At 39.3% G+C, this 72,089-nt stretch overlaps 2 protein-coding genes across 2 annotated transcripts; both read right to left on the bottom strand.

Moving 5' to 3' along the window:
* Window positions 1-21,613: 21,613 nt before the first annotated feature.
* LOC143594153 (FAM10 family protein At4g22670-like) lies at window positions 21,614-27,266 on the bottom strand. Its single transcript, XM_077073536.1, has 11 exons — window positions 27,133-27,266; window positions 27,000-27,042; window positions 24,858-24,992; window positions 24,689-24,776; window positions 24,503-24,583; window positions 24,333-24,397; window positions 23,511-23,651; window positions 22,690-22,806; window positions 22,314-22,595; window positions 21,994-22,051; window positions 21,614-21,894 (listed from the first exon to the last, which is right to left on the bottom strand). Exons 1-11 carry the CDS (start codon window positions 27,240-27,242, stop codon window positions 21,797-21,799), a joined length of 1,218 nt encoding a protein of 405 aa, XP_076929651.1. The 5' UTR covers window positions 27,243-27,266; the 3' UTR covers window positions 21,614-21,796.
* A 15,157-nt stretch (window positions 27,267-42,423) lies between these two features.
* LOC143594152 (non-specific lipid transfer protein GPI-anchored 7-like) lies at window positions 42,424-69,992 on the bottom strand. Its single transcript, XM_077073535.1, has 3 exons — window positions 69,630-69,992; window positions 68,546-68,578; window positions 42,424-42,628 (listed from the first exon to the last, which is right to left on the bottom strand). The coding sequence occupies exons 1-3, from the start codon at window positions 69,958-69,960 to the stop codon at window positions 42,537-42,539; spliced, it is 456 nt and encodes a 151-aa protein (XP_076929650.1). The 5' UTR covers window positions 69,961-69,992; the 3' UTR covers window positions 42,424-42,536.
* Window positions 69,993-72,089: the final 2,097 nt, after the last annotated feature.

Raw genomic sequence — 72,089 nt, 5'->3', positions numbered from 1 at the left:
GCGAAGTTAAACCTTAGGCGAACTTGGCCTCAGGAGAAGTTATCCTTAGGCGAACTTGGCTTCAGGCGAAGTTAAACCTTAGGCGAACTTGGCTTCAGGCGAAGTTATCCTTAGGCGAACTTGGCCGTAGGCGAAGTTATCCTTAGGCGAAGTTACGCTTGAAGGCGAAGTTACGCTTGAAGGCGAAGTTCATCAGGCGAACTTAATCTTGCAGGCGAAGTTGTCGCGCTGCAGATCTGTTTGCCCATAACTCCTTCGTTTCTTAGCCAAATAACTCGATTTTGGTACCCACGGAATCGTATGATCGGCGCCTACAAACCCTAACCATCAAATCGGCCTAAAATCGACGTTTTAGGGGTCCGATTTGGGCAGTTTGGGTTCGGGTCCGGTTAACCCATCCAATCCTAACCATTTTCAGTAATATTAGCTTTGTTGGATTTGTTCTTACCTTACCAACTCAGATCTATCACAAAATCTCGGGTCTCAGCTTCGAATCTTGATCGGTTAGAATGTGTGTGTTTTGAGGAGTGTGTGGAGTGTGTGTGGAGTTTGGTGAGAAAAATGAGATATTTTGGGATTTTGGGGGTATTTATATCCCTGAAATCCCATTCTCATTTAACCTATCACAATTAACCCAAGTCCACAACCCACATCCATTACCCAACACTAGCCCGACTCATACCAACTCCTATTCAGTTATTTATTTCCTGATAACCCGAGTAAACTTTCCATCTATTAATAAGTAATATAATTAATATTACCTTGGAAATTTCGGGATGTTACAGACTCCCATAGAAATGTTCCTCAAAAATGGTGAGTTACCTCTGGACCAGACGGAGGCTGAAAGGGTTCAAATCAAATCCAGACAGTATGTGTTGCAAGGAGAAACGCTTTATAAAAGAGCTTACCTTACACCACTACTAAGATGTGTGAGCCCTGAACAAAGTCAGTATCTGATCAAAAAGGTTCACGAGGGGATATGTGGAGCTCATTTCGGCAAAGAACGGTGGTCGCAAAATTGATGAACCTCAGATACTTCTGGCCCACGATGCACCGAGATGCAACAGAACAACTCAGAAAGTGTGAAGCTTGTCAAATTCATGCACCTGTCCCAAAAAACCCCAAGCACGATCTATTCCCCATCTCCTTGGCTTGGCCATTCCATAAGTGGGGAATGGATATCGTTGGTCCATTCCCACCAGCCAAGGGCAGGGTAAAATTTTTGCTAGTAGCCGTCGAGTACTTTACCAAGTGGCTTGAAGTCAAACCACTTGCAAAGATAACGTGCAAACAAGTCATCGACTTTGTGTGGGAAAGCATCATTTGTCGCTATGGGTTGCCAGGAGTGTTGGTCACGGATAGTGGGAAACAATTTTCTGAGAAGCCTTTTAGCACATGGTGCAAAGAATTCAGAATCACTCAAATGTTCAGCTCAGTTGCATACCCATAATCCAACGGTCAAGTTGAAAGAACAAACAGAACCATCGTGGAAGGAATCAAAACAAGGCTAGGAAGGCATAACAACAATTGGCTTGAAGAACTCCCAAATGTTCTATGGGCAATAAGAACAACCGAAAAGACAAGCCACAAACGAACGCCTTACAGCCTAGTGTTCGGATCGGAAGCCATAATCCCAGCAGAAGTCCGAGTTGTGACTCAAAGAACACTCAACATGGATCTCGAATCAAACAACAATGAGATCATGTTGAATTTGCAACTCCTTGAAGAAATTCGTGATCAAGCCGCAATACAAAAGGCTAAGTACAAGCAAAAAATGGAAGCTTATTACAATGCAAGAGTGAAACATGAACGTTTCAGGCCAAGAGATCTTATACTCCGTAACAATGAGGCCAACAAGAAAGAAAATCAAGGAAATCTCGGCCCAAAGTGGGAAGGACCATATACAATCCTTGAAGCTCACAAGGGTGGATCCTACAAGCTGGCCGACACAGAAGGCAAAAATCTTCCAAGGCACTGGAACGGCAAAACCCTTAAAAGGTTCTATGCCTAGTCAAAATCTTAAAATGTATTTCAAGAGACGTATAATTCTCCTTTTTGTGAACAACAACCTCTTGAATGAATGACAAAGTTTTTGTCATAACTTGTCTTTACTATACTATAACCAGTTTGAGAACCTAGCAAGAAACTCCATGGCAAGGGCCATGTAAGGGGATGAGCTACCAGGCCACATCACTCAATAGGTTCAAGGGTTAAATGAACCTATATAAGGGGTGAGTTCCTATATCAGTCCAACTCCATGAGACTTAGAAAATTTTTTCAACCAAAACTTGTCTCATAGACGGGTCTGAACAGCCTACATCAATTCGTTCCTTAAGCTTTGAAAAAGTTTACGAAACAAAAATACATTAAGTAATGATACAAAGGATAACCAACATGTGCTTTTTACCTAATGAAGCCTAAGCTAAAGTGACTACAACACTAAAACTTCTTAAGAAAAGTTAGCTAAAAACACATCAAACTAACAAGACAAGCAACCAAAACACAATACATAGAACATTACGATTCACAAACAAGGCCTTCTAAGGCCATAACTAGCATCATACACGATAATAAGCCATTCAGGCTAAACAACGGAAATCACAAAGATTCCCATGAAAATGTTCAAACAGCCAAAAAGGCCAATCACAACCATAAAGCAGAAACCTTAAGGGTTTCATGCTGAACCTAAATTGTTTAAGATTACATAACATTGTTCAAGAGCGCTAAGAAAGCTACGAATAAATTGTTTAAACACCAGCAGCAGGCTTTGAAGTACTAGCCTCAACACCCTTACCTTTCTTCAACTTCTTCACTTTCGGGCGACCACAAGCAATGGCCGAACCTTCGAGGCTTGCCACATGAGACCCGTCGCTACCTCTAGATAAAGTTTCTTCGCTATCACCGAAACGTGAGCGCTTCTTAGACAAGGACTCAAGCACCTCTTTGGAAATTTTCTCATCAAGGACGGCTGGTTTCAAGCCCTGCAAAACGGAAAGAGGCTTACCAAAGCATGAAGAAACTTCACCCACATAAGGGTAAGTAAGCCTTTCCATTGCACGGACTGAGTCTGAGAAGAGCTTGGAAGCTTCACGGTTGAACATGGGCGATTGCTCCATAGGTTGACCAGCTTCGTGATGTTTGAAGCCAGCAACAAAGCCAAAATGCTTCCCATAGCCCAGCAGCTTCGTGTAAACATCGCCCAACACTGAGTTAAATTCAGTGGAATGAAGCAGGTAAGTCACAACCTGATGAAACTCATGCTCAATTAGCCACCAGTTGTCGTTAGTAGTCTGCGTAACTGAAGCCTTCAAGCCTTATTTCTCCATATCAAAGGCTTTCCTCTGCACCTCAAAGGCTTCCCTGTCAGCATCCAACTTAGCTCTGTCAGCTTCCATTGCTTTCTTCAATCCTGCTATCTCAACCTCGTGGCCACGGGACAACTCGTCAATCTTCTTCACATAACCTTCTTCCTTCTCTGAAAAATCGCCAACCTCTTTCTTCATGGCTGACATAAAGGCCTTCCTCTTTTTCTTCTTCTTCAAAAACTCCTCATACTTCTGCATCCCCTTTCGAAAACGAGTGACACCCTCTGCCAAAATGGCAGAGGGTTGCAAGAACTCAGGATTAACCTCGACAACATGGAATCACCTTCCATCTCAGAAATAGTGTTAAGAATCCCCGGAGGAGAAAAGTTAGCCAACACATCAGCATAAACTTCCGGGTCTTTGAAGCTATCTCCAACCTTAACATTCCACTCTGGCACATAAACTTCATTCCCATCCAACCCTTGAACTGTCGCCATCGCAATCTTCTTACCAGTTGATTTCTTCTTCTTGGAAACAACCAAACCCTGCTCCTTTTCTCCTTCCACACTTGGACCTTGATCTTCGGCAACTTGAACATCATCACTAACTTCAACCGGTTCGTGAGAAGATGATGGGCCAGAAGACTTCAACAAACGCCGTGTGGAACGACGAGTAGAGGCCTTAGGAGCAGCAGTCTTGGTAAACCCTTTAACGTTTAGAACCCCCCACATACCCAGAATCTTCAAACCTACCCTCTTTCCCTCGAACCACAGCATCCTCCCCAGCAACAGCCACAACATCCGTAACCCAACATCTGTGGTATCATCACTTTTCAAGAAATCCAAAGCCGACATTACTACAAACACAAAGGAAATCTATCAACAGGCATATCAGCAAAATAAAACAAATACGAGATAAACAAACGCACACCCTTATCATCCCTCATAAGCACGGGATCGCGATTAGGCTTATACCATAATTTGCTAATTCCTAATAACACAAGAAGATGTTCGGGAAGAGGACGAAGACGCGATGGACACTTCCTAATTGACTTCAAAAACGCTTCATTCAATATCGATTCAGCCGGCTCCGGTTCGTTTAAAACAGCCTCGGGTTGTCTCCAAACGGATTTAAAAGGAAGGATGGAGTCGGAAACAAAGAAAAAACGGTCCTTCCAAGAACCAAGGGTCGTAACCGCCGAGGAAATTAAACATGTATCAACCTGAGTATGTTCAAAAGTATACCAATCACCATTCTTCACCAAACGAAAGAAACAGCGAAAACCGAAGAGCGACGGATCATATCTTAAGGCTCTACATAATACCTCAAAGTGTAAAACCCTAGCAAGCCCTAAGGGGTTAATCTGACCAAATGACACACGGTAATACTCCAATACATTCAAAACAAAAATCGAAAACGGATGCCGGAGGTTCGAGAATTCAAAATGTCGACAATAAAGGGCAACGAAACCCGCCGGACAATGATCGATTGACGCGTCGGCCGGCGGAGCAATCGGTTTAAACTTTAAAAATATACCCCATTCAAGACAGAAGGATTCGACTTCTTCTTGGGTTAATCGGGAAAAACTAACCGACAGATACTTACGAGCACCCATAAAATCAAAAGAAAAGGGAAAGATTTTAACTAACCTAATGAAGGAATGAAAGAAACTTGATGAATGTTTGAGAGAATATTGTGGAACTTTAAAGAGAATATGAAGAAAGTGAACAGTTATAACCACTATTAAGAGCAGTTATTGGGAACCGCAACATGCAGTAACCATCAAATCAATTGTCTTGTCAGAAAGTCAAAAAATAACCAAAAACGTTCAAAGCCTCGAAGCCGTTAAGCAATAACAAAATGTGTGCAAAAGTCAGATACCCTTGAGCCTACTTCTCAAACACCTCTGACTTGGGGGGCTGATGACGGGGGTAGATCAAGGAGTTAATAAAATGGTTTTCACACATTAACGCTAAAAAGGTTAGAAGGTTAAAAGCTTCGTTTCCCGCCCAATTTATGTAAACAAGTACGTGAACAGTAAGCACGTGCAACAGTACAACGTCAAATCGCTATTCACATCACTGTTCCCTCTGAACAAGGGACATGCTCAGAAAAAGTAATATTATTATAATCATGGACCAACGGTCAAATGCTTCCCGCCCATAAAAGGTCAACTCTCTAGCAAACTGGAGGTTAACTAGTTTACCCACTAGACAAAAGGCTTGCGTCACTCTCTCTATAAAAGGAGAATCCAATCATAAACAAAGGGACATCAGATCTGGAGAGTTAACACATACTCCCTGATCTTCTCCTCTTCCTTGAGAAATATGCACTTTGCTTATTTCTTTCTTACTTCACAAACATCATAGCTTTACCAAGAACTTCATCCAAAAACCGGTCTCAAACACCTCGGTCTTGGATCTTCGGTGAACTATAACTAACAATAAACTAGTGAACCTCTCTATGCGTTTTGCAAACGTAGAGGGACACCACGACCTGCGTTAGGTTAACCGGAACCCTTAAAGCCTGTTAGCATAACCAGTCCATTCACTATGATTGGTCTTGTAATTGTTGTAGCAACACATACTATGTTGCCACGATTGAAAATTTTATAATATGCTAGATTGAAAACTAAGTCATGATTAAATGTAGAAATGATTAGATTATTTAACTACTAAGAGTTCTACTATTAGAGTGTGGCTCGATGAGGCTAGTTAAAAATCAGAAAACTAGAGTTTAAGCTTGACTTGTTTAACTACTAAAGGTCAAGTTTGGTTTGCTTAAATCTTAACATTTAAGGTTTGAATTCGACTAGCGAATAGTTTTACATGTTTAGTTCGGATTCAGCTCGTATATTATTATTATTTTATTATTATTATTATTATTAAAAGGACAACTTATGTTTACGTGACCAAATATTAATTACACATAGTTTTAGTGTGTGTGTATACTCAAACATGGATCCAAATTACAACAAAGTTTTTTCACAATTTTGCGTATTTGACAACTTTAGTCACTTAGATTTAACAGTTTTGTTAAATCATTCACAAACTCTAATTAAGTATTTAATAGGATTAATTAGTTAACTTGATTTTTATTTAGATTAATACCATAACAAACTGAGCCAATAACATAGCAGAATCCCACCATGTATCCGCCGCAACACATGGGGTTTAAATGATATCGACCGAGTTCCCGTCATGTTCGCACCATAACGCTCGGGTTGAAAGCAACTAATTATTAATTAATTGTTTTAGAAGTTTAGTTATATATAAATATAGATAACGTTATCCCTATATAATTATATATATTAAGGGGTGGGTTCACGTACAATAATTGATTAACATACATTACGTACGCGAAATACGTTCATGGTTAAAAACACTAAAACATTCAATTCAAATTCCCAACCCTAAAACGTTCAAGGTTAAACATTTAAATGTTCGGGCAAAAAACTTAAACGTTCAGGCTTATATCATAATATATTCAAGGTTAAAGCTCATCACTCAAAACTAAAAATTGATCGATTAAAGCTTCAAATTGATGATTAATTGTATCTTGGCTTCAATTTCAATTCTTATCAAAAGCTAAACAAAAACATGTGAAACAAGAGGAGCGGCATTCGTGTTTTTCCGGCGAGTTGCGGGACCCTCGTTAGCGACTCCGATGATGGTGAAGGAGGTGTGTTGATGCCGAGAGTGGTGAATCGGTGGTGGTGGAGATGGATTGTTGGAGAGCGACGGGGGCAAATGAGTGTATTGTTTGATTTAGGGTTTCTGAAATCGATGTTCTATGTGCTCACGTACGTAATGTACGAAATGTACGATAAGGAATTAATGTATCGAATCTTTTATCTATATATATTAATATATACTATGTAAATATATATCAAATTATACTAAATGTAATTTTATAAATTATACAAATATAATGATGGTTTTTTCTTGAGTGCTTGATCAAACTCGGTACAAAAAGTTAGGCCTTGTTAGTTTGTTAATGGAGCTCCAATTTTAAGTTAAGGCTAGTTAATTTAAGTTTAATTCAGTCAGTCGCTTCATCAAACTCGGTATAGTGCCATAATATGCAAATTTATGTAACACGTATTAATGTTGCATAGTTATTTATATATGTTATGTAATTAGTTATATATAATGTGTAACTAGTGCATAATTTTGACGCAGTCGCGTAAACACGCAAGCCACGTGTCACATCCTACTAGCTTCGTATCTTAACATGCTCAATTGATTTGTTCAAATTCCTATCCATCCACACACACACTAGAGGATACGTAATCATGCGATGCAGCAAAGGACACTACATTTAGATTGATGATATATTATACTGTATTTTGAAGGGAAAAGAAAATCATTAGCTAATTAACTAAAAACCCAGTTAAAACGTAATTAATTTTTAATTATTATATTAGCAAGACTATACTCATATTGAATATTTAAATAAACGTTTTTATTTTTTGAACGGTCAACGAATTCTCTAAATTAGCTATTGGCTAAATTCATCGCATTGGGATTCCAATCCGGGGAAAACCCTCGCATAAGACTAACGCCCGTGAACACTCAGCCGAAGACACGAAAATGCATTGAGATAAAACTCGTTCAGTTTAAGGATACAACTAGTGAACGTCATCTACTCGTGTAGTCTCCCATCATCAACTGATGTCGCCAAAAGAAAATGTTGGGATAAGAATCAAACCTGAGTCACATGGACCACCAAATATTTTTCTTACCACTCCACCAACTCATTGGTTGGTGGGTTACATGTAATTTTTATTGATTTATTTTTTTTTTTTACGAAAAAAACATGATGTCTTACAAATATGAGGAACTTCTATGTGCTAGCAATATTTAGCTTTGAAAGACTGTAACAACGTTTAAAAGTAATAATTAAATGAACTCTTAAAAGTATGTAAACTTACAATTTTATCCTCCTAATATGTATTATGATATAGTATAAATGTTGTGTAAATATGTGTACACGAGTCACGACCCATGTCTTATACATGTATGTGTACTCATGTTAATTAGATCATTTTTCTACATGTGATATGTTAGAGCATTCTCAGTAGCTTCTTTATTTCAATTAAATAAATATTATATATTCTCTCTTAATTTCAATTAAATAATAATTTTATACTTTTATTATTACATTTTTTCTATCCATCACTCACAACACCTTTAAAAAAAACAAAAAAAGTTATAGATAGTGAAGAGTGTTTATTCCAATTTACTCACGAACTATAACTTTTTATCTCTTCTTCACTTACAGCCACTTAGAGCATCTCCAACCATATGTTTAGTTTGTTATTCAGTCTATGTGGCAAATGAGTTGGATGAGAGAGGAGAGAGAAATAGATGATAGAGAGTGTATGATGTTTAAAAAAGTGGATGAGTTTGGATAAGTTTGTGAGTGTGAAGTTGATAAAAAGGTAGAGAGAGGAAAGTGAAAAGTAGAGAGAGAAGAGATAAATGATGTTTAGAAAAATGGATGAGTTTAGCATTGTGGATGCTCTTACAATTACTATCTACAGTATAGAAAATCCACTCATATAATTATAGAGGACCTATTGTGAATTTTATATTAGTTATTAGAACTTTAATAAATGTTTTCATCGACCATAGCGGTCCTTCATAAGTTCAATGCATAGATAAAGTTGATTTCTGACTCAAAAAACAAAATAACATCATCTCTTTCTCACTTTGTGGTACAATGATGATATGTGGTCATAAATATGAAGGAACTTTTTCTTTGAAGTTTATATAAATGTTCTCTCTCACTCTAGGGTTTTCGGTAGGAATAAAATTTCTAACACAAGACAGACATGACAAGAAATTTAACTGGTTTTGAGTTATCTGATATAAATATAATACGTTTATTTCTATCAATTTTATTCATTTCTTCCTACTGTCATTCTCACTTAAATTCAAACTAAATAGATATCAAGTTTGTTTGTTGATATGAGAAACAAAAAAAAGTAAAAACAATTAAAAGACACCAGCTAAATGATTTGCTTGAGCTAAGCCCTAGTAATTTAAATATTAACTAATTCATCAAGTATTACTCATATTTGCAAATGGACATCAAAAAGTAGATCCAAAATGTTATACGGTTTTAAGTTTGTACGTGTTATGACTGATGTTTTTCAAATGAATGCATATTCAACCCATCAACTCGAAATCCTTTGACATGCTAATCTACCAACTCGACATGAATGGCATCCCTGTTTATTAGACATAAAACAACGAGATACGCCCCTTTTGTTTATAGCCAGGATATTCCTTCTAGAAGGAACAACGATTGTAGTGGTGATATCTGAATACCTAACGATGATAACGTAGAAAATAAGAGTGTTATAGTATAGTCTTTTAATTTTAACCAACAATGTGATTGTAGCTGTGTCGTGGTGGAGAAAGCAAAGGGGGTACATTATTACAATCGTGATATGTCAACCACTAACTTGGTTGCAGGCGTTAACTCAACATTGGTTGTTTAAAAAATTAACTAAGTTATTACGTATTACTCATATTTGCAAATGGATATAAAAAAGGTAATCCAAAATGCGATATGGTTTTAATTATGTTCGGATTATGGTTGATTTTTTCAAATGAATGCATACGCAGCCCATCAACTTGAAATCCTTGCCAACTCAAAATGAATAACATCCCTTGTTATTGGACATGGCAAAATGAGATACGCCCCTTTTGTTTATAACCAGTATATTCCTTCTAGAAGGAATGATGATTTTAGTAGTGTATGTATCATATGGCCTGATGATGGTAATGTAGGAAATAGGAGTGTTGGTCGTTTTATGTCAACCAACAACACGGTTGTATATGTGTCTTGATGGAGAAAGCAAAGGGGATACACTATTACAATCATGATATATTAACCACTAACTTGGTTGCAAACGTAAATTCGACAACCATATCTGCCAAATTAATGCACCTTTAGTACATGTTATCTCTTATATTCGGGTTCCGGTTGAGAAAATTCTAGGGGTTAAAACATGATCTACAACATTGGTGTTAAATGTTTTTACGAATAACTTAAAGGGATCGCAGACATTTCTGGAACACCTCTAACAGAGGGACAAATAGTCAATTTTGAAAGAACTTATTGTCAACCTCTTTCAGATATGAATCTATCTGATTCAGAAGGGAAGAACTTGTATCAGTGTCACTATATTCATAAATATAATAAGATTCAAGATAAATATCAACATCAAACAAACTAATAAGATAAGAACTATCGACTACAATTAGTCTTTCATGTTGATCAGTTCTTCATGTAAGCAATATAAAATATGAATAATAATAAACCTATGAACCTGTTACAGCATGGGGAGTAGTAATCACAGCTGAGTATGATGTAGTCGACATGTTTGTCATTTTGATCGAGTTTCCCTTTAGGATGTATAGTTAAGGATGGTGTTAGGGTTCTTGAGAGGAACCCGGTTTAGGAGAGAGGAGGCACACAAAATTCTTATGTGTGTTAGGTTATGATGTTAATTTATTCTCTCTATATATACACCCAAGGGGAAACCCTTATTAGTTAGTAAGGGCAATATGACTCATCAACAATTACCAAACTAATATATAATAAGGTATAATTAATATTTTGATCTATTATAATATAAATGATTATAATGACCATATATAAATATACATAATTATATATTTAAACTTACATTCTCCCACTTGGCCGAATAATCATTTATTATGAGTATTAGATAAGTTTGATCAGGATTTAACACTCATTTTAGCTTTAAACTTAAACTGGAGCAAAGAAATGCAGCCATTGAATTGAACATCAGCTCAAGACCCCCATTAATCATACTGCAGTCTTTATTTAAAACCTAAGTAGTTATGATCAAAATTTTCAAGTAAGCCCTTCAGAACGTTTGATTTTTATATTAGTTTGTCTATATGTCATTATGCATGCAAAACATATTAAGAGACGTACAAAATCAAACTGAAAAAAAATTAATAATTAGTCATTTATAGTATGATATGCAATTATACATGGTCATTAGTATTCCTGTCTTAATTATTAAGCGCTTAAATTAAAATTATTGGTGATAGACGTTTAGTTATTGTATCCTTAAGCATATCATGAATGTATTCGATACAAAAATTTAGATTCCTCAATTTGTTTATAAACGAATAATTAGTTTTATATCGAAATTCTAATGCAACACTTCTCAAACTGTTACTGTTTGAGAAAACATGGTAGCTGACATTATCACAGTTAGTCTTCAATATATAATTTATATGGAGTTAACATACTTATGAGTCCACTGATAAATTTTAAACTACACTTATTTACTATTGTGTTGTGATTAATCAACATGTTATGTCATCATGACTTAGGTTATTGTTATCAGCTTATTATGACTACGACTGACATTAGAATATATCCCGAAAAATTACATTATGTTATCTTTGAATACAATAAAGTTTAGAGTAATCAACCGATTTAAATTCTCACTTCTTCTTTTTTAAATTATAGTCTTTCATTTCTTCTAAAGATATTTTAATACTCTTTTAGATGCTTCACATTAATCTAGACATATCTAGTGTGTTGCCATTTGAGTAATATCTAAACGAGTATATACTTGAACTTATATAAGGTTTCTACTTAATGAAGCATAAGGAAAATCTGTGTTCCTATTATCCTCTAAAGTAGAGCAATATTGTTTGTTACATGTGTAAGGAATATCTCTAAGATCTGTAATATCAAAGTATGTGTGAACAATGTTTTGACTTATATATGGACAAGCTTGTTTTTAGTTGCTCCCACTTATCTTGAGGTAGGTACATCAATCCACTTAGTTTTTGATGAAAATAATTGTATAAATATTTCATCACATTTTGATGTTTGCATTAACACATATATGGATTTTATTGACTTATAGACTAAATGTTCTTTGAACTTCAGTTTATAACTTTTAGGTTGTTTTATGAACATATAAATATGTAAGTCGATTGTTAGGGAACGTTATTTTAATGTTCATCTAATGTAGCTCTTAACTATTATAAGCTACTAGAACAATAATGATACTTAAAGAAATCTTTTGTAATATAGGTAAGAAGATTATTTGATAATTGGTTTCTCCTTGAATATAACCTTTAACAATCAATCGTGCTTCTTAATGTCTTAACTTTTTTTATTGGGATTTAGTTTAGTTATGAACACTCTTAGGTGATTCAACCAAATATCAAATGTTATTCTGACTTATGGAGTCAAGTTTTCTAATAATAGTTGTATTCCATTCAGAAGATTGATTGATTTAATGGTTTAATTAGAAGGGGTAGGATCATTGAACTTTCCAACATCTATTTCAACTTTAGTTAGGGAGGTTACATAATCAACCATGTCAGTAGGTTTTAAAACCTAGATGGCGTCCTAAGTTGATTATTGGGTAATTTTAAAAGTCTCAGTTTTATGGATTAGCTCTTAGATAGGTTGCTATCATTTTCAGGATTCAAAGTGTGTAAGAGTTGGTGCAGTATGGTGTACAAGAGGTGTAACTGGAGTTAAATTTGGAGTAAAATTTAATGACTCCCCCCCCCCCCGTCTCTTGTACTTTTAACAAGTCATTATAAGGACTTGTACTACTCCCACTGACCTTAGAAACCTTTAGAAAAATTTGCATGCTTAGGGTCAATATTTAAGACCAATAGTTTCTAATAGAGAAACAAGTTAATGATGTAAGTCGTAGTAGTTTCTCTTGTGAGGATTACTTTAGTAAGAAATTGGAGTATACCCACATTTAAGAAACAATAAAACTTTTGTAAGTGTGGTAGTAAATTCTAAAGAGATAAGTTTTGATGGAATAGTGTTGTGATGAAGCAGTATCTTGTACAAGATGTGTAATTAAGACAATATCAAGTTTTCACTCCCCCCACCTCTTGCAAATCTTGTAAGTTGTGATTGAGACACTTAAGGCTCCCACTGATTTTTAATATCTCTAGGAAAACTACAAAAGAAGTTTCAATGATGTACGTGATGTGGGAATCTATCATATATATGTTAGACTTGATTTGATTTCATTAACGTCCAGATGTCATAATAAACTTAGGAACACATTTAGAAGAAATCATATTAAGTGTATATGGATGGACCTCTTTAAGACCGTGGAACATAGAGGACATATTAGATACAAGTAAATAACCTTTTAAATGATAAAAGAATTATGTCTGAATATTCGTTTGAATAAGTTTCACGAATTTAAGTGAAATATAACTTCGGGTGGACCCATACGTATTCCTTAAGCCAAGTAATGTTTATGGAATTTAACACATTATTAAAATCACTAACAATGTGATTAGAAGAAAAAATCACCCTCATCAACCATGTCATGATTTCTCATGAAATTTGGTTTTAGTGGATGAATTATATAGGTCTCATTTGTCTTTTGTTAGATTTTTATTTGCATGATAACAGAAGTTGTGAAAGTATATAGTATCATCTAGTTTTATTTAATAAATGTTTCAATCCAAATATTGATAACAAATAATATGAGAGTTTAATGTAAGAGTGACTTTCTGTTGGCTATGCAAACCTCATAACTGTCATAATGTAGCTTAAGTATTGATACTAAATTCTGATTAATCTCCAGAATATTTAAAGTATCATAAAGCGTAATTAAAAGACAGTTAATCATGGTTCTAATAACTTTAACATGTAATTTTGTCACTGACACTCGCGTTAGTTATTTGTTGATTTCAGGTAAACATATAGAACTAGACTCAACCAATCATGTGTTGATTAGAATAATAGGATTAGCAGACTTAAATATCATTTATACAACTATCAGTTTTAGCCAGTTGTTCTTTTGAATTATGGATAGTCTTGTAATGCTTATGCCTAATCTAATGACATATATTTGCAATAGACTTCTCCTTAAAGAACTTAAAGCTGGAAGTAATACTTGTATTTTTTCTATGAACCTTAGAAATATCCTCGTTAAGGTTTTAGTGGTAGTGAGCAGAATATCATCTAATGTTCCACTGCCGGATTCTTTTCTTTTACATGTGTTGCGAATTAACACGCTCATTTTCCTTTGGTACTTTAGAGTATCATAATTGATTTTTAAGGCAACAAATTGTACTAGTAGAAAACTTTTGAGTGTCATAATCTACCCGTCACAAACCCTAACAAAAGATAAGGTTTGATTGTGGTTCTTTTTTTGATTTTGTTAATTACCTAAGTTGTAATTATGACCACCGTCTTTCTTACTCATGTAACATCCCGAAATTTCCAAGAATAATGTTTAATGTATTACTCGTTAATGATGGAAAAGTTTACTAGAATTAGTAGAGAATTAATAAAATAATAAAGATGAGTTAAGTAGGCTAATTAAATGGAAATAAATATGGACCAAAAAGGAAAATATGGGCCTTGGGTCCATGGGCTTAATGGAGTATAAATACCCCTTAAACCCTAATCCTTTCCATTTTTATCCGTCTCTACACCATAGCCTACACCATCAAAAACACACACAAACACATTCCTACATCCCGAACCAAGATCCGAAGGTGGAAACCCGAACCCGTTGGTGCTAGAACGTTGTGACGAACCAAACCAACATCAATACTAGATCGCGTTCGTAGATCGACTCGTTTAAGGTACGTTTATAACGAGATATTGTTTAATTAAGCTCGGATTCGTTTAGTAATCATTAGATCTGCTTGAGTATGGTAAAAACGAATCAAACGTGATGATTCCTGTTAAAATCCGTTAACATATGATAGGGCAATTGATAAAATGATGAACCGTATATAAGTATCTATAAATCGCACCATTTAAAACGAGATGTTTAAGTATTTAGACAGTTGGGGTTTGTAGGCGCTGGTTAGACGAATCCAATGATACCAAAATCATGTTGTTTCATTAATAATCAAAGGTTTATTGTAGATCTGAAATATGTTGACCAGTTCGTGTTCTTGACGATTTTGACTTTGACCCAGAGTCAAAGTCTGGATAAGAACAGACGCTAATTCGTTATGATAAACGAATCATGTCATTCGTTATGTGCCAAATTCGTTAAGATAACAAAACAAGTGATTCGCTACTCGCAAGTTCGTTATGCTAAGATAATGAATTAGATGATTCCTTACTCACCAATTCATTATGTTAAGATAACGAACCAGGTGATTCGTTAATCACCAATTCGCTATGTTCAGATAACGAATCAGGCCCTGTTCTGATAACGAATTAGGCCACAAATCAGGCTATGTTCAGATAACGAATTAGGCTTAATTTGTTATAGCGAATGAGTGGGCGAAGTAGATAATAATTTAAAAATCCTAATGGAAAATGTGTTAAGACAGTTAATGAATCAGCCAGGGGCTCTGCCCCTTGGACCCCGCTAGGGGCTGCCGCCCCTAGAACCCGCTTCCATGGGCGTTTCCCTCGGACCCCCGTTCGTTAAGGGTTATAATTAAATTTGAGTTACGATATGGATAGTGATAGTAATTAATACGCGTAATTGTTATACAGTTAGCCGTACACAACTAAAGAAAGGGATAACCATTAACGGTGAACGTAACCGAGCTCAGGTGAGTTTCTAGCGCCATTTCCTTGTCATGTTTTCGGGGTTTCTTGCATACTCAATGGGAACGTTAATACACTTACCGTAAATTGTAAGTGTATGCTATGATGAATAATGTAATAGTATGTATGAATGCTATAAATGAATTAATGTCGGTGCGTGAACGATCTTCGGATATTGCACGTATCATCAGGGAGTATGGTTGTTAGATGAATGATGTGAAGAACGCCTAGAGTGTTCACATACTACGATGTAATTATCGTATATGTGAGGTATGTGTAAGCAGGTACATGAATGGTATTTGAGATCTACGTCCGACATAGTAAGTTAGGATGGCAAATCCCTCTAAACTACTATGGGACCTAGACTCGATATGTGATAGTGTAAATAAGGATTGTGAAACTTATTAGCGTTCCTTATACGGATATTATATAATTGATCATGCGTTCCTTCTATGGAGTACCTTCTATGGAGAATGTATATGGTTCCTTCTATGGATCAGGTATAGAATTTCTTCTATGGATAAAGTATAGTGGTCCTTTTATGGAACGTATATAGGGTCCCTTCTATAGGTAACATTAAGGATCCTTCTATGGATAATATCTAGGGATCATTTTATGGATAGTTTATATAGACCCTTCTATGGGTGATTCAAGTTGTTACTTCTATGAATGATAGTAATTGTTCTTATAATAGATATTATGCAATGGTCCTCTCACGGATAATTATAAAGTGTCAGGAATGAAGTTCGGTTAAGTAGGGATATGTATCTTCGGATACGTATACGTGAATGTATGAGAATGTATTGTATGTTGCCTGGTTAACTAGAACTCACTCAACGTAGCTGCATTTTAGTATGCACACAGGTAATTATGTTTAACAAGCTGGCCTGAGGATGACACATGGCATGGATTGAATGTCTGGCATCTGAAGATGGAAGAAATGATGTTTTAAATATGATGTTGTATATTATGTTTTAAATAAAATATCAAATGTTTTATATCGAATGATTTCAATATTTAAGGTGAAACAAATAGCGAATACAAAAAGACGTTAAGATTTGCATTAATTTTTGTCCTTATACTTGCAAGTTCTTCTGTCCTTCCTTTGATCTTTTTTTCTTCATCTTTGTCACAGTCCTTACTACACTATTAAATTTCAGGGCTACTTTGCAAGAAAAAAAGAACATTAAAAATGAAAAATAATTTAGTCTTCAGGATCACTGGATGTTCTAATATCATGAAAGAATTTAAGGAGAAAACAATATAAAACATTGGTGTTAAATATTTTTATGTATTTAATTAATTAATGGATCTCTTTATATATATATAAACAGAATACAATTTAAAGGTGCTTTCTCATCTAATTCATAATTTTTAAATTCAAAATTACATTAAAAATCACTATATTTTTTTATTTTTATTTTTAATTAAATAATATTTTTTTATACATTTATCATTACTTTTTTTCTCTCTATCTCTTTCACTCACAACCACTTTCAACAAATATTTAAAAATTATAGAGGGGTGAACAGTAGCTTTTCAAATATAAAGATAAATCACTGTATTTTTCTCTCATCTACTCACAACACCCTAGACCACTCCATAAATTATAAATATCTCACTCACCAAATTTGATGGTTTGAATGTGAATGCTCTTATGTCAATACAAAGTAAAAAAAAATAATTAATTTCATATATACTCTTACAAACATTATAAAATATCATACGTACCCAAGCAAATTTTGAAATATCATATATGCCCTTATAAAGTAACCAAAATATCATATATGCCCTTATAAAACAGTTAAAGTATCATATATATCCTTATTCATTAACAATAATTTAATAAATAACCACTCTATTATTTTTCAAAAAATTTAACTTTCACATATGCTCATTTTTAACGAATAAATCATTTCATCTCTTCCCATTACATAATGTGTTCATACCATATGTTATTATTTTAACTTTAATCGACTTTTCTCACTTTTAACAACAACCAAATCATATATCGCCACTTCTTCAAAATTGCAAACAATTCGAAGATTTATCGCATGGTATACATTATAAATCTTTTATCGCATTTAATCAAACTAGAGTAATATGGTCATTTTTTAAATTTTTTTAATGAATTGGGTATATATGATATATTAATAATTTTGCAATGACATATATGATATTTTTAGTTTTGCATGGGTACATATGATATTTTAAATATTTGTAAGGGTATATATGAAATTCCCTAAAAAAATGAAAAGTGTGAGAAGTAATATAAGTTCATTGATCTTTAATTTGAATGGTTGTGTTTAATTTGAGAATAAAAAAATGATTGAAAGAGCATATATGGAATAGTCCATATTTGTTGATTTGCTCTCTCCACATGCAATACGCATATTAATTTCCTCTTCATTTTAAAACGTTATAACTTTTTCATACGACAGTTTTTTTTAAAAACAATTTCAAATAATAACAAACGTTTTTTATCTTTAATATAAGTGCCATATTGTTGTAAAAATTTTTAAAAAATAGTGGGTTTTTATACATTGTGTTATTGGTTTGTCATTGTGTTTTTTTAATTGAGTTTTCTACATTGTGTTATAGGTTATGATCATTGTGTTTACAATCGTTACAGATATTTAAGATTAAATTGAAAATAAAAAGTACGCCATTGTGCCTTTTGCTCGTTAGCGTGTCTTTATGCTCATCATTTTATCTATTGTTCGTTATTGTGTATTCATGCTCATCATTGTGTTTTAATCATTACGTATTATAAGGTCATTGTGTATTATGTATTTATCATTTTGTTTTACGTTTCACATCATTGTGTAAATGTATTCACCTGTGTGTTTTACTTTTTATATTATTATGTAATATGCATTCATCATTGTGTTTTATGTATTGGATACAGTTGTTATTTTATAATTATATTTACATATTAAAATTTCACAACGGAGTTATTTTACTATTACAATTTTCAGATTTATCACTTTTGAAAAAAAAACACAATAATAAGCATAAAGACGCAATGATAAATAGAGAGGCACAAAGATGAACATAAGACACAATGATGAACAGAAAGACACAATGAAGTAATTTTTTTTTATTTTATAGAACAAACTCATACTCATATTAAAAATAAAAAAACATTTGTTATTATAGTGAAATTTTAAAAAAAATTGTCGTACGAAAAAGTTATAGACGTTTCAAAATGATGGGTAATTAACATGTACTTAGCATGTGACTAGAGAAAATATGTGTTTTTCCTTTACGCCCTTACTCTTTTGATCTACACTTGACACATGACAATCAACTTTGGATTCTCATACTTCTTATTTTTATTACCTTTTGCAAATAACTAAACCCTACAATTCAAATGCTAGATAACTATCAAAATCTTACAAATTAATAAGATATAACAAGTTTAAATTATATACACGAAGACTTTATAACTTATCTCTAAACTATGATAAAAAAAACAACACAAAAAAACAAAAACAAAAACAAAACATAAATAAACATACAATTGAGTTAAACAGGTCGACATGCTATGTTAAACAGATTGGCAGATCGACATGTTGAATTAAACAGGTTAGTAGGTCATCATGTTTAACTAAACAAGTTATCGAGTAAACCTATTTAAATAAATCGGCTAAAAATGTCAACCTTAGTATTCCAAGCCTTAATCATCACCCCAAGACATACTTTTAATGCGTAGTTTGAATGAAAGCCTTCTAGTCTCCAATGCTTACGTGTTGACATTAATTTGCCTTTTTAGATTACTCTTTCCACCCTCTATTATAATACACAGCCTTAGAATACCCACAGTTTTTTTTTCTAGGAGAGGGGGGGAGCTGTTTGCATGATGTGGATTTGGGCGGGCAATACATGCTCGTGTGGCCTAATGTTGGGCACAAGTCCTGGAAGATTGTTCGGAGACTCAAATGATGCAGCAGACGAGGTGGTGGGTCCCACGCTTAACGTATATGGCGTGCAATGTGTTTTTGCGCCATAATTAAGCATGAAGTAAATAATTAAGCTTAAAGTTAACTAATAACCCATGAAGTAAATAAATTATGTACATAATTACGCAACCGATATTTAAAACTCTTTACGATTTGTACATTAAGCGTTCTTTGTACAATAACTTTCCCGCATGTGCGTATAATACTTTAATAATTAAAGTTCAAATCTAAACATGTGAAAAATTAACAAGTCAGTTACAAAACTAACACTAGGATTAAGCTTTGTCCAAATAAAACATGTCTTCCAAATAGAAGTTGGAAGTTTTACGTTGTACTGACTGGTGGTTGTTGAATGTTGACCCATCCAGTCAAATATAAAGTTCCACTTTCTTTCATTTCGGTCATCTAAAAGGATTGTTCAAACGGGTGCTGACTATCTTGATCAATCTAATTAGGACACCGCTCAATCATTTGAAATCTGTCTATAAATGAGTCTATAAGTGAGCTAAGATACGCCACTTATTTGGCTTCTTTAAACTACAATACCTTTAATTTTCAATTATACTAAATAAAATTATCATGATGTCAAAGCCGATAACTAGTTTAGAAACATAGACATTAGGCTCTTAATATAGAGTTAATGGTCATTTTCGTCCCTGTGGTTTGCTACTTTCGTCAATTCAGTCCAATATTTGTAATTTTGTCAATTTAGTCCTCATAGTTTTAAATATTAGCCAATTACGTCTCATCCGTCTAACAGCATCCAGCTATGCCGTTAGTTTAAGGGTATTTTTGTCTTTCTCTTTTTAATTTTGAGTTAATGGTCATCTTAGTCCCTGTGGTTTGATATTTTTGCCAATTCAGTCCAAAGTTTGAAAATTTGTCCATTTAATGTTCAGTTTAATTCAGTTTTTTTATTTTTTTGTTTATAACCCTGAAGAGCATAATTCAAGCCCAAAACCATTGAGCAACCTCAAATACTGGTATGCATTTACTCTGTTGACAACAGTAATCATACCCTCCCCCCCCCCCCCCTTATATTTAGTTTCTAGACATTTCCTAAAATTTTCTTCATGGTGGAATTCAATGGTAAAGTGGTCAAGGTAATTCTCTGAAACCGAATTGTACAGAAAAAACTAAAAATCGTTTCGTTGGTTAATGTATAATAGTTTATTACGACCCAGATTTTCGTTATGATATGTTAATCTCTAAACCCCAACTATTATGCATTCATCAAAGAAACGATTTTTAGTTTTTTTCGTACAATTCGGTTTCACGAAATTGTTTTGACCACTTTACCATTGAATTCCACCATGGAAGAGAGTTTAGGAACCGTCTAGAAACTAAATACGAGCGGAGGGGGTATGATTACTGTTGTCAACAGAGTAACTTGTTTTGGGCTTGGATAATGCTCTCTAGGGTTATAGAAAAAAAAACTTTAAATTGACAAAATTACAAACTTTGGACTAAAGTGGCAAAAATATCAAATCACAGAGACGAAAATGACCATTAACTCAAAATAAAAAAGAGAAAGACAAAAATACCCTTACTAACGGCATAACTGGATGCCGTTAGTCGAATGGGACATAATTGGCTAATATTTAAAACTACGATGACTAAATTGACAAAATTACAAATTTTGAACTGAAGTGGCAAAAGTAACAAACCACATGAACGAAAATGGCCATTAACTTCTTAATATATTTTGTTAGCATTTTCACCTGTCATTTTATGTTTAGATATGGAACCCAACATTAGGGAAAACACAATAAAAAACCTGAAAAAAGTTACTATTTTGTTTGTGATTCAATTCTGAAAGAAAAGATAAAGATGTCGAAAACCTTAAATATACCAAATACACCGACGCAACAGTATTCACTCTTCCGTTCCAAAACACAAAACCAACAAAAACATTTGACTCACAAATCAACACTAGATTTCCACAGCATATGTTCTTCACTTGGGCCCACCAAATTTGCTCATCATTTTTGCAATGAGTGGAGCAACCTTCGGGTTCGCTTGGTGTTTCGCCAGATTCGCAGGGTTCTTCATAACTGAAAAAAAGAACAAAAAACAAATCATTTTCCCACCAATCAGAACTACACACAAGCTCAATTAATATCACATGGAGTTAGAATAAAATATGAACATACCATCTTGCAGTGCAGCCATTACTTCAGGATCTTTAAATGCTGCCATTAATTCAGGATCCTGTTGAAGAGAAAAAAAACATCAAAATGAATGACTTGAGAATAACCCCATGAATAAATAGAAGGAAACAAATACGCACACGCACAGTTATATGTATGTATGCATCTACGTATTTATGTCTATGCGTCTGTGTGTATGTAGGTATCTACTTATGTATATACATGTATGATACATATGTGTATGTACGTATCTACTTATGTATATACATGTATGATAGATATGTACGGTCACAGACACATCCATATATACAAGCCATACTCACATTTAAGATTTTGCTGTAGTCAATGCCACCTGGCATACCCCCTCCAGCACCAGCACCAGGGAATCCACCAGGCATACCACCTGCACCCGCACCAGGGAACCCGCCAGGCATACCACCTCCAGCACCAGCACCAGGGAACCCGCCAGGCATGCCACCTGGGAACCCACCAGGGAACCCACCTGGGAAACCGCCAGGCATTCCACCAGGGAAGCCACCTGGCATACCTCCAGATCTTTCACTTGAAGATGCTTTTTCTTCCTTTTTAGCCTTCTCATATGCAGCCTACATGCATAACATCACAATTTATTAGATTCTATAATTGAACAGGTAACGAAAACAAAATAAAGTTTTAAATGAATAAACAAATAAAACTTGCCTTCGCTTCAGCTTTGCGACGTTGCCTATCGCGTTCTGCTTTCCTGTCCTCTCGCTCTTTCCTCAGCTTATCATACTTCCTACGATGCTCGACAATTTTGTGTGCATTTGGTTCAACCTATGCGAGTATGCGACATAAATCAGTTAAGATAATTGAACAAAAAATTTGTATCAAAAATTTGTAGATTAAGACCGACTTCAATGTTTTGTAAAACATCATTTCAATATACAAGTACAAGAGAAAAAGAAAAAAGAAGCGGGCATTATCATGTTGTATAATCCAGTATTTGATAACATCAAGATCCTTTGCAGCTAGTATTAGACAGAATGTAAAAAAAACCTTCCAAATGCATCTTTATTTTACTTTGATTTTGTAAACAGTGTTTGATTAGTTGATTGAATGAAAAATCTTACAGGTCAAGAATGGTTTGCATTAGGTATGAAGGTTATTAACAAATGACAATTAATTTATCTTTTAAAAATAGATTATCAAAAGCGCGCACTCATACACATATTTTTTATGTGTGTACGCATATTGCCAATCTATTTTTGGTGATGTAAAAGATCAACTTATTGCCTGTTTATTCATAGCCTATATACGGAACGCAAAACAGTCTTAGCTAGTAAGTAGTAACCTATCTTATTCAATCAAGACTAACCTACAAAATAAAAGAATATTAAAGATGCATTGTGATAATTTTTTTACCTTTTTACTATATTTGTGTGTGCTATAGATAATCTTAAGTATTAAACAAAATCAAAAGTTGCTACTATGTATCCAAATAAAAACAGCTAGTATTGGACAAATGTGCATCTACATACCTTCTTAAGGATGGAACTTATTTCTTCATCAAAATCAATATTTGATGCTATATGAAGATCCTTTGCAGCCTCTTCCCATTGACCAAGCATTGATCGTGCAATTCCACGTGATTTATAGCCTTTAGCAGAATCTGGATTTATCTGGAAATATTTGTTGGAAATGAGGTCGGTTAGTTAATAGTTACCAAAATAATTGATAAACCAACAAAGCACATAAACTATACACAGATCACTCATTACACAAGTTCATCTCATTTGCATGTGATGCATAATTTCATCAGCATGGATGTTAATCACACCATTTACAAATATATTAAATTTATCAGCATGCTCGTAACTCGTAAGCTACCCAATTTCGAGTCAAGCCAAGCTTAAACGAGATTGAGCTAAATAGCTATGTTTAATGAACGATCCCAAGCTTCACTCATCACGCTTGAGCTGGCTTCAAGCCTAAACAAGCCTATTATTTTATAAAACCTTTATGCAATATATTAGAGATATAAATTTACAAGAACTATTGTCATGTATATAATTATGATAAAAACTAACTGAATAATATATATTTTAGTTATCAAAACTGTTATGAAAAAATATTTAAAAAAATAATTATAAACTAAATATAAATAAAGCTGAGCTTGAGCTTTAGAGAGATAGCTCAAAACGATCCAAGCTCGGGCTCAAGCTCTCTTAAACAAACTGAGCTTGAGCCTAGACGACCCCAGGATCCGCTTGGCTCGTTTACACCCCAAATAAAAACAATGATGGTCAAAATGTAAAAAGGATCATGTTTGACTTGTGAGTATTTATAAAAATGGATATAACCTTCAGAGCAGCATCAGCATCCCGAATGGCAGCATTTGGTTTCTTCATTTTGATATATACAGAAGCTATATAGTAATCAAATAAATCAAACAAAAGAACAAATTGAGATTTCATGTCTTGATATCACAATAAAAATGTAACCTTTTGTCAAAAAATTTATTCGTGCTTACCTCTGGTTGCATACATTATAGCAGAAGTCGGGTTGAGCAATATCGCCTCGGTGAGATGCTCAATTGCTTCCTCTAGTTTACCTGTTCACCACAGCAAGTGAGTTGCTCATTAGTATAAAAAAATGATAAATTTCCAATCAAAATTATAACTAACTGACAAAATAATAAACAAAAAAGGAAAATTACCATCAGAAATTGCTTCCATGGCTTTTGCTTTTGCCTCTTGAGAAGCATCACGGTTTTCTTCAGAGACTTCCACTGAAGAATCTCCCATCTACAATATAAACAACAATTAAATAACAAATAAAAGACGATGCAATCAGAACAAATAAAACCATTATGAAAAAAGACCAACCTTTTGTGGAGGATCATTATCAGGTTCAACAGTTTCACCTTCAAATTCAATGTCAGATTCTACTATCTCATCCTCTTCTTCTTCTTCTTGAGGATGTTCAGTTTCTTCATCACTCTCTTCAACAACGTATGGCTTCTGCAAGGTCAAATTAGTCATTTATTCAAAGATGATATTAAGAACTGAAAATTTGGAATTTGAATGGAATCCTTTAAAAACTAAAGGTGGTTGACAGGTAAATTTTTTTAATGGAACTGAAATGTATAGACCATAATGACAAAAAATACCCCTTCAACTGAAACACCCCCATAAAAATCTGCAATTAACGTCAAAACCGTAACATCGTTCTTCTTTATCCCTAACTTCTTCTATGTCCGTACTTTATTTGGATACCATTCTCTGAGATGAAATTTATAGAACAAAATACGAAACCTAATCACACTTCCGATTTCCTTTTCTTGAAATTTCATTTCAAATTCTACAATTCATCAATTAATGTTGTTTTTTGTTTAGATAAAAAGAAATCACTCGTCTTTTAGTCTTCCATTTCAATGTCTGGAACCAATATGATTAAATAGAACAAAAAAACTGAAATTGATAAAAAAAATTCATAAAACAAAATATAATCACCAAAGAATTCATTTGATTAAAAAATTCATTCTAACTGTGATAGGAAACGATTAGACATGATCATGAATAATGAATTTATAGAAATCGGGTAAAGTAGTATATGGAAAAAAATATGAACAAATCTAGAAATAGGAATCGTGACTTAATTGAAATAAGAACGAAGTTTGGAATAGCCGACAGAAATGGCAAGAATTTTGAGTTTCTAGTATTTTACAAACATTCCAATGTTAAGAATTCCATCCCTTACGTGAAGGATTCTTGAAGTCCAATGAATAAGAGAATTAAATCCAAATGAAATTCAACCCATGCAAACCAAACACTTTTTCATGAAAATTAGTTCCAACTCCTATCAATCCCGCGAAAAAAACACACCCTTAAAAAGATAATAACTAGTTTTGAATTTAGGTTTGTCATCTTGAATTTAGTTCCTCTTCTTTCGATTCATTGTATCCATAATAAAAAAGACTCGCATTATCCCGTGCAAAATTTTACGTTACAACCGTGCTTCCTCAACCAAAAACCACTTAAAAGCTTATCATATTACTCAACCCATATATATATATATATATATAGGATCAGGATCATAAGAGAACCTTTTTAAAATTGAGAACTATGAGAACCATTTTGGACCACAAAAAACCCAAAAATAAAAAAAATCATAAAATAATATAAAACACAAAAATCAAAAAAGTAAAAAAACCAAAATTCTTATTTTATCATCCCGGTTTCATTAAAAAAAATAAAAAATAAAAAAACAACTCGGTTTAGCTAAATTATATACACATATGTATACTATATACATATATGTACATTTACATTTTTTTTTGTACACGTGTATAATTTAAGATAAATGATGATGTACATATGTGTATATTACGTAACTAGATATTAAATAAAATTATACATATGTGTATAATACAACGGTTTTTTTTTATTTTTTTCTATTTTTTTCTATTTTTTTTAATGAAACCGGAATGAAATATAAGAATTTTGGTTGTTTTACTTTTTTAAAATTTTTATTATTTTTTGTTTTATGATTTTTTTAAATATTTTTTTAAAGGTGTTTTTAGTGGTCCAAAATGGTTCTCAAAGTTCTCAATTTGCAAAGGGTTCTCTTAGGATCCTTACCCTATATATATATATATATATATAATTATATATATATATGTATATATATATATATTCATTAGTCCCTTACTCTTGCCCTTATCAACAATCATAGTTGTTAATCGCAAAGATTGTGCCCGCTATACCGTACAATACAACACTTAAGAGTGTTTTTTAGAAAAATATCAAAAAGTGATTTTTTAGGCATTTTTATCACCATTGCACACTAGAAACAATTCCACCTTACAAACTTGATTTCATGAATAAAAACCCTAATTATTTTAATAAATCCTTAGATTATCTTGATATACAAACACATTCAACATAACTTAACCACAAGTACAACAAACTGATACTAATTTCATCAAATAATCAATCAATAAAATATCAAATAATCAATCAACTTACGGATTCAGTCTTGTAAGCAGACGCCGGGAGCTTAGCGCCGAGGCTGAAACCAAAATCAAAACATATAAGCAAGCAATTAAATTAGAATAAGAAACCCTAATTAGTGTAAACATAATAATTAAAATAAATTAACCTTTCGAGATAATCGCGGAAGAAGGAGAGTGAAGGATCAGAGAGGATTGAAGGATCGGACTCGATACGACTGATGAAGACCTTTAATTGCTCTAGTTTAGCCGCGTCCATTGATTCAACGGTGGTGATAGAGTTTTAGGGTTTAACAGTGTGCGGTGAAGTGAGGTTATTGTTTTTATTATTATTATTATTATTATTATTATTATTAGGCTTAGTGTTGTGGGCGGGAATGAGGGGCGAAAAGGGGCGATTTTTTAGTTGAACACCGCCTCCCTGGGCTACAAAAGGGCGAAATGTGAAGGGGCGATAAATATTTGTTGTTGCTTTCTTGTTTCCTTTATTATTATATATTGTATGTGTGTGATAGATATATATATATGTATATGTATATATTATTATATTATATTGTGGGTTCATTTTGTAGCCCCTTCACCATTACTCCCTAAAAACAAATTCTTACCCATTGCTGACTAGACGCCACACGACGTAAAACACCCTAATTTGTAGCCCCTCCACTACACATAGCCTTATGGAGAATATTCGAGATCGGAAAGAAAGATGATGATATGTAGAGTAGCAGTCTAGTAGCTTCTGATTGATATATGTGTTGTTGCATAAAATGTCCCTTGACTATGTAACAATTTTTATTATTGTCGCCTATATTAATGGTATGGATATGGATCAAGAATGTTCTTTTGAAGTTTTTTCTCTTTAAATCATCATTTCATTTTTGTTTTTGTTTCTTGTTTTGATGGTGTGTGGAGGTATCCAAACAACAAAAATAGAGACATACATGACCTACAAAAAGGAATAAGGTTTGGATGGTTGAATACGTGAACTGGAAGGACTGTTTTTGAGTTACTATAGGAGTTGGGGAGACCTTTCGATTGAAATGAAGGTGCGTTACCAACAGGCCGGAGGGACTCGTGTTTGGCAGACAAGCGGATAGTAAAGATAACCTAATGCCCGAAACTATGAGTAGCTCATCTTAAGAAGGAAAGGTTCATGTGAAACAAGGTGTACGGAATATTGCAATATGAAATAAAGATTTGCTGGGGTGCCACCTAACAACCTAAAGACCCGATAGTCCGTCGAATAATAAGTTTATATGCTGGAAACTGGGGGTGTAGTTCCGACATCATCATGTAGTCATTTAATGCTCACTTTTTGTATTTGCATACAAGAGAAATTATCTCGCACCTAGAGAGGATGATTTAATGAGATATAGCTATCACACCCTTTTCACAATTATTATATGTTTTGGTCAAAAATCACCTAAGCAATTTAATGGTCAATCTTTGTAAGTGAGGTAGTGTGTTCTACACAATATTGCAAGTGCAGCGATGTAGCGAGGAAAAACCCTTGATCCTTAGTAGGATCTCCGACAAAAAACCTCGGGATGGGAAAGCTATATGCCTGCCTTAGATTCATTACTAAGTAAAATGTATTATAAGTCGAGAACTTTTGATGAACAAGAATAGAGTACATAAAAGTGTTGGTGTAGTGTGAGTTGTTATAAGTGTCCTATGTTGTTCATCATCGCCCCATTATATAGTGAAATAATTATCGTAGCAATGAAAGCTATTAATTATGTCTTGAAGAGTGTCGTAGGACTAAGTCAGCTTTGTTTCCACGCACTTGTTGATCAAGTAATGAATTACTAACCGTTGGGAGTCGTTTATGAGTGGTTTCAGCTGAGATATTTTTCTCAATCGTAACCGACCGCGAGGATCCCGAACATTTAATATGTCTTCAATTCAATCATTACTCTCAGCGGTTACAATACTTGTTCCAGATGTTTGACCAAGCATTTAATGAGCTTTTAATGAAAATAAAGTCATCAATGACTACCTGCAAAATATAGTCGTTAGTGAACAATATAATAGGTTCAAGTTACCAAACGTGTTTGGGATCCCTGCTAGCAAGATACTAAGACTCGGGATCCTTAAACGAGATTTTGACCCACAACACTATCAATCATTGTATCTCTACATACACTCATGTCACCAGATAATTCAATATCGTATTAGTGATACAAATATGGAGCAAAATGTATCTTCAAGATGAAGTCAGCATAGGCAACACAATACATACATTTATAACACAAATAGAGTGAGATCTTCGTTTTTAACTCGTGATGTAAACAATGAAGAAGCCCTATGATTTATAGACTATAGTCATGTTTAAATTTATTTAAATACATTTTTGTCTTATTCAAGTGTTGATAATGTTATATATGACAAATCGATAAGAAATTACCATTCCTAAAGGATACCTTAGTGAGGATAGTTATAATGTGCGCCCAACAAAATTTTCACATATATTGTATGTAGCAAAATACGCACTATCCTTCCATACATATTTGGATTAAAACAAAGATCTCATAGTAGCATCTAGTTTCTATAAGTGATGAAAAAGTTTAGAGATCATAAAAATCATAGATGTGGCGTTATGTAATGACCCGGAGTTTTTATAATAATCGAGTTTGACGAGTACGAATGAATATTTTGTGGTTTTAAAGCTTGGTGTGTAAGTATGAAAATAAAAGGGGGTCCTTGTGTCAATTAACCAAAGTAGCCAACTATTTAAACAACATTGGGAAGGAACCAAGTAACCAATCATTTCCACCATCTCTGAAGAAACACTAATCGACCCCGGGCAGATTACGGGTAACCTGGGGGTTAAATAGATGTTTCCCACGAGGGGTTAGGTCCGGCAAAGATGGTTCTTCTGATAACCTGCAAAACAGACACCGTGAGCTCGTCACTGAGAAGGGGGGGGGGGGTTCCTCCTTGTGACCACCCTCCGGCGTGAGAATCAGACTAGATTGCTCTTGAATATAAGTGTATATTAAGAGATTGCTAGAGTAGATATCAGGTATATGATATAAGATACAAGATGATATTAGACGATCATACCATTTGGGGTATTTATAGCCGAAGGTAGGTTTCCAAGAAGGTATAGCCGGCTAAATAGTATTCCTGTTCTACCAACTGTGGCCTACGCACGTGCCATGCTGGTAGTTGGTGGGTAGGCAGCGGCTGACAGTGACCAGGCCTGCTGTGTACTGTTCCTTTTCCACCAACTGCCGGCTATGCACGTGGTATGACCGGAGTTGGTGAGTAGGCAGCGGCTAATAGTGACACAGTACAAGAGCATGCTGCTCGCCATACTGTTATCAATGAGCTGTCGTATCTCTGGTCAGATCTTTTGCCCATACCTCGTCAGGTACAGTACAAAAGATCCTCCAGTATCGTACGGACTGGCTTATTTGGGCGGGAGTATTCCCCCTCCCGCCTTTGTGCGGGATTGTTCTCGGCTTTGCTCGTTCCTTCAGGTGACTACTGAATTATTGAGAGCTAAGTGCCTTGTGCGTGTAGCCTTGCTGCGCGGGTGGCCTTCCCTGATGGCTTGTATCCGCAGCTGCGGGAACAGGCGGAGTACATTGGGAGGCATTTCCTGCGGGAACAGCTTGCGTACTGCGCGTAAGGACGTCACGTCTCTGAGCATGGTGGGTCCTGCGGATCCAGTTGGTCTCTGCGCAGACGTCCCTTAAGTCTTGCGGGTTCAACCGCGTAGACGTCCGTTGAGGAGTCTTGCGGGTTCAACTGCGCAGACGTCCCTTTTCAAGGTGAGTCTTGCGGGTCCAACTGGGCTCTGCTGGGACCTACCTCTTCAAGTCCCCCCCAGTCCAATGTTCTCATGAATGTTTAATAAAGTGAGGTGAACTTTTGGACTTAAGCAAAGGGTTTTGAAAAGGGTTTAGTTTTTAAGGTTTTCCATGGGGATTCTTCCCACGGAAGTCCTAATGTCACTTGCAGAAATTCCCGACTTTCCTGCTTGATCTTTGGGTATGATGCGGGTAGGTCTGTAACCTCCTCGCAAGTCAGGAGCGTTGAGTCCCACTTGTGTAGATTCTCCATGAGGTTTTGGTAGTTTTGAACATAGTGATCAATTATGTTGTAACCACCAATTCCATCTTGGAGCTTCAATGTAGTTCTCGACGGTCCCGCTATGCGGGGATGTTATTTCCGTTTCCGCAAGCATTGCCCAGAAGATCCTTCTTGGTTTCAATTCCCTGCGGAGCGCTAGCTATGTGAAGGGTTTTGCCTTGACACTGTACCCGCACTCGTCTTACGGTTACTTCCAAGGTATTCCTGGCGTCAATTCCCTGCGGGTACTAAGTATGTGAAGGGTTTTGCCTTGACACTGTACCCACACTCGTCTTATGGTTACTTGGTTGCCGAGGTAAGGGGTATATTCCCGCTTTTGAATCTTTTTGAAATTTTGAAATTCGAAGAGTTGGTGACAGGATAAGAAACAGTCCAAACTGTTGAAACGTCGAGCGACGGTTTCTTCTGACTGTGTCAGGACGTGCAGGAAGTTATGGTGACGTGACAGTACATGGTCATTCCAGACGCTTTTTCAGGCGCGTGGGCGCGATTTTTCGGGCGCGTGGCCGCGAAATTAATGGCACGCGTCCTTTCAACAGATGTTGCCAGCTTGCTCATTGCCACGTGTCATAGTTTCATTGCACCTTCGATTTCTCTCTCTTCCGCATTAAATTCATCGCATTAATTGCGATGAATATATAAAGGGGGGGGAGGATCCTTTGTAATCCACACTCACTTTTCATCTTCTAAACGATTTCCGGCGAATACTCACCTTTTCAGTCGAGCATTCTCTTGAAATCGTTCTCTTTTCATATCTGCAAGATGTCTTCTGCTCACGATCTTGAGGCTACAGCCGAGGAGGCTGGGGTGTATGCCGAGAACCCGTCATCCACGTCCGACAAGGATGACAAGAGTACTGCTGGCGAGTGCCAGTGTGCTCTGCTTGTCGATCTATATCAGTACATCGTCAGGAAGTTCATGCTCGAGTCTTTCGAGCCTGAGTTTCCTGAACCTCACCAGACGGTGTATGATGCCCCCAGAGGCAAGATCGGGGTATATGCCGCATTCTTTATCTATGGGAATCTTAGGTTCTCCTTGACGAAGTTTGTGTACCGTGTTCTGGAGAGGCACGGTGTACACTTGACCGAGGTACATCCGATGGCGATCGCGAAGATTCGCCACTTCGAGTGGGTGTGCCGGATTCTGGGCGTTGAGCCCTTCGTCGACCGCCTGATGACCTTCTATTCTTGGAGGTGCATCCAGGGGTGGTACACCTTGGTCAACCGGAACAAGGGGCTGAAGATCTGCGCAACCGAGCGCAGTCTTCGGTCGTGGAAGAGGGAGTTTTTTTATATCTCCGCTCGCGTCATCCCGATAGCGATGACGTTTAAGAATGGGATAGCGCTCCCCGCCCTTCACGCCCCCAACTACCAGGAGGCGGAATGGTTCGCCAAGATCTCCCGGATCCAGACTCGGGTGTACCGCTTTGCGGAGTCTGGGATGGTGATGCTTGGTATGAGTCGGGTGTGGAAGGAGGCTTCACAGGTTCCCATCCTCCTTGAATACGGTTTGAACTGTCCCTTACGGTATGCTCAGTCTTCTTTGTTTATATAGGTTTGTCTTCTAACTGTTTTTCTTTTATTTCAGAGGGGAACGACTTGCAGTCTCTCCTGCAGCCGCGGGAGAGTGATGGTCCCGCTCGGATGGGTACTCGTGCTCTCGATGAGAACGAGTTGCCCATCTTGGAGCAAACGCGGGATCGGTTTGTGGAGGCCTACCCGCCGGGCCACCCTATTCTGAGCGCCACGCGGCCAGGTAAGGCGTTGTTCAACCCTCGACCCTTAAATGCTGAAACCTCTGCTGGAATTCCTATAATCTTGTGTTCTGATGAGGAATCCACAGATGGTCCTCCGCTGGTGCGGAAGAAGAAGGCTGCCGGCGGGAAGGGGAAGGCGAAGGTTGCCTCCACTGCCGATCCGGTGTCTTTGTCTGAATCAGAGACCGAAAGCGAGGAGGTGGCGGGGAACCCTGGTGGTGCTAAGACCACTGCTCCGGAGGCTGAGACGACCGTCACCTCCGAGCAGCCAAGGACGACGGTGAGCGGCGTGAAGAGGCCGGCTCCATCGGGTTCGTCCCCGCCTGTTCGCACTTTTAGGCTCAAGAAAACCCGTGAGTACAAACTTTTACTTTTTTTTTCATATCTTTCCGCCATTATACTTATATCTTCTTTGTGCAGGCGTGGATGCTAACGCATTCCAGGGTGGAGCGGGGAGGAGCACCTCCGAACCCATGACGGTAGGCTTGGTCAGCCTACCTGAGGCGATGACCCAGGCGGCTGCGCCTGCTTCAGTTGGTTCAGTTGCTCACCCAGTTGAGCCAAATGTTCAAACTGTGATGACATCTCCGCCGGCTGTCAGTGCCATATTTACTGAATCTTTCACTGAGCCGGCGGTGACTATTTCTGGGGATACATCCGCAGCGGCGACCACGGTTGTGAGTTCACCTCCGGTGAGTTCACCTCCGTTGGTTTCTACCGCGGCGGCCTCTATGCCTCCGACGTCGGCAGCTACGGCCGATCCTTCAGGTATGTTTGGGGCTTCTCGCCAACCTCTGCCTCCTTCCCATCTGCCTGACCTCTTGGATGGATTTCCCTTGGGTTCAGGTGATGGGTTTGGCGACTATCGGCCTGTTGTCGACCCTACAGGTGCGTAGGGTTCTTTTGGCCCCTTTATTTTTTTCTTATATATATCATCTTTTCCTAACTGTTTTTTTTTTTTTGCAGTGTCGGATTCCAATGAAGTGTATGTTCCACGATGGAACATCCGCCGAGGAACAACCCTTCGCACGCCTGTGGAGTGCGTGCAGTGGGCTCGTCACGCAGCTCCCAGCGGTGCGTTGGGGGAAGCCATGGCTAGCTACCAAGAGGGTAGGCTAACCAATGAGCTTCGGATTCTCCTGGCCCGGATGCAGCCGCGCGTCGAGCTGCTTTGTCGTGAAAACGACAAGTTAAAAGTAGCTCGTATTCAAGAAGTAGCTCAGGCGCGGGCTGTCCGGGCGGAGAACGTAAGGCTTTCCGCAGAGGCTGCGGAAAAGGAGAAGGCCTTCAAGGCCCTCGAGGTTGAAGTTCAGGCCCGGCTCGAGGCCCGTTCCAAGGCTGCCCAAGCTGTTAACGAACAGCTTCGGCTGGCTAAGGAAACTGCACGGAACGCAACCGAGAGGGCCACCAAGGCTGAAGCTGTTGCTGAGCCTCTACGCGTGGAGAATGAGGAGCTTAAAGCCAAATTAGAGGCTCTCCAGCAGGCTCATGATGCGTTGGCGATGGAAGACGCCAAAAAGCTCCAAGAGATCTTGGACCATAGGGGGGTGCATGACCACACTGAGCGGAAGCTAAAGGGCGTCGAAGAGGCTGCGGCTAAAGAAGTGTTGCTTGCCAACCTCAACAAAAGTGAAGCCGAACGCGCCCGTTACGAAGCTCAAGCTGCCCTCCAGGAGGCTCTGGTTGCCAAGGAATGGCTTCTTCGAGAAGCGTTGTCTCAGGTATGTTTAATTTCATTGTCTTTACGCTTTTCTTTGTAAATAGAAAAGGTTTTGATACTTGTAATATTTCTTGTAGGTTGTGCATCGGGTCTTCGCGGATACGTCTTATGACGATGCTATGAGCGCAGCCGTCAACGCTTCTCACGAGGATGGGGAAAAGGCCGGCTTCCTGCTTGGTCTAGGGTTCGTTGAGAAAGGCATCCCGCCTTCCAACTTCCCTTTGTATGACGTTGATACTGAAGCTGTATACGACCAAGCAGTGAATCAGTATGCCGCCTTCCCGCATCCGGTGGTGGAGAAGGTGAACGAAGTTGCTGTTGCTGATGATGGGCTAGCTATCCTTAAAGCTTTCCTTGAACCGTCACGTTCTACTGATGGTGCGGGTCCAAGTGGAAGTGGCCCTGAAGCCTGATCCTGAAGATCCCTTCTCACTGTTAGGATAGGTTTAGCTTGTATAGATTTATTTTCTTGTAGGCGGGTAGTTACCCGGCCATTCTTGTAATGAATCATGAAATATAAATCTTTGTGCGGGTACGACCGCTACTTTTACTGGATGACTTGCTTTATAAACGTTATATGACTTGGTCATGCATACTTTAGTTTAAATTAGCAATTTTCCAAGTGTTTAGAATAAGTTAACCTTTGAACGTGGTTGATAATAGGTTGAAGTTTTGCTTCCTCCTTCGTGATTGTGCGGGTAGGACCGTCACTTGCACTTGGTAGGATGGCTAAACTTTTACCTATATCTGACCTGCGTGGAGGTTTTCCTCATCCTTCTGTTAGAAATTTTCAAAGTTTTTTGAAAAGTTAACCGTTCGACGCGCGGTTGTCAATAGGTTCGGTTTCCTCTCATGATTTGTGCGGTTAGGACCGGCACTTCCATTTAGTGGGATGACCAACGTTTACCTATGACTGACCTGCGTGAAGGTTTGCTATTTTTTGGGTTTATGCGGGTTTTGCCGCCTTCCCCACGCAACGACTTTTCACGTAATGCGGTGAATACCGGCATCAGTGTTGAATAAACCGTTCGACGCGCGGTTGTTAATAGGTTAGTGTTCAGTTTCCTCTATCATGATTCGTGCGGATAGACCGGCACTTTCATTTAGTAGGATGACTGAACTTTCATTTAAAGGTAAAGTTCACCTGAATCCTCACCCGGTAGATATTGGTTGGTCTGTTGGAGTGGTTTCGGGTGAGGGTTCAGTCATCCTACTAAATGAAAGTGCTGGTCTATCTGCACGAATCGTGATAGAGGAAACTGAACACTAACCTATTAACAACCGCGCATCGAACGGTTTATTCAACACTGATGCCGGTATTCACCGCATTACGTGAAAAGTCGTTGCGTGGGGAAGGCGGCAAAACCCGCATAAACCCAAAAAATGGCAAACCTTCACGCAGGTCAGTCATAGGTAAACGTTGGTCATCCCACTAAATGGAAGTGCCGGTCCTAACCGCACAAATCATGAGAGGAAACCAAACCTATTGACAACCGCGCGTCGAACGGTTAACTTATTCAAAAAATTTAGAAAATTTCTAACAGAAGGATGAGGAAAACCTCCACGCAGGTCAGATATAGGTAAAGTTTAGCCATCCTACCAAGTGCAAGTGACGGCCCTACCCGCACAATCACGAAGGAGGAAGCAAAACTTCAACCTATTATCAACCACGTTCAAAGGTTAACTTATTCTAAACACTTGGAAAATTGCTAATTTAAACTAAAGTATGCATGAGCAAGTCATATAAAGTTTATAAAGCAAGTCATCCAGTGAAAGTAGCGGTCGTACCCGCACAAAGATTTATATTTCATGATTCATTACAAGAATGGCCGGGTAGCTACCCGCCTACAAGAAAATAAATCTATACAAGCTAAACCTATCCTAACAGTGGGAAGGGATCTTCAGGATCAGGCTTCAGGGCCACTTCCACTTGGACCCGCACCATCAGTAGAACGTGACGGTTCAAGGAAAGCTTTAAGGATAGCTAGCCCATCATCAGCAACAGCAACTTCGTTCACCTTCTCCACCACTGGATGCGGGAAGGCGGCATACTGATTCACTGCTTGGTCGTATACAGCTTCAGTATCAACATCATACAAAGGGAAGTTGGAAGGCGGGATGCCTTTCTCAACGAACCCTAGACCAAGCAGGAAGCCGGCCTTTTCCCCATCCTCGTGAGAAGCGTTGAGGGCTGCGCTCATAGCATCGTCATAAGACGTATCCGCGAAGACCCGATGCACAACCTACAAGAAAAATTACAAGTATCAAAACCTTTTCTATTTACAAAGAAAAGCGTAAAGATAATGAAATTAAACATACCTGAGACAACGCTTCTCGAAGAAGCCATTCCTTGGCAACCAGAGCCTCCTGGAGGGCAGCTTGAGCTTCGTTACGGGCGCGTTCAGCTTCACTTTTGTTGAGGTTGGCAAGCAACACTTCTTTAGCCGCAGCCTCTTCGACGCCCTTTAGCTTCCGCTCAGTGTGGTCAAGCACCCCCCTCTGGTCCAAGATCTCTTGGAGCTTTTTGGCGTCTTCCATCGCCAAGGCATCATGAGCCTGCTGGAGAGCCTCTAATTTGGCTTTAAGCTCCTCATTCTCCACGCGTAGAGGCTCAGCAACAGCTTCAGCCTTGGTGGCCCTCTCGGTTGCGTTCCGTGCAGTTTCCTTAGCCAGCCGAAGCTGTTCGTTAACAGCTTGGGCAGCCTTGGAATGGGCCTCGAGCCGGGCCTGAACTTCAACTTCGAGGGCCTTGAAGGCCTTCTCCTTTTCCGCAGCCACTGCGGTAAGCCACTTGTTCTCCTCCCGGACAGCCCGCGCCTGAGCTACTTCTTGAATACGAGCTGCTTTTAACTTGTCGTTTTCACGACAAAGCAGCTCGACGCGCGGCTGCATCCGGGCCAGGAGAATCCGAAGCTCATTGGTTAGCCTACTCTCTTGGTAGCTAGCCATGGCTTCCCCCAACGCACCGCTGGGAGCTGCGTGACGAGCCCACTCCACGCACTCCACAGGCGTGCGAAGGGTTGTTCCTCGGCGGATGTTCCATCGTGGAACATACACTTCATTGGAATCCGACACTACAAAAAAAAAAACAGTTAGGAAAAGATGATATATATAAGAAAAAAAAGGGGCCAAAAGAACCCTACGCACCTGTAGGGTCGATAACAGGCCGATAGCCGCCAAACCCATCACCTGAACCCAAGGGAAATCCATCCAAGAGGTCAGGCAGATGGGAAGAAGGCAGAGGTTGGCGAGAAGCCCCAAACATACCTGAAGGATCGGCCGTAGCTGCCGACGTCGGAGGCATGGAGGCCGCCGCGGTAGAAACCAGCGGAGGTGAACTCACCGGAGGTGAACTCACAACCGTGGTCGCCGCTGCGGTAATACCCGCAGAAATAGTCACCGCCGGCTCAGTGAAAGATTCAGTAAAAATGGCACTGACAGCCGGCGGAGATGTCATCGCAGTTGGAACAGTTGGCTCAGCTGAGTGAGCAACTGAAGCAGGCGCAGCCGCCTGGGTCATCGCCTCAGGTAGGCTGACCAAGCCTACCGTCATGGGTCCGGAGGTGCTCCTCCCCGCTCCACCCTGGAATGCGTTAGCATCCACGCCTGCACAAAGAAGATATAAGTATAATGGCGGAAAGATATGAAAAAAAAGTAAAGTTTGTACTTACGGGTTTTCTTGAGCCTAAAAGTGCGAACAGGCGGGGACGAACCCGATGGAGCCGGCCTCTTCACGCCGCTCACTGTCGTCCTTGGCTGCTCGGAGGTGACGGTCGTCTCAGCCTCCGGAGCAGTGGTCTTAGAACCACCAGGGTTCCCCGCCACCTCCTCGCTTTCGGTCTCTGATTCAGACCAAGGCACCGGATCGGCAGTGGAGGCAACCTTCGCCTTCCCCTTCCCGCCGGCAGCCTTCTTCTTCCGCACCAGCGGAGGACCATCTGCGGATTCCTCATCAGAACACAAGATTATAGGAATTCCAGCAGAGGTTTCAGCATTTAAGGGTCGAGGGTTGAACAACGCGTTACCTGGCCGCGTGGCGCTCAGAATAGGGTGGCCCGGCGGGTAGGCCTCCACAAACCGATTCCGCGTTTGCTCCACGATGGGCAACTCGTTCTCATCGAGAGCACGAGTACCCATCCGAGCGGGACCATCACTCTCCCGCGGCTGCAGAAGAGACTGCAAGTCGTTCCCCTCTGAAATATAAGAAAAACAGTTAGAAGACAAACCTATATAAGCAAAGAAGACAAAGCATACCGTAAGGGACAGAGTTCAAACCGTATTCAAGGAGGATGGGAACCTGTGAAGCCTCCTTCCACACCCGGCTCATACCAAGCATCACCATCCCAGACTCCGCAAAGCGGTACACCGGAGTCTGGATCCGAGAGATCTTGGAGAACCATTCCGCCTCCTGGTAGTTAGGGGCGTGAAGGGCGGGGAGCGCTATCCCATTCTTAAACGTCATCGCTATCGGGATGACGCGAGCGGAGATATAAAAAAACTCCCTCTTCCACGACCGAAGACTGCGCTCGGTTGCGCAGATCTTCAGCCCCTTGATCCGGTTGACCAAGGTGTACCACCCCTGGATGCACCTCCAAGAATAGAAGGTCATCAACCGATCAACGTGGGGCTCCTCACCATGAATGAGGCACACCCACTCGAAGTGGCGAATCTTCGCGATCGCCATCGGATGTACCTCCGTCAGGTGCACACCGTGCCTCTCCAAGACACGGTATACAAACTTCGTCAATGGGAACCTGAGATTCCCATAGACAAAGAATGCAGCGTACACCCCTATCTTGCCCCTCGGGGCATCATACACCGTCTGGTGTGGCTCCGGAAACTCAGGCTCGAACGGCTCGAGCATGAACTTCCGGACCACGTACCGGTAAAGCTCGGCAGGAAGAGCGCACTGGCACTCGCCAGCAGTGCTCTTGTCGTTCTTATCAGAAGTGGACGACAGGTTCTCGGCGTACACCACAGCCTCCTCGGCTGTAGCCTCAAGATCGTGAGCAGAAGACATCTTGCAGGAAGGAAAGAAGAGAACGATTTCAAGAGAATGCTCGACTGAAAAGGTGAGTATTCGCCGGAAATCGTCTTAAAGATGAAGAGAAAAGTGAAGGTGTGAATTACAAAGGACCCTCTCCCTCTTTATATACTCATCGCAATTAATGCGATGAATTTAATGCGGAAGAGAGAGAAATCGAAGGTGCAATGAAACTATGACAGGTGGCAATGAGCAAGCTGACAACAGCTGTTGAAAGGACGCGTGCCATTAATTTCGCGGCCACGCGCCCGAAAAATCGCGCCCACGCGCCTAAAAAAGCGTCTGGAATGACCATGTACTGTCACGTCACCATAACTTCCTGCACGTCCTGACACAGTTAGAAGAAACCGTCGCACGACGTTTCAGCAGTTTGGACTGTTCTTATCCTTTCACCAACTATTCGAATTTCAAAGATTCAAAAAGATTCAAAAGTAAGCGGGAAAATGCCCCTTACCTTGGCAACCAAGTAACTATAAGACGGGTGCGGGTACAGTGTCAAGGCAAAACCCTTCACATACTTAGCACCCGCAGGGAATTGAAGCCAAGAATACCTCGGCAACCAAGTAACTATAAGACGGGTGCGGGTACAGTGTTAAGGCAAAACCCTTCACATACCTAGCACCTGCGGTGAATTGACGCCAGGAATACCTCGGCAACCAAGTAACTATAAGACGGGTGCTGGTACAGTGTTAAGGCAAAACCCTTCACATACCTAGCACCTGCGGTGAATTGACGCCAGGAATACCTCGGCAACCAAGTAACTATAAGACGGGTGCTGGTACAGTGTTAAGGCAAAACCCTTCACATACCTAGCACCTGCAGGGAATTGACGCCAGGAATACCTTGGAAGTAAAGTAACTATAAGACGAGTGCGGGTACAGTGTCAAGGCAAAACCCTTCACATACCTAGCACTCCGCAGGGAAATGAAACCAAGAAGGATCCTGGGCCATGCTTGCGGAAACGGGAATAACATCCCCGCATAGCGGGAACGTCGAGAACTAGATTGAAGCTTCAAGATGGAATTGGTGGTTATAACATAATTGATCACTATGTTCAAAACTACCAAAACCTCATGGAGAATCTACACAAGAGGTTCTCAACGCTCCTAACTTGCGAGGAGGTTACAGACCTACCCGCATCATACCCAAAGATCAAGCAGAACAGTGGGAAATTCTGCACGTGACATTAGGAAACCCGCTGGAAGAATCCCCGCGGAGAACCTTAAAACTAAACCCTTTTCAAAACCCCTTGCTTAAGTCCAAAAGTTCACCTCACTTTATTAAACATTCATGAGAAGAACATTGGACTGGGGGGACTTGAAGAGGTAGGTCCCAGCAGAGCCCGGTTGGACCCGCAAGATTCACCTTGAGAAGGGACGTCTGCGCAGTTGAACCCGCAAGGCTCCTTAACGGACGTCTGCGCAGTTGAACCCGCAAGACTTTAACTTTAGGGACGTCTGCGCAGAGACCAACTGGATCTGCAGGACCCACCACGCTCAGAGACGTGTCGTCCTCACGTGCGGTACGCTAGCTGTCCCCGCAAGAAATGCCTCCCAATGGTTTCCAAGTACTCCGCCTGTTCCCGCAGTTATGGATACCAGCCATCAGGGAAGGCCACCCGCGCTGCAAGGCTACACGCACAAGGCTTAACTCATAATATTTCAGTAGTCACCTGAAGGAATGAGCAAGCCGGGAACATTCCCGCACAAAGGCGGGAGGGGGAATACTCCCGCCCAAATGAGCCAGTCCGTACGATACTGGAAGATCTTTTGTACTGTACCTGACGAGGTATGGGCAAAAGATCTGACCAAAGATACGACAGCTCACTGACAATAGTATGGCAAGCAGCATGCTCTTACACTGTATGTCACTATTAGCCGCTACCTACTCACCAACTCCTGTCATACCACGTGCATAGCCTGTAGTTGGTGGAAAAGGAATAGTACACAGCAGGCCTGGTCACTATCAGCCGCTACCTACCCACCAACCACCAGCATGGCACGTGCGTATGCCACAGTTGGTAGAACAGGAATACTATTCAGCCGGCTATACCTTCTTGGAAACCTACCTTCGGCTATAAATACCCCAAATGGTATGGTCATCTAATCTTATCTTGTATCTTATATCATATACCTGATAACTGCTCTAGCATTCTCTTAATATACACTTATATTCAAGAGCAATCTAGTCTGATTCTCACGCCGGAGGGTGGTCACAAGGAGGTACCCCCCCCTTCTCAGTGACGAGCTCACGGTGTCTGTTTTACAGGTTATCGGAAGAACCATCTTTGCCGGATCTCACCCCTCGTGGGAAACATCTATTTAACCCCCAGGTTACCCGTAATCTGCCCGGGGTCGACTAGTGTTTCTTCAACTGCCTTTTTTCTTTCAACATCTTTTATTAACCATTACAAACTACGTATTTTGTTTATCTTAGTGTTTATATTTTTTTAATGCCACACAATATATATATGTGTGACTTTCATAAATTATTTTAAGATTGATATGTAACTCTATTTTCACATCTTAAATCATTTTTGGCATCAATTAAACTTTGGCACCGTTATTATCAGTGAAATGAACTGGTAAGATGAATGGTTCAATGACTGGTAGATTATGAAAATCGAGAGTGTTGTTTTATTTTCAAGCAATGAAATATTTTTTATCTAAAGATTTTTACCAGTAGAATGTCGTTCAAAGCAAGCATCAATACTCGTTCTAATCTATTTCATATATAGTCACAACCTAAACACTTTATTCCTTGATAGTATGTTACATCTATTTCATTTATTAGTGTCATGAAACACGTGAGAAAGGGAAAAAAAACAAATGAAAGAGCCTTAATTTATTACACACTGAACAATAACCAAGTAGTTTACACAAAACAATAATGATATGACAGTCTACCATAACACTGAATCATATAACTTGTCTTAAAATAACATCACACAAGTTGAAATAAATAGCAAACCAACAACCCCACTTGAAGCAATCTTTCCTGCATTGTTTCCACCAGGGGTACTTCCTGCAAAATGCAATCATGTTAGCAAAATGATCGACTCGTATGTTAGAAACAAGAAAATAATAAATTCTAATAACATGAAAAGTTGCTGATGGCCTGATACAAAGTTCAAATGAGGCCTAGACAAAAATCTAAGGATCGATAACAAACAATAAAACTGCCTTGAGCCTTATACGAGATCCCATTTGAAATTCACCTCAAAAGCTTCAACTACAATTCTTATCATTTTAATACTACCAAGTTTCTAACAACTTCAATATACATTTAATATGATCTTTAAGCATTGATAATATAGTTATGTACTCGGTTTTAATTCGGGTACATGAGCCATTTTTGCCAGCGATGACATAAATTGGGCCAAATCAAATCTTATCAGGTCAAGAAAAATAACAAAATAGTGACATAGTAACATGAAATTCTAGCGCGGTAGGAGTGTATCTCCTCTAAATGAAATTGTCTTTTCAAAAAATTTACCATGGAAAGAAACAATTAAGATGAACAAACGAGTTGTTTTAATATTTCATAAACACTTTAACTTAGTTAAACAAACAAATAAACGTAACTAAACATCAATAAACAAATTTAAACAAGAAATACTTAATTAAACATAATATAGTTAACTGAACAAAACTAAAAAACCAAGAACCAACAAAATAAACTCAACGTGGAAATTAATACGAGATTTAAGAAATATACAATTAAAATTGTGGTATTCATCCGGTATTCAATATACCAAAAAATACTTCATACCTCCAAAATATCAATTTAAATATTTGCTTAAATTGCATGTTAAATATAACATTTTATCTTTTAATGTGAATAAAAGAAAAAATAGTGACTTTTAAACCTTTTTATTTATTGATTGTGAAGAAAAGAATCATTCTTGTAACTATTTATGAGATCGAAAGAGAAGACCATGTGTTGAAAGACAGAGTAACTTATACATGTATACAGATTAAAAACACACTACTGTTTTTCCATTATTTGATCTTTACCATGTAAAGTTGGAAACATAACCGATTAACCAGTTTGGTTAAGCCCATTTATTTTAAACTCATCAATTCAACTCAGTCATTTGACACTTAAATTTCATTTCATTATTAATTTATCAATCAGTTGATAACTTTATATAAAAAATAAAATAGCTCTACACTTTTTATTAACTTTTGAATTGTTTATAATGCTCTTTTTTTATTATTATTAATCCGTCTAAACATTCTGACTAATGAAAAAAAAACGTTAAAGAAAGCTTTAACTAAAGGAATATAATTAGGGTGATTGGGGGCTGGAGAACTTTTATTTTTAAAAAATATCAACAATCGGGAATTGTCTTGGTACTTTATACGGGGTGACTAATGACAGAAGGCCACCAGCAACTGGTCCAACCCAGCCGTACAGAACCCTTAAATGCCACTAAGTAATCTCCAGTTTCGGGAGACACCCTCCCGCCCTAAGGCCCACCGGTGAAAACTCGGACACTCTCAAGATCGAACTAGAGATCACAAAAATCTCAGTCTTCCTTCACTAAGTCACTCATGCCCCCCCAAAGCATTGTCAATTGGGTTTGAACTGGAGCCTATACTGAAAAACTCAGGATTTTTCAATATTCCACCACATTCGAACACCACATTGGTTGAACATATTTTGATTTGACCTTTAGCATGTAAAATAAGAACTTACAAAAAAAACTATCTTTTCTAAAAGCATGAAAAATAATCGATTAACCAGTCTGGTTGAGTCCATTTAAACCGACTCTATTTAAACTCATTAATTCAACTCAGTCATTGACAATTAATTTCATATAATTATTGATTTATCAAACAGTTTGAAGAAGCGTGTATCGACTTACTTGTATACGATCAACGTTCCTCGGGTACGAGTACGCTATATCACCGATGGTTTTCCGAGATACAAGTTCTTCCACCTACAAAACGAACAGCACCGTGAGCTTACCCCTCAGAAAGGGACAGAGGGGTCCTCTTTGGGGTAACCCTCCGGTGTGAGAATCAGATATTGTAGGAGGGGATAATCAGGATGTGAAAATGAGTAATGGACTTAGAATATATTTTCTTGCCTGCCTCCAACTGTGGAGGTGGTGTGGTATTTATAGTATTAGGGTTTCCAATGATTTGGCTCAGACCCAATTGGGGCCTTTTTGGCCTCCTCATGTTGCTTCGCGCCACGTGTACTTAGGACACCTGGTGCTTTTTCATTGATTATTCTCTGACCAAGGTCTTTCACCTGACCCATGTGCCATCACGTGGTGGCACATGGGCTTTGCTGAGTTGTCCACCCTTCATTGGCAGCTGTCAACATCAGCACATTCTTTATTCCTTAAAAGATACCTTCTGGAAGGTTGTCTGATGAGTACAATCATGGCTGTCCTTATCCTGATTTGGATTAGACTATTGTCTCATTTGTTGTGTGTCGCTTACGCGCGGCCTTTATGCGCCTATCCTGGGGATGCGCAGGGTCTTCTCTTTATTCTCACACTAAATGTGTGTGTTGTGTGCATATGTGATATGCGCCACGCGCAGATGTTTCATGCGCTTGCGCATAGGTTTTGGCTTTGTGTCTTCATGACATCCATGCGCTTGCGCATAGGTTTTCAAGCCTCTTGTCTATATCTTGTGGGTTGACCCGCCCCGCTCGATGTTAAGGCGGGTGCATACCCCTTCAAGCCCCCCCAGTCTAATGTGTGTCTTGTCTCGCGCGAGCGAGGTAAGATAGATATTAGACTTAATAGTTTGCTTTTTCAATAGGGCTTGTTTTTTCTTTTTCTTTTCTTGTACGCGCGTTGCGCGAAATTCCATCCCTTTGGTTAAAACGAATCGTCAATGCACGTGGTTGGTTGGTGTTGACATGCATCAGAGATGGAGACGTTATGTGTCAGACCTTTCGTGTGCTCGAGGTGCTACAGTGGCTTTTCACGTCTCCTCAAACAGTGTCAGGAACACGTGTCGCGCTTATGTTGACCTACGCCTGCGAGTGGGGGCGCGTGAGCGTAGATCTGATTATTACTTGTTTCTCTCTCTCTCTCTCCTGGGCCTATAAAACCAAACCTTTTGAACGGTTTTTTCTTCATCTCCATTGTCATTTTCAGAGCTTTTGCCTATCATTTATATTCCGATTAAGAGCTTTCGTCTTTGTCCCTGAATTCCGTGCTTAAAGTAACCATATTGTTCGATTCGCAATTGTATGTCTGATAACCCAGACACCCACAATTTCCCCTAGTAAAGGCCGTGTAAAATCAGTGGTTATGTCTACTTTGAAGAAAACCGGCAAGGGTACTCGGGTTGCCGAGGCCTCGTCGAAGGAGGGAGGGAAGAACAAGGCGGTGAAGGGATGGGATGAGATTCCCTGCAAGTTGAAACAACCTGATTTTGATAATCTCGTCGCCTCTCAGGGTTTTCTCCCTGAGTATGGTTGTCTGCTCCCGGCGACCTGGCAAACGGCGGCGGATCCTCCCGCCGGCTATATCTCTTTATATTCTCACTTTTTCACCCACAGTAATCTTCGTCTTCCGATGACGAGGTTTATAGGTGCGCTCCTCCAATTTTACGGGATTCATATATCTCAAGTCCATCCCTGTGGATTAGCGCGCATGACTCATTTTGAGTTCATGTGCAAAGCTCAGCGCGAGGAGCCCACCCCTCGGCGCTTTCAATATTTTTATAAGCCGAAAATCCAAGATTCTTGGTTCTCATTCACACCGCGCAGACAGCAGGTTAAGTGCTGCACTGTTGCCTTCAAAAGCCTTCATGACTGGGCTGAAAAATTCTTTTATATCAAGGCTAGTGTTATTCCCATTCGTATGACCGTGCGCGCGAATACTTCCGCACCCGCGGATGATGACGTTCTTAAGAATCCATCTGGCGAGTGGGATAAAAAATTAACTGCTGAACCATCCCCCGCCAAGAATATTTGCGAGGAAGCGTTGGTGGGGGTTGGTATGAGCAAGAGGTGGACTGACAGCGAGACTGAGCCTGTCATCCATGTTGATGGCTCAGGTGGGTTGTTTGTTCATTGCATTAATTTTGCGCGAGTATAATTCGTTTTGCTGATATCACTTGTCTTGTTTTATGCAGAAAGCAAGGAATACATCCACGCCGCCTATGACGAGCATACAGAAGGTGGCTCTGTCGCCCTGAACGCTGGGGAAGTTGCTTTCCCTGATCGCTTCGATGATATGTTCATCCCTGTCGACTTAGAATTTTGCTTTGACAGCGATGCGCCTGGTAAGCCCTTGTATTTGTGTTTAGGCCCTTAGAATACCAAATTTGGTTTTAACATTTCTGTTGCGCGTATTGTAGATGCGCTCGCTAATTATGAGTTGGAGCCTGTGGAAGAGGAAAGGGAGGAGGAAGAAGCTGAAGCGCGAAAACTCAATCGCAAGGCTAAAGGCAAGACTGGCGCAGGGGCCAGTAAAAAACAGAAAAAAGATTATGCCTCTGTTGCCCAGAATCTTCCTCCTACTCAAGTGAAGGGACTTGAGAAAACCAAGGGTTTTACTTCCAAGTTTTCCTCGTCTTCTTACCTCAAGGTGTGGGCAATCCTCCAGTCCACACGAGGTATGGTGCTGCCACCTCATCTCTGCGCGCGGCGGACAAGGGAAGCGGTGCTGCGCCTGCTTTTTCGTCTTCTCCAACAGGTATACTTTGTTTATATTTTGTGGTTTTATGAGCGTGATTCCGATAGAGTTATTAATGAAGCTTTGTTCACTCAAATGTTTGTAGAGCCGGCAACGTTGGTGGCTCAACCTCAGGCGCAACAAGGTGCCAAGGCTATGCCGAAGGTTGTTTTGAAGTCCTCTGTTTTGCCCTCAAAAAGGGGGAAAATGGACTTCATGGCGATGCTTAATTCGCGGACTGCGGTGCGCCAAGGTATTTATTGCGCTTTGATTGTCTGATTTTTTCCTTTAGTTCAAGTCATAAATCATTTCTCCTTGTTGGTTTTTTCATAGGAATTATAGCTGGCACACAAGCTGCTGGTGGCACTGCTAGCGCTGGCGCTGTTAGTTATGCTCCTGCTCCAACAAGTACTGAATCTCCCCTCATTGGGATCAGTAAGGAGCATGAGACTATTTTTCGCGCTGCTCTAACAGCGTCAAGACCTCCCTCACCTCCTCCTGCGCGCAGCCCTCCTCGTGAGACTATTTTTGATTCTTCCAAGTCGCAGGATAAGAGACCTGTTATAGAGGATGATGAGGAGGTTAATTTTGAAAATTCTGATGGTGGCCGCGTAAGCCCTATAGCGCCACGAGATTTCGTGGCGCAGCCTTTTTCTCATTGGGCAGGCAGGAGCTCATCAGCTGGCGCTAATCTTTCTGCCGGTTCTCCTCAGGTATAAGTTTATTTTGCTCCGCTGTGCAGACTTCCAAGTTAGTGTTTAGATAACTAAAACGTTTCTTTGCGTTGCTTTGTGTTTGTAGGGAGCCGATCACATATACCGCCCGAGCTGGAGTATCACTAAAGAGAGCTCATTCCAATCCTTGGGCGTATGTGAATACTTTTGGGCTCACTCTGTTCCTCCAGCTGAAAGGAGGTTTCAAGAGGACCGCGCTCGCGTGGATTTGCTTAATGACCACCTTTTTGCTGGGTCTGCGTTTTTTGCTGCCTCCCAAGAGCTTCGCAATGATTATATAAAGGTACGTGATGCCTTTTCGGAGGCCAAGCAAGAGGCTAAGATTTCTGCTTGGAATCTTTCTGATGCCCAAGAGAAAGCTGAGAAACTCCAAGCAGAACTTAGCGAGAACCGGGCAAGTTCCAACGCTGCTTTTGTGAAGCGCGGGCTTGAGCTGCAAGCTGCGCGGGAGAAACTGCAAGTGGCAGAGGCAGATGCGGCCAAGTATGCGCGTCAAGCGCGTGACCTGGAGTTGGCAGTGGAGGCGCGTGACCAAACTATTGCGCAGGTTAATACTGAAAAAACTTTATTGGAGACTGAGGTTGCGCGCCTGAAGAAAGAGCTCGATGCTGTGCGAGCGGAAAAGAATGAAGCCTTGGCGGCAGCAGCGTCTGACAAAGAAGAGCTAGAACAAGTCAAGGAAACTGTTAAGTTATTAAACTCTCAAATCCCTGCTCTTGAGACGTCTGTTTCTTCCCTCGCGCAGGACCGTCAATGGCTGATTTCACAGGGTGTGACTCGTTGCGCTTATGCCATGAAATACTCAGACGAGTTTCAGACCCTTGTGATGGACTGTAATGTGGCGTCGCGCTTGGTGGGTCGGGCTAAGGGGTTTAAGGATGGTTATGAATATGGCATACTAAAGAAGAATCCATCCGACTACCCTTATCAGCTCGACGCTGTCTGTGCTGACATGGCTGAGGTGGGGGAGAGGTACTTGAATACTCCAATTCCCATCCTTGAGCAGGTATTTTAACCTTAATGAGTTTACTTGACTTATTTTCATAATCTTTGGTACTTATACTGTTCCTTGTGAATTGCAGATAGCCGCGCTTGCTGACCAGCCCGATCTTGGCACTTTAAAGAAATTACTTGATGAATGTGAAGGGACTGGTGGCATTGATGATGGCGCGGGCAACTCTGCCTCTGCCAGCGGCTCTGGCGTGGCCAAAGGACCTACTCCTGACGCTATCATGACAGAAGACGACTATATTCAAGACGAACAGCTTGATTATGGTAAGTTTGGAGATGACAAGGAGCGGGTTGCGGCAGATGCTGAGGGAGGAAATAATGATGAGGAGGATGAAGAGGCTGATATTAACATAGAGACTTGAAAAGCCCTTCTTGTTTTTTTTTTTTTTTTTTTTGTGTTTGTAGTTTCTACCTCATCATTTGTAAATTTGTAAACTTCTATGTTTCGGAATGAAATTTTGTTTTTCCCTTATTCGCATCTTGCGCATTCCCAATTCATCTCTTTATATTGCATGTGTGTGCTTGTTGAATATAAGGTATGCTTACACATTGAAACTTTGACAAGGTTGTAAGGAAATTATTTTTACTTAATCCTTAACAGTTGTCATATTTCAAGTTATTTTGCCATATTCTGAATATGCTGACACGTGCCTTGGCATTTCATTATTCCTCTTTTGCGCGACGTTATCGTGCATTTATTATAGGGAATTATGAATGAGTTTTTTAGCCTTTACGTGTCAGTATGTGTTACTCTGCCTATATCCATTATAATCCCATGCGCGGCCCCGACCTGAGACCTTAACAACTATGCTTTGGCATGTGCTTTGCCTTAGTTGGGCTTAGGTATTTTTATGGTCCAGCTGCGCAATACGTAGGATGGATGCTGTGAGTAATTTGAGCTAAGGCTCATATTATTGGGCTAAGGCCCTGACGTTTTAGAGTTAAAACTCGTTAACGCGTCTGAGCTTGAAGCTCGCGCATGTATGCTTTACTTCGTTTTATTTTTAGTTTGATGTCAATACAATGTTGTCATATTGCTCAAAATTAATAAAGGGAAGTGTGAAATATGTATGCAAAAGGTAATAGAACGCATATTAAGAAAAGGTAGAGCGTTTCATTATTCGTAATGGCTTAAAAAGCCTTGATTACAAACTTGACAACTTTTACATGAAACATTTTCTAAGTTGTGCAGCGTTCCATGTGCGCGGGATCTTCTTTCCATTTAAATCTTTTAAAGCGTATGCGCCTTTTCCCAATTCTTCCGAGACTTGATAAGGTCCTTCCCAGTTGGGAGACATCTTTCCCGGGGGTATTGCGCGACTAGCTTCATTGTTCCGAAGGACAAAATCATTCTTCTTGAAGTGGCATTCTTTCACGCGCTGATTGTAGTATTTTCTAGCTTTTTCTTGTATTTGGCTTCACTGATGATAGCCGCCTCTCTGCGTCCCTCAAGTAAATTGAGATCCAACCTCCTTTCTTGCTCGTTATCCGTCTTACTCATCATGAGCACTCTATAGGATGGACATCCAATCTCTGCTGGAATCATAGCCTCTGTTCCATAGGTTAGGCTGAACGGGGACTCGCCATTGCTGGTTTTGCTTAATGTCCTGTGCGCCCATAGGACATTAGGTAACTCCTCGACCCATGCATGGGACTCTCCCTCCAACCTTTTCTTCAGCCCATTCAGCAAGCTTTGGTTCGCGCGTTCCACTTGGCCATTCCCTTGAGGGTGGTATACTGAAGTGAAGACCTGATTGATGTGCAATTCCTTGAACCAACTGGATATCTTCCTGTCAGTGAATTGTTTGTCATTGTCGCTCACTGTAACACCCCGTAACCGCAGCGGAAACGTAAACGGGATGCAACAGACACCTCTGATATCAACCACATTGTTTATAAAGAAAACTGAATACATTAATATACTTCGAATTACATTATCTCATATTTCATTGCCGTCTAGGTGATACACACATCATACAATACGATACATAAATCTATTTATTATAATGTATTCTAACATCCCGCACGCAAATCTTACACACATCAAGCACTTAGCACGTAAGCAATCACTTCATCTTAATTGTACCTGAAAAGCATGTGAGAAAACGGGTCAACTACGAATAGTTGGTGAGTTTCACAATTCGGGTAAACCATGATAAATCATTATCAAAATATAATATTATCGATGTAATTATGCTGAGCCCACAAGTGAAACCTCTGACTATCACACACAACCCCGTGGCATACTCCGCCCACGAACCTGCCCCAAACCGCTATGTCTAACATTACATAGCAAAATATATATAACACCCAAAATAGATATGTGCAACTGGCTGGGAAACATCAGCAAATCCATGCCGGACCAGTTGGGTTTGTCGGACCAATAGTACTATCCACACTCTACCGGCTTTCAGTTAATCACTCGTGTTCCGGGGCCTTAGAATGTTAGCAACTCAGACAATTACCATCTTAGTACATTTCCGTACGATTCCCGTACAATAAAATATATATAAATCCACGCAAGTCCATGCGTTCAGTATGTATTTAAACATTTCAGTAATAACATGCTTCCGCCCCGAGAAACTATTTAAAGGCAATTCAGAAAAAGGGGCTCGTGAAACTCACCTTAGCACATGCAAGCAGGTAACAACAATCATTATCAATTAACACGTCCAATCTGTAATATGATCCCTACGATCGTTATTATACAATTATTGTTTATATAACCTTTTAACCGTATCAACTGGTATCTGGGGACACTGTCCACCCAGTACTGTACCCGTTCTGGGGGCAATGATAACCCAGAAACACTTCTCCGGACTCAGATTGTGATATAATTTAGAGTTCAATGGTCACAATTACTATTATCCGTTTTTACGTTTCAAAAATGAGTTTTGTCACACACGACCCGAAAGTAGTTGTTGATTGATAATTTAATTAGAGATGTGAAATTATAGCTCGGTTTAGACGCCCCGATTGGCTGCGAGACCCGTTTCCGTCTTTAGCGCACCGGAAACTGTTAAAATAGGTTAAAATTACTCAAATCATCCGAATTATTTTCGGATGATTTATTTTTACTTTTTTAACTCAATTATATGAAAATAGTTCATTTTTAGGGTTATTATACACCAGTCAGCTCGCTTATGCGAACTTTACCGGTTTACGCGTTTTATTTTATAAAAGTTCACTTTTATTCCAAATAAATATCCGTTCATCCTCGGATCTTGAGATTTTGCAAAAATAACATTTTGACAGTGGGGAATTTTATAAAAATATTTCCAGAATTAATTTCTATATTTAAAATTTATTTATCTATTTTTAAACACCATTTAAACACTAAATATGTCGTAAATACCAAACGATCTTAGAAAAATCCCAAATTTTTCTTGGACGTCCCCTGCCATCCACATAGTCCCCTGTAATTTTTCCAGAACCAAAATCTTCTTTTACATTCCATTTTCACTAAAACCGAGCTAGGAAACCCTAGAACTCGTTTAACCGAAAAGCCTACTTAGACTTCTCCAACGGAACTCAAATTTTGTGTGTGACTTATACATGATATAAAAAGCTTATCTGCAATTTTCCAGAATTTTTCATGATATTTAACTATTTTTCACCATTTTTGGCCAAAACCGAGCATTAAATTCACCAAATATTCATCCTTTATCCAAAAATTCACAGAACTCATATTTTCATGTGTAGATCATCCCTGTAAAATTTCATGACCTAACTCTAAACGATCAACAATCTGTCCAAAAACTCCAAAACCGAACATAACCGAATATACCTTAACTCGTCTTTCCGCCTTATCTACCACTAAACACAGAGCCTACAACCAACATACCACAATACCAAGCAAGTTACACTCACGATCAAGCCTCTTACACTATAGTTTCGGTTATGATTCAAAAACAAAGATTTAAACCGTAAAAATTCGTTCTAGGTTCGTTTAACCCCTTTCTTGGACCAAGATCCCCTGTATAACCCGTATACATCACTTGATCATGCAAGAATCGGTTTTCATCTTTGAAACCTCATTTTCTTGCAAATAAACTCAAAAAACGAAGATGAACACGTGATTAACTCGGTTTTTACCTCGGTTTTTCTTGCTCCAAATATCGGTTTGTAGATTAAAGAATGGAGAGAGTTGAAGATCATGGAGAATTTGTTGTAGAAAAAAGAAATGAGACCATGGGGTTAGACCCTTGGTCCGATCGGATTAATGAGGGGGGTGGGGTGGGACCCACCTCTCCATTCTAGGCCACATGTTTGGATTCTCGTAATCCGGATAATGTTTTGTATAATCTGGTTCAGTTCGTTTTTCGGTTAAATGTCTAATTCGGCTTAAAACGAGGCTAAAACGGTCGTTTTTCGGCTAAAAATGAAATTTATATAAAACCACTTTAAAAAACTTAAACCATGACTTCCATTAACTTAAAATACCATGTTATTAATAATTGCGCATCTTTTTCGGCTTGATCGATTGTCTCTTGCTCGGTTTGGTATTAAAGGTTTCGTTTAACGTACCGACGTACCATTAAATCGAAAATTCTTTTTCTGTGCCGTACTTTACTTATCCCGAAGCATTAATGCTTCATAGAATCACTAAATATTATAGATATCGTCTATAATTGAACCCTCGATTCGTTCGGGTTTCAATAACTATCAATCGATTAATCGCATATTCAATACGATGAACTATATATTCACGTACAATCAATACATTGAACCCTGTATTCTCGTATAATTACTATGGTAAATCATGTACCCGACATTAAATATGACGAACTATTGTCTAGCGGTTAGGGTATACCGGGTTTTGTCGGAATCGTTACATTCTCCCCCCGTTAAGAAATTTCGTCATCGAAATTTTACACGTCCACTATCCCCTTCCGAGAGAAGGGTGGGGGGTTTTTCCTTCAGAATTCACCCTCGCGTTACCAGGTATAATCTGGTCCTCGCTGTGAATTCCACTTAATCATAATTAATTAAGCTTGGTGTGTCCAAACTGTTTAGTTTTCCCGTCTACTATCTCAACGGAATTATTGCTGATATCAAGTATGTCTTCTATGAGTACTTCCATTACTAGTACTTTCGTTGCCTCATCGCTTAGGTACTTTTCAATCCGTATACATGGCAAAACATCATGTATAATACTTAGCCCCTGGAGTACTTTAATCGATAAACTAAATGACCAATCATGGAGATAGTCTCATGAGGTCCTATATATTAAGGAGCTATTTTCGGTTTTGGCAAACCTCATATCAACTCTCTAAGGTGATGCCTTAAAATGCCTTGTCACCTCCTTCCAGTGACAACGGTTTCCTTTGAATGTTGGCATAAATCCTTTGCCAATCTCGCGCTGCTTTCAACTTATCCTAAATATTATAAATCCGATTGGTTGTTTCTCGAATCAATTCAAATATTATGGCTTGAGTGACGCCCATTTTCAATTTAACAAATTGGTGATAATTACTTCACCCATAGAAAGCTTCAAGCTCTCGATGCTCCCTTCCCCGCCTTCTAATAATGGAAGTAGGATGACTATTTCGATCTGAGATAATTGAAAATGGTACTCCACGACGAGATACCATTTCACCATCATGAATTTGGGCGAGAATTCATTGTGGTAATCGTCATGGATTGGGATGAAATGCGAGGATTGGTTAATTGATCCGCGATTACCCAATTTATATCATGCCTTTGATATATCTTGGGAATTTGCGTCCCGAAATCCATTATAATTTATTCCCATCAATGGCGAATTTTCTGTCGTTGCGGCGTTCCCTAGGGTTTTCGGTATGCAGCCTTATCTCTTGCATAACATAAATATTCACCCACATACGTAACCATATCTTTCTCCAAACTCGGCCATTAATGAAATCCTCTCAGATATTCGTATCATCAATAGTCTAATCCGATCCCGGATGTATGGAATATTTCGATCTATGCGCTTCGTCCATGATTAATTCACGAAGGTCATGGAGGGTTGGGATCCACACCCAATTTTTGAAAGTAGAGAATTTCGTCCACGCGTTGTTCGAAATTCTTCTCATTGCCGTAAAGTCCCTCCTTTTCCAATTGTTCCTCTTTCAACACCTCACGTTGGGCGACTCGAATCAGGTCCGAAAGGTTCAACTGGACTATTATCCCCAGCGCTCGCACTCGCAATGGCTTAACCCGATCTTTCCTACTCAAGGCATCGGCTACGACGTTAGCCTTGCCGGGGTGATAACGGATGTCACAGTCATAATCGCTTAACAACTCGACCCCTCTTCGATGAATATGAGACTGCGGTCTCTTATCATCTATAAAATTTGTACATTTGCGTCGTACAAAGGATTATGAGTTGGGTAATGCTAAAATTTCTTTAATAAACCGCTGATAGTCTCCGGCTAGTCCTAAAAATTGGCGCGTTTCCTTTGGCGCCTTGGGTGACTGCCAATTTTAATGGTTTCTATCTTATTTGAATCTATGAGAAATCCTTGTTGCTTTACAACATGACCAAGGGATTATGCTTTCTGTATTCAAGATCACATTTCGAAAACTTCGCGTATAACTCCTCTTGCTTTAACACTTCCACCATTTTCCTTAGACGTCGTTCGTGCTCTTCCTTACGTTGCAAATATATCAAAATATCATCAATGGATGCTATGACAAATTTGTCAAAATAAAGTTTACAGACTCGGTTCATGAGTTCCATGAACACTGCCGGCACACTTGTTAGCCCGAACGGCATAAATAAGAATTCATAATGGCCGTAACGAGTCCGAAACGCTGTTGTTGCAACGTCCTCCTCTTGGATTTTTCATTTGGTGATAACTATATCTAAGATCAATTTTCTAAAAATAAATCGCCCTTTGCAGTTGGTTAAACAAATCATTTACTTCGAAAAAGTGAATACCTATTCTTGTTCGTCACTTTATTCAATTCTCCCTAATCAATACATATCCTAACACTTTCGTCCTTCATTTCCCAAATAACACTGGTGCACCCCATGGTGACTAACTAGGTCGTATAAAACCTTTATCCAATAATTCTTGCATTTCAGTTGGCGCAAGTCGGTAAGATGCTTTAGCAACAGGGCCAGCTTGAGGTATTAAATCGATTCTGAATTCGACCTGTCGGGTTGGCGGTAATAAGTTATTCTGGGAAAACTTCTGGATATTTAAGTATCATCGAAACATCTTCTATATGTTTTCTTTTAAATACTTTGGCAATCGCGTTTGTTAAATACACCATGTTTTCTTGTCGTAAATATTATAGCATCTCAAGATGAGATTAGAGTGGTAACATAATACCGTACACTTTTCTCTGTATCTAATCGCTTCATCGTCCGAAAGAGAGCTTCTAATCATCTTCTTTTCATATTTGATTTCAGCTTCATGTTGAGTTAGCCAATCCATGTTAACTATTACGTCAAAACTCCATAACTTTACTGGTCGTAGGTCAATAAGGAAAGGTTAATCGTTCAGAATAATAGGACAATTCCGAACAATTTAGTTAACCATTAGGGATTTACCGTTAGCTATTCTACCGTATGGGGTTCTATAGTTTCACTAATCGGTATCATTCCAAATGATAGGAGGTTAGCAGGAACTAACTTCTATCGACGACCGTAAAATATCACTGAAGCCTATTGATTTAAAACTACAACATATTTGATACCACCTTTGGATCTTGACGTGCTTTATTCGAATTACTCACAAAAGCACGGCTCCTTGCTTGATCAGAGGTTGATGCTTGTCATGAGGTTCATCTTCCAACGACACCTTGGTTCAACTTTGGGCAATTCTCTTGAAACGTCCTGTACTGCCACATTCATAGCAAGTACAACTGTTTGGCATAATTTGATTTCTTTGGATGGATTGTTATTAAAGCTGTTGGGTTCGGAGTGGTTGTACACGAATGGGTTGGGGTTGCCGGTTCACATGGCTTCAATTGGTTCTACTATTAGGGCATTACGTCCATCTTTACCACACCCGTGGCCTACTATCACTCGACATTCTTCTTCCTGCCGATGACCATATTTTCCACATTTAGGGAAGGACCCTTCATGCGGTTCATGTTTTTACACCAGAACTAGTCTCAGTATAATTCTGGGTTGTAGGACATACCTACTTATTCAAAAGCCTACCTTGCACTATCCTTTATCATTTCTCTTCTTTATCACTCGATGTCTCACCTAACGTCCTTCCAGTCCGCTTCCCATAGAGTCAAATATATCAACGCTGGCTTGTGACACAACCCTTCCAAAGGTTGTATATTTTACATGATTGACTATACTCCTTATCGATGGAGTTAGTCCCCAATATAGCGTTCACTTCGCTTAGTTTCAGGAGTAATTAGCCATGTTACCAGACATGACAATTCCTTCAAACGATTAGCGTGTTCTAAGTGATCAGCACCCAACATTTCTATCTTTCATAGCTCAGTTTCCAATCTCTGAACTTAATTACTCGAATAAAAGTGCTCTAGCACAAGAATTTTAAATTCCGACCATATCATCTGAGTAATAATTTTCTAACTATAATTTTGTACCATCGTGTTCCATCACGATACAACATAATCTACCAACATATCTGTAGCATATTTCCACTACACAATGTTCTAGACTCTTACCAATATCCTTAACCATTTCGATCTTTTCTATCCACTCGCTAATCTATTCCTCCCTTTACCATCAGTAAACTATTAATAATCCCCTTAACACAACCGATAAACATATCCTTCATACCGGATCTAATTCATTACGACTACTATTCAAGTTTAGTTTATAACTAATACTTGTAGTCATAATAGTATTCGGTGGGACATTAACACTCTTAGTAATAACACTAAGAATTGAAATATTCGTAATCATGTGATTGCTCGATCTATAATTCTGCGATCACATTTGCATCAACACTAGCAGTGATCTGTGATACAACATTCGGTATCATCATCTGCTATCTTTGAGCAATCAACTGAATCATATCAATCTCCATCATTGGAGTTACTCTTTTATGTCATTCTGCCGTGCTCATCCCGTACGCAGTAATCAATACTAATCTCACCGTATAACTCGTTACCAGTTCAATCATAACAGCAGGTACACATACACACCAAATATTATCATACATATTACACATACCAGTATCTAGTTATATGTCCCACAAGTATAATAACATATGGACTTAACCTGACGTCGGTTAACGTTTAAATATGTTTCATAACCCTTGTCACCAACCGACATATAGATCTTTTTCAACAAAGATCAATGTTTAATACGCTTGATTTCAATATCCTTCTGCATGTCAGCATAACCGATACATGCTCACCATGAGCACCAAACGATTACGTACCACGGAGTTATAATATCCGTGTCTATTCGTATATCCGGCATACACGGTATACCACCTACGAACGAATAACCAACTATGCTATAATGATTCCAACACCTCTCTGTGTATGGGTAATCATTCTATTCGAGTATACATGGGTATAGGCATCTAACGGATGTAAGGTTAACATAGGGAGTTGCAAGGTTCAAGGTAATCGTGCGACATGGTTTGCCTTCATATATTATTAATTACTATTATGGGAAACTCTATCACTTGCTCAGTCAATGTCCTCAGGCGTTCTAGGTTTGCTAAAATCAGTAATTCTCGATCTGGAGGTGGTATGTCTCATATGTTTGAGAGTGAGCAATACATATATATATTTCTATATATTATTTTTATCTGCTCATTTATTATCCATTTTATTATTATTATTTTATTTTTATTTTAATGGAACAAGAATGGGTTCAGGTACAGGTCCGTCCGTACGTGAGGGTCGTCGGTTCGGGTGAACATATGGGGTTATTAGGATATACGGTACCGGTGTTGGTAGGGTAAGGGATTTATCAATATTGGTTGGGAGTGACGGTTACTAGATATTTCTGTTTAATGTCAAACGGAAGATCTAACTTGGTACTATCATAACTATGCCCCGATAAGTCAGACTTATCATCAACCGATGCTCTAGAAATCTCAGCATCCTCGGTACTTTTATTATTTCATCCCCCGGTTCCCTATCCGGGTCCTATTTCTCAATACATATACCCACAAGATATGTACATATATATATACACACATTAGCACGTATAAATAATATTATATACTTTACACATATGTTGCCATTTTTACCTATTAACGTTCCCCGTGACTTCCCCTGAATTCCCTTGTGCGGACAAGTCTGTTATTATGTTCCGGACCATAATAACTCACTTGTCCATCCAAGTTCATCCAGATCTCGTCACTATAAATTATTAGTTGATATTCAGATCCTATAATACTTGAGCTACTGGTTATATTTTAGGTATCTTTTAAAGACATCCTAATTCTTTTATAACCAATGGCTCTGATACCAAGTTCTGTAACACCCCGTAACCGCAGCGGAAACATAAACGGGATGCAACAGACACCTCTGATATCAACCACATTGTTTATAAAGAAAACTGAATACATTAATATACTTCGAATTACATTATCTCATATTTCATTGCCGTCTAGGTGATACACACATCATACAATACGATACATAATTCTATTTATTATAATGTATCCTAACATCCCGCACGCAAATCTTACACACATCAAGCACTTAGCACGTAAGCAATCACTTCATCTTAATTGTACCTGAAAAGCATGTGAGAAAACGGGTCAACTACGAATAGTTGGTGAGTTTCACAATTCGGGTAAACCATGATAAATCATTACCAAAATATAATATTATCGATGTAATTATGCTGAGCCCACAAGTGAAACCTCTGACTATCACACACAACCCCGTGGCATACTCCGCCCACGAACCTGCCCCAAACCGCTATGTCTAACATTACATAGCAAAATATATATAACACCCAAAATAGATATGTGCAACTGGCTGGGAAACATCAGCAAATCCATGCCGGACCAGTTGGGTTTGTCGGGCCAATAGTACGATCCACACTCTACCGGCTTTCAGTTAATCACTCGTGTTCCGGGGCCTTAGAATGTTAGCAACTCAGACAATTACCATCTTAGTACATTTCCGTACGATTCCCGTACAATAAAATATATATAAATCCACGCAAGTCCATCCGTTCAGCATGTATTTAAACATTTCAGTAATAACATACTTCCGCCCCGAGAAACTATTTAAAAGCAATTCAGAAAAAGGGGCTCGTGAAACTCACCTTAGCACATGCAAGCAGGTAACAACAATCATTATCAATTAACACGTCCAATCTGTAATATGATCCCTACGATCGTTATTATACAATTATTGTTTATATAACCTTTTAACCGTATCAACTGGTATATCTGGGGACACTGTCCACCCAGTACTGTACCCGTTCTGGGGGCAATGTTAACCCAGAAACACTTCTCCGGACTCAGATTATGATATAGTTTAGAGTTCCATGGTCACAATTACTATTAGTCGTTTTTCTCGTTTTGCGTGCCTAGCACGGTTATCCGTTTTTACGTTTCAAAAATGAGTTTTGTCACACACGACCCGAAAGTAGTTGTTGATTGATAATTTAATTAGAGATGTGAAATTATAGCTCGGTTTAGACGCCCCGATTGGCCGCGGGACCCGTTTCCGTCTTTAGCGCACCAGAAACTGTTAAAATAGGTTAAAATTACTCAAATCATCCGAATTATTTTCGGATGATTTATTTTTACTTTTTTAACTCAATTATATGAAAACAGTTCATTTTTAGGGTTTTTATACACCAGTCAGCTCGCTTATGCGAACTTTACCGGTTTACGCGTTTTATATTATAAAAGTTCACTTTTATTCCAAATAAATATCCGTTCATCCTCGTATCTTGAGATTTTGCACAAATAACATTTTGACAGTGGGGAATTTTATAAAAATATTTCCAGAATTAATTTCTATATTTAAAATTTATTTATCTATTTTTAAACACCATTTAAACACTAAATATGTCGTAAATACCAAACGATCTTAGAAAAATTCCAAATTTTTCCTGGACGTCCCCTGCCATCCACATAGTCCCCTGTAATTTTTCCAGAACCAAAATCTTCTTTTACATGCCATTTTCACTAAAACCGAGCTAGAAAACCCTAGAACTCGTTTAACTGAAAAGCCTACTTAGAATTCTCCAACGGAACTCAAATTTTGTGTGTGACTTATACATGATATAAAAAGCTTATCTGCAATTTTCCAGAATTTTTCATGATATTTAACTATTTTTCACCATTTTTGGCCAAAACCGACCATTAAATTCACCAAATATTCATCCTTTATCCAAAAATTCACAGAACTCATATTTTCATGTGTAGATCATCGCTGTAAAATTTCATGACCTAACTCTAAACGATCAAAAATCTGTCCAAAAACTCCAAAACCGAACATAACCGAATATACCTTTCGTTTTCCGCCACTACAAGCTACAAACTCGTCTTTCCGCCTTATCTACCACTAAACACAGAGCCTACAACCAACATACCACAATACCAAGCAAGTTACACTCACGATCAAGCCTCTTACACTATAGTTTCGGTTATGATTCAAAAACAAAGATTTAAACCGTAAAAATTCGTTCTTGGTTCGTTTAACCCCTTTCTTTGGACCAAGATCCCCTGTATAACCCGTATACATCACTTGATCATGCAAGAATCGGTTTTCATCTTTGAAACCTCATTTTCTTGCAAATAAACTCAAAAAACGAAGATGAACACGTGATTAACTCGGTTTTTACCTCGGTTTTTCTTGCTCCAAATATCGGTTTGTAGATTATAGAATGGAGAGAGTTGAAGATCATGGAGAATTTGTTGTAGAAAAAAGAAATGAGACCATGGGGTTAGACCCTTGGTCCGATCGGATTAATGAGGGGGGTGGGGTGGGACCCACCTCTCCATTCTAGGCCACATGTTTGGATTCTCGTAATCCGGATAATGTTTTGGATAATCTGGTTCAGTTCGTTTTTCGGTTAAATGTCTAATTCGGCTTAAAACGAGGCTAAAACGGTCGTTTTTCGGCTAAAAATGAAATTTATATAAAACCACTTTAAAAAACTTAAACCATGACTTCCATTAACTTAAAATACCATGTTATTAATAATTGCGCATCTTTTTCGGCTTGATCGATTGTCTCTTGCTCGGTTTGGTATTAAAGGTTTCGTTTAACGTACCGACGTACCATTAAATCGAAAATTCTTTTTCTGTGCCGTACTTTACTTATCCCGAAGCATTAATGCTTCATAGAATCACTAAATATTATAGATATCGTCTATAATTGAACCCTCGATTCGTTCGGGTTTCAATAACTATCAATCGATTAATCGCATATTCAATACGATGAACTATATATTCACGTACAATCAATACAGTGAACCCTGTATTCTAGTATAATTACTATGGTAAATCATGTACCCGACATTAAATATGACGAACTATTGTCTACCGGTTAGGGTATACCGGGTTTTGTCGGAATCGTTACACTCACGATTTCCATGGGCAGGCCAAAACGGCATACGATGTGGCTCCAAATAAATTGCTTCATTGCCTCGGCTGTGATTTTTGCCAGTGGCTTGGCTTCAACCCATTTTGTGAAATAGTCTACTGCCACTACCAAAACTTTACTCGCCCTGGCGCTTGTGGTAAGGGACCCACAATATCGATTGCCCACTTGTGGAAAGGCCATGCAGAGGTCACCGGGATCAAGTTGTTCTTTGGCCGCATGGTATTTGGCGCATAGCTCTGACACGCTTTGCATTTTTGGATCTCTTTTAACGCGTCCAAGTACATGCCTGGCCAATAGTAACCTGCGTTCATTGCCTTGGCGACCACCATGCGCGGGCCAGCATGTATTCCACAGATTCCTTCGTGTATCTCTCTGATCACATAGCTTGCTTCCTCAGCGTCTAGGCATTTCATGAGTGGTCCAAGATAAGAGCGTCGATATAACGTACCATCGAGCATTTCGTAGTTCTGCGACTTGTGTCTTATTTTCCTCGCCTGTGCGCGATCGTCTGGTACCTTTCCCTCCTTCAAGAATTCCATTATTGGAGTTATCCATGATGAAGGTGTTGTATGAATTACAAGAACAGACTTCGCTCCCACTGACGGGTTGCTCATTACTTCCACCCTGACATCTTTGCCAAAATGATCGAAGCTGGTTGATGCCATCTTGCTTAGCGCGTCGGCAGACTTATTTTCACTGCGCGGAATGTGTATGATTCTGAAAAAGTCAAATTGTTCGGTGAGTTTCTTCGCCTGCTCTAGATACAGAGGCAAGGTGTTCTCCTTGGCATCATAAAGGCCATTGACTTGTGCTGCTACCAGGTATGAATCTACATGAGCCTCTAGCTTTTTAACTCTGAACTTGTGCGCGATGCGCAAACCAGCCAGCAGGGCTTCATATTCAGCTTCATTCTTGGTGCTCTTGAAATCCAACCTGATTGCGTAAGTATACTAATGATTTTCTGGATCCACCAGTTTGAGGCCTGCGCCGGACCCTTGGTTGTGTGAAGCTCCATCAGTGAATAATCTCCAAACGTTTCTTCATTATTGGCTTGCGGAGGGTCTACTTCGCGCTGAGCCTCTTCGACTTTTCCTTCAGGGATTTCTGCGATGAAATCAGCTAAGACTTGTCCCTTGATTGCTGGACGAGGCTTATAGGTGATCGTGTGCTCCTCTAATTCCAGCGCCCATTTTGTCAGCCTTCCTGAGAGCGCGGGACGTCGCAAGACTTGCTGGATGTTGTAATCAGTCAGGACTTCAATAGGATGACCATTGAAATATCTGTGAAGCTTGCGCGACGCATGCGTTAATGATAAAACTAACTTTTCTATGATGGTGTAGCGCGTCTCAGGATCTGTCAGCACCCGACTTACATAATAAATTGGTGTTTGGATTCCCTTGCGATCCACCAATAATACTGCGCCAATGGCGCGCTCTCCTGCTGACAGGTACAACATTAAAGTTTCACCAGGTAGTGGAGCTGTGAGCGCAGGCAGATTTATCAGACATTCTTTTATCTCACTGAAACTTTGCTCGGCCTCAGGCGTCCACTTGAATTGGCTTTTCTTTAAGCAATTTCTCAATGTGTTAATGAATGGGGTAGATTTGCTTGCATGGTTTGCTAGGAACCTGTTAATTGATACCAATCTACCATTCAACTTTTGAACTTCCTTCATGGTGGATGGTGAGGGCATGCCGAGGATAGCCTCCACCTTCTCTGGGTTCACCTTGAAACCATCCTTGCTGACCATTACGCCGAGAAATTTCCCTTTTTCCACGCCGAATGTGCATTTGCTCGGGTTGAGCTTCATGTTTACTTCCTTTAGGCGCCGAAGGGTTTCTTCGATGTCTTTGAGCATTTGTTTTTCCTCCCTGCTTTTAATCACCAAATCATCCACGTAGACTTCTAAGTTTTTTCCAATCTGCTCGATGAAAATTGCATCCATGAGTCTTTGGTAAGTGGCTCCTGCATTCTTCAAACCAAAGGGCATTTTTGTGTAACAGAAAACACCCTTGTCAGTTCTGAAAGCAGTCTTGTCTTCATCCTGCGGTGCCATTTGAATTTGGTGACAGCCTTTATAGGCATCCAGGAAACATTTGAGCTTAAACGGCACCACAGAGTCCACCTTCATGTCAATGTTTGGGAGGGGGTAACAATCTTTTGGACACGCCTTGTTGAGGTCCTTGAAATCAATGCACATTCTCCATGACCCATTGCTCTTCTTTACCATCACAGGATTGGCTACCCATGTTTGATATCGTATTGGACGAATGATATTCGCGCGCAGTAGATCTTCTACTTGCTCATTCATGGCCTTTGTCTTCTCGTCTCCCATGACTCTTTTCTTTTGAGCAATTGGCTCCACGGACTTGAATGTGTTGAGAGAGTGCTGCGCCAGGTCTCGCGGAACCCCAGTCATATCAGAATGTTGCCACGCGAAGACTGACATATACGTTGTGAGCAATCTTTTCATTCTCACTCTTGTGTCATCTGATATCGTAGCTCTGATTGTGATTGTTTGTTCTGGGAATTTTGGGTTGAGAATCCATTCCTCTGGCGCGTTGTTTGCCACTGGAAGCTTCATTCTCCCCTCTCGAGGTATACTTATTACTGCGCATAAATGATCTCGGTACACAAATGTTACTCCTGTTGGTGTTGGGAACCCCAACGCGCCATGCGCTGGTGACGGTATGGCGTTGAATTGGGAAATCGTTCCTCTACCCAAGATCATACTATGGCATGAATTGGTGGGCAAGACCAGGAAGTTGACAATTTCAGCTCGCTTGTGCTTCTCATCCCCCATAGTTAGTTCGAATTGTATCTGACCTAGGGGGTGAATAATTTCGTTTGAGACACCCGAGATTGGTGCACTCACAACTTCGAGCCTTGCTTGGTCTGCTGGATCCAGCTTCCTGAAACATTGCTCAAACATGATGTCTGACTCACTACCGATGTCCACCAGGACTCTTGACACCTCATAATGAGCGATGTGTGCAGTGATGACTAGAGGACTGCTGATAGACGGGCCTCCTCTGATTCTTGGAAAGATTACTTGTTGCTCGCGCCAATCCCCTTGGATTTGCGCGCTTCTCTTCCTCGATCCTTGCCCTTGCCTTCTTCCTTCAGCTACACAGATTCTTTTGAATTTTTTACTGGCTGAGGCTCCGACTGGTTGTTCGTTCTCTGGTCTTGGATTTTTTACCAGGTGAGCCAACTTGCCTGATTTCACATCTTTTTCGATCGCATCCTTCAAATGATGGCATGCATCGGTGTTGTGCCCTGTGGATTTGTGAAACTCACAATATTTGCCACTGTTCGGTGGTCCCTTATGGAGTAATGGTCTGGGGTTTTTAAACTGGACATTCTCTGTGCTTAACACTTGCGAAGGCGTTTTGGTGAGGGGAGTCCATATTCTTGGTAGAGGTCTGTTAGGCTCTCTGCCGCCTTCCTTCTTGTCATCTTCTCCGCGATTAAAAATGTCTTTTTGGGGTTGGGGTGAACTTTGTTGCGCTTGCTTTTCTGCCGGAGAATAATTGGTTTGTTGCAACCTGGACCGTACGGAGTTTTGTTTGCCCCTCCTTTCATTGTTGCATGGTGCTCCTGTTTGATGCCCTTTATCTCTTGCTCTGTCTTGGGCAATTTGTTTTTCATTTCGTGCGAAGACTCGTGATGCTTCCATAAGCTTAGCCCAAGTGGTTGGCATGCCTTCTCTGCTCACGAGAGTTCTGCGGAGTTGATCACTGCGCGCACCTTGTATAAAGGCCACGCGCAAGAGTTGTTCAGTGATGCCTCCAATTGCAAGAGATTCCTAATTGAAACGAGTTATGTAGTCTTCAATGGTTTCATCATTCCTGCGTATGCAGTGCATGATGTCATCGGGGTCGCGCGTGTGTCTGCGCTGCTGTACAAAGTGAGCCTGGAACTTTTCCAATAGCTCTTCGAACCCATCGATTTGTCCTGTCGGCAAGCTTTCGAACCAGACACGCGCTGCACCCGTGAGGCAGCGAGCAAACATGTGGCACCATTTTGGCATCGTCCAGCTTTCTAAGTTTCCAGTGTTATAAAAACCTTGTAAGAAATCATCTGGATCTGTTGTACCATCGTACTTGCCTAAACCGCTTGGCATCTTGGTTTTGTGTTGGATGGGAGCCTTCGCAATGCGCTCAGCGAATTTTGAATGTATTACCAAGATGGCTGGCCTATATGGTGTGGTTACGTCCACTTGCCCTTTCGCTTGTGGGTTGTATGGTGTGTATAAATCCATATCAGCTTTGGCTCCAGGTGCTATGTGCATGTGTGCGCGAAGCTGTGATCCTCTTGCATGAGTATCTCGCGTCTTCTTCATGCTGTGCACCTCTTGCTCATCACTAATATCAGCTTGTTCGGTGTGAACAGAATGACCGTCTTCCAGCGCGCACGTCTTTTTTGTTGTTCCCTGAATGGTTTGTTTATCAAATGCGAGCCTTTGTGTTAAATCGGCTAATTTTTTGTGTTTTACCAACTCATTGTATTTGTCCATTAAACGTCGTTGTTCGTTTATGAGCCATTCTTTAGGGTCATTGGTTTCAACTTCCGGGCCCATTGGTCCTTTTTGTTTTGTACCAGTCAGATTTTGGAACGTGAGATCGTCTGGGGGAGTTTCAGTTTGATTATGAGGTGTTGTGTTGAAGGGATGGTTACTGGCGGTGCGCGCAGTGTCACGCGGCGCCCTCAGAACCTGATGTCCCTCATTAACATCCTCAAGCTCATTATCCTCCAGAACTTGATCGTTGTTTCGAACACCGGAAACCATGGTGAAGATTTTCTGAGAGAAAATTGATGAAATAGTAGTTTTGTTGCCGTTGTAACAGGTGATGGCGCCAATGAAGAAGCGTGTATCGACTTACTTGTATACGATCAACGTTCCTCGGGTACGAGTACGCTATATCACCGACGGTTTTCCGAGATACAAGTTCTTCCACCTACAAAACGAACAGCACCGTGAGCTTACCCCTCAGAAAGGGACAGAGGGGTCCTCTTTGGGGTAACCCTCCGGTGTGAGAATCAGATATTGTAGGAGGGGATAATCAGGATGTGAAAATGAGTAATGGACTTAGAATATATTTTCTTGCCTGCCTCCAACTGTGGAGGTGGTGTGGTATTTATAGTATTAGGGTTTCCAATGATTTGGCTCAGACCCAATTGGGGCCTTTTTGGCCTCCTCCTGTTGCTTCGCGCCACGTGTACTTAGGACACCTGGTGCTTTTTCATTGATTATTCTCTGACCAAGGTCTTTCACCTGACCCATGTGCCATCACGTGGTGGCACATGGGCTTTGCTGAGTTGTCCACCCTTCATTGGCAGCTGTCAACATCAGCACATTCTTTATTCCTTAAAAGATACCTTCTGGAAGGTTGTCTGATGAGTACAATCATGGTTGTCCTTATCCTGATTTGGATTAGACTATTGTCTCATTTGTTGTGTGTCGCTTACGCGCGGCCTTTATGCGCCTATCCCGGGGATGCGCAGGGTCTTCTCTTTATTCTCACACTAAATGTGTGTGTTGTGTGCATATGTGATATGTGCCACGCGCAGATGTTTCATGCGCTTGCGCATAGGTTTTGGCTTTATGTCTTCATGACATCCATGCGCTTGCGCATAGGTTTTCAAGCCTCTTGTCTATATCTTGTGGGTTGACCCGCCCCACTCGATGTTAAGGTGGGTGCATACCCCTTCACAGTTCATAACTTAATAAAAAAATTAAATAGCTCTATACTTTTAATTAGCTTTTGAATTGTTTATAATCTTTTTCTTTTTTAATTATTAATCCGTCTAAACATTCTGACTATGAAATAAAAACATTAAAGAAAGCCTTAAGGAATATGATTAGGTTGAGTGGGGGCCAGGAGAAAATTAACCAAGTTTTAGTCAAATTAAGACCTCCCAACAAATCGACTGAGTCAATATAACATTAACTAATGGTTTCAGACTTTCAAACGCTTCAAATTAAACGAATATAAAAATTTCATTAAAAATTGTAAACAGAAGATGAAGTGATCAAGACAGTACCTGGTTGAGTCGTGGATCCACTTGGTGCTTGAGCTGCATCAACATTTGATAATTCAAACTATCAATTCTCATATCCAATATTATTAATTGAAGCATAATTGTATCAATTTTTTGCAGTTTTATTACCCACACATAATCAATATTGAACAATCAAAAGCCTGTCACTTTTAACAGCAACCCGAAATCCAAACTAACTTGAACCGTAGTAATTTTGTTCGGTTATTGGGGCTAAATATGGTTTTCAAGACAACTCGAAAAAACGAAATAAAGTTTTGATTTTCAAAACATGATGTTAGGTATAGGCTATATCACTTCGCATTCCAGCTAAAAAATTACACCTACGCGTTTTTTTCTATCCAGCCTTGCAAATTCGGTTATGTTCGCATTCTATTCAATTTATGGCCCGATTGACTACAGACGATTATACTGGAAAATTTTTCATTAAATTTTATCGAATTATGTTTTAACGTTACAAATCAAGATGAATATTTCGCTTTAATTTTAACATTCGTAGGTTTCTAACGTTTTCTTTTTATTGTTTTCTTAGATACTAGAAACCAACTAACCCAATTCAAATAACCCGAACCCAAAAAACCCAAAGAGATTTGATTCAAACTAACCCAAAAACTACCAAACAGGGCCGGCCATGGCATATGGCAGGGTAGTCGACGGGCATAGGCCCCCGACTACCCGCTAGGCCTGGAAATTTTTTTTTTAAATTATATGTAATTTATGAAAAACTATATCTGTTTAATGTTTTAACACAATTGCATAATAACTAACTTGGTCTAGTGGCAAAAGGTAAGATTCTCAACCAAAATGTTGTGGGTTCTAGCCTGGTATCATTTGAGACATGTTTTAGGCTTTTAGCCTATGTTTTATACATTAGTTTTTTAAACAACCCAAATTGTAACCAAGAAAGCCAGTTTAAAAATTGAATAATTTAAACCCAACAAAACACTCTTTTTACTTTATACTTTAGGCCCCCAAAATATTTTTCGACTTCGGTCCAAAATCTGATTCAGGAAATGAATTACCAACATCAATCAGTTTATAAGAAAGCAAAAGACAAGAACTAACTAACCATTTTTACAGACAGTGACATCGTTAGAGAGACCACACAAGCGAGGAAGACCAAGAGCCTGAGTAATATTGATTTTGAAACCAGACAAAAAGTCAGGATTATTATAGAGATTGCAGAGACACGGGAGATCGTTGGCAACCGCCTCCTTGATCGGATCACAGCAAGAGTTGGGTGGCGATGTGGTGTAGTTCAGGTACTGGGCGCAGGGGATTAGCTTCGCACCACACGTCTGGTCCTGCGCGTGTGCCGTTGACACCGCCAGCACCAGAAGTGTGATGGTAACTACAAGCATGGATGAAGAAGAAGAAGAAGAAGATGATGAGGTTGCCATTGTTTTGGTTGATGATTGAAAATGGAGGTGACTTATTGTTATATAGGAAGTCATTGGGTTAATAGTTAATACTTAATTTAGTTGGCGAAGTTTGCCTTGTCTATGAGAGTAATGAGACTAGGGTCAACCAGGGGTTGCAAATGAACTGAACGAACATGAATAAAATCTTGTTTATGCTTGTTTGTTAAGAAAATAATGTGTTTAAAAACGGTTCATTAAGAAAGTAAATGTGTTTATGAACAGTTCACGGACACAAATAAACTCGGCGGAGCCTAGCGATTGATATCAATGTATTCATCAATGTGAATATTAATTAGAACAAGGCATAAACAATGTAAATGAAGGTTTGTGAACACATTACCTAACGTTGATGAACACAATTGAACGAACGGGGGCTTTGTTATTGTTTATATAATCAAACGAAATTTCTAGTTCATGTTCGTTCATTTATTAAACGAATGAACATAGACGAACTTCCTATCAAATGATTCAGAAATTGTTGTTGAACGTTTGATTGTTTATGACTCTAGTGCCAGATGGTGGTGCAAAAAATGGTGCTAAAACTAAAGAAAAAATATATGTCTACAAACACGTTCAAAAAATGAACTTGAAACTTGAAAAACTTAGTACTGATATCTGGGATATCAATACATGATTAATGGCAGGGGCGGATCTTAAGGTGTGCAATGTGAACGCCCGACGGGGTATGTTTTTTTCATGAACACATTTTTTAAAAAAATTTCCGATGTTATATATGTAAAATACCCGAATGTTTATAATCTTCAAACACCTTTTAGACCAACTTTTCTTAGTCAATATCAAAGTTGCAAAAGTCGCTAAGCGGACCCTAGACGGCCGACTGGGGATTTGGGTGTACTCGGAGTACTCGGGAAGTACTCGGAGAGTACTCAGACATGGTAAATATAAAGAAAAATATATTTTAGATATTATATATATATGTTAAATATCATAAATTTACTAATATTTATAACGAAATAGGTAAATATCAATATAAATAAGAGAAATACATTCTTAAATAATGAATTATTCTAAAAATTGTTGGTCATTAAAAAAAAAATGATATTTATTATTTAATATTAAATAAATAGGAGTTTTGTTTTATTTTTTTAAGCCAAAATCGTCCAAGTACACTGACTAGATGCGATTCTGACTGAGGTTGACCATTTTTAACCAATTCTTAGTAACTAGGCGGAATTAAAGAAACTCGCATCGGCGACAAACCTTGTAGCGAGTACTCGGGGAGTACTCGGCCTTGGAAACCTACATTTACAACGTTAATTGGTCAATATAAATACTTTTAATTAGTCAATATAAATTTAATAAATAAATAAAAGAAATGAATAAGAGGGATAACAACAAAGCCGGCTTCGAACACCAACGGTCACAGTGCATCTGTAGAAAGGAGTTTTTCAAAATTATAGTTAAATGAAATCTTACTTACGATCCACAATGCCGCAAGAAAGATTTATCGGGTTGGCGATAATAGCTATCGAGAACGGAACATTTGAGAGCGTAAACTGCGAAGAGTTGATTCACCAATTTGCTATCAAGAATACTATGAATGCTTCACAAATCCTCAATTAGCCATTAGCCTATTCAATGTTATAAACTCATTCTAATAACATGATTTTACTAATTGTTATGTTTATTGCTATATCTTTAATCGGCGTATTATTTTTTTTATTTTTTAATAATAATGAATCTATTCTATATTTATATAACACAAATGAGTTACATCTGGATAATGGGTAAGCGAGCAACAAGTTGCGCCGCTATCCCCTTTTGAATCGCAAAGCTTATTCTACTAAATATAAATCCTTGGTTCCTCAGGCTCTGCGAGTCACTGTGGACCACCTTCTGCAACCGCTCCAAGAAACGAACCGCCTCGGGAGCTAGGGATCCAAAAGTGTCGAAGGCAAATGGAATGAACATGTGTTGATTCTCCAAACACGCTGTCTCATGCTTAGCAACCTTCCTAGATTCCGCTCTCAAAACCGCCTGTCCCGGTACGAAGCCACTATTTTTTTTGTACGTTAAGGTTTAAGGGACATATTTTTTTCCGCACGGACAAGGCATGTGAATTATCAGAGCCGACACTGATTAGTGGG

The sequence above is a fragment of the Bidens hawaiensis genome, unplaced genomic scaffold (assembly GCF_021521415.1).
Source record: "Bidens hawaiensis isolate Kalapana, Puna unplaced genomic scaffold, B.hawaiensis_p1.1 tig00043136_1, whole genome shotgun sequence".
Classification (NCBI taxonomy): domain Eukaryota; kingdom Viridiplantae; phylum Streptophyta; class Magnoliopsida; order Asterales; family Asteraceae; genus Bidens; species Bidens hawaiensis.
This window is presented reverse-complemented; position numbering and strand designations above follow the sequence as displayed.

Bases quoted from the DNA above. Each gene is read 5' to 3' on its own strand.
- LOC143594152 (XM_077073535.1), bottom strand. From the start codon at position 69,960: ATGGCAACCTCATCATCTTCTTCTTCTTCTTCTTCATCCATGCTTGTA. The intron at 68,579-69,629 runs GTTAGTTAGTTC...ATGTTGATGCAG, and splicing joins TGTCACTGTCTGTAAAAATG to CTCAAGCACCAAGTGGATCC. The intron at 42,629-68,545 runs GTACTGTCTTGA...TGCATTTTGCAG, and splicing joins TGGATCCACGACTCAACCAG to GAAGTACCCCTGGTGGAAAC.
- LOC143594153 (XM_077073536.1), bottom strand. From the start codon at position 27,242: ATGGACGCGGCTAAACTAGAGCAATTAAAGGTCTTCATCAGTCGTATC. The intron at 24,584-24,688 runs GTAATTTTCCTT...TGTGGTGAACAG, and splicing joins CATGGAAGCAATTTCTGATG to GTAAACTAGAGGAAGCAATT. The intron at 24,398-24,502 runs GTAAGCACGAAT...ATTACTATATAG, and splicing joins TATAATGTATGCAACCAGAG to CTTCTGTATATATCAAAATG.